The sequence below is a fragment of the Panthera leo genome, chromosome D3 (assembly GCF_018350215.1).
Source record: "Panthera leo isolate Ple1 chromosome D3, P.leo_Ple1_pat1.1, whole genome shotgun sequence".
NCBI lineage: Eukaryota > Metazoa > Chordata > Mammalia > Carnivora > Felidae > Panthera > Panthera leo.
Genome location: NC_056690.1, coordinates 6,850,519 through 6,905,553, shown reverse-complemented (window position 1 = coordinate 6,905,553; position 55,035 = coordinate 6,850,519). Strand labels below are relative to the sequence as shown.

Below are 55,035 nucleotides of genomic sequence, written 5' to 3'. Positions count from 1 at the left end.
TCCAAGGATGCTGCCTGGAGCGTAACGGAGATCTATTTGTTTTCAACTTAATGTTCAAGAGAAAAATCAAACTAAGTTTGAAGACAAATTATTGTTTTATAAAGGCCAGAGCAGGGAAGTCTTTAAAAACTGAATTGCTGGGCACCTGGGTGACTCAGTTGGTTAAGCATCTGACTTCGATTGGATTGAGGACCCATCCAGAGAATCCAGCACGATTTCGTGTTGGTATCCTAAATTTAGTTACATCTGCAAAGACCCTCTTTCCAAATAGGTCACACTCATCAATAAAGTGCCTGGGGTTAGGCTGGGAACATATCTTTTTGGGGGTCACTGAAAGGGCGGGCCTAGGCCGGCCGACTCCATCTTGTTCTGTGTCCTTCACCTAGACCGCGCCTCCTCCCCTTGAGTAACCTCCCGCTCACCCCTTCAAACTTCCTGGTCAAAACATGCCCAGCGACCTGCGTAACAGGGCTCCGACCCTTCCCCAGCCAATCGGCCGAGGCCACGACCCTTCCCCAGCCAATCGGCCGAGGCCACAGCCATTACCTCACCAACTGCCCCTAGACCCCTATAAAACCTTTGTGCTTTTGAAACTCGCTCTCTCTCCCTGGTATCTCACCGCTGCCTCAGTGCAGGTAGGGGATTGAGCTCGAGCTAGCTCGAATAAAGGCTCTTTTGCTTTTGCATCGGACTCGGCTCCCTGGTGGTCTTTGGGGATCACGAATTCTGGGCATAGCATCACCATTCAACCCGCTGCAATTGGATAGTGACTATTAAACGCAACCATATCCTCTGCCCATTAGGGACAACAATCCGGTCAAGTCTTCCCTTTGTGGAAGTTTGAACACAAGACCAGCAAGATGTTGGCACCTTCATGGGAGTCCTGCAGAAGCAAAGAGATCCAGAAGGAGACAGTTGGCAGAGCTGACATGAGGTAGAAAGAAGAGCAACCAGAAGTCAGAGCCACAACTACGTGAAGCAGCCTCGTGAGAACAGTGACATTCTAGAGCTTCTCTTTCCTGGCATACCATTGCCATCAAAGTAAGTGAAAATGTATGTATTTCCCCGTGCCCCCACATTTTAGTATCTTGGAGTGTGTCTAACAATAGATTAGCTATTGCTTCTAGTGAAGTAGCGGTGTTGAAGTGATTGACATTGCCGACAGCTGGGTGACCAGTTGAGACTGAGAGACACAGAATGGGTGTCAATGGTTGGAGAAGCCAGTGGTGTACTCATTTCACTCTTGAGAACCCAAAGGCTGGAGAGGCAGGGCAAGAATTGGACATGTTTAGCAACCTTCCCATAGAAGGAGTCAAAAGGAGGCTCCCTCACTGAGTTGGCATAAGAATTCAGTGCTTGTGGCTCTTAAGTCTTTCAAGAAAAGAGCACATGGGGCGCCTGGGTGGCTCAGTCGGTTGAGTGTCCGACTTCGGCTCAGGTCGTGATCTTGCGGTTTGTGGGTTTGAGCCCTGCGTCGGGCTCTATGCTGACAGCATAGAGCGTGGAGCCTGCTTCGAATTCTGTGTCTCCCTCTCTCTCTGCTCCTCCCCAGCTCATGCTCTGTCTCTCTCTCTCTCCTTCAAAAATAAATTAAAAAACATTTTAAAAAATTTAAAAAAAAGGGCACAGAGGATGACAGCAGGTGAAAAACACAGATCGCGATGTGAGTGTGTTGAAAAGTAATGAAAAGAGTCAGATTCGAAACACAAAGACATCGTAGGATACCTTAATCAACTCATTTCAACTTACCTACTTTTTATATATGCACAAGAATGATACAGGAAATAAAAAATTAACACCTGAGACTAAAAGTATCAAATGAAGCGATAAGAAAGAAGGATGGCGTAATTTAACTGCACATCATTTCCCTTTGATCCTGGTCCATAAAATAAGCATACGCCTTCTAACAGATGGCATTTTGGACTGAAGACAGTAAGTTCTAGTTCTCCGTGAGGCTTGACAGCTTCCAGAGCGTTCTCACTTTGCTCAGATTGCTTACATACATTTTGTTACCTTAGGTAACCTGAGTGTGCACTTGATTTCTTACAGCCTAGAAGATCCCAAGAAGCACAGAGTCAGACACAAGTTGGACAGGAAACAGTGATTATACTCAAAGCTTTATGAGCTGTGAAAAAACACACCCCAAATCTTGGATTAGAAGAGAAAGAGCGGGGGGTGGCCTATTTCAGGAAGCACCATGAACCCTCACTGTTTAAAAAGATTATTTAGGGATGTGAGGGTGACCTGGCTCTGACCTGTCACCCCATCCATCACTAGGGCTGATCTGACTGATCTGGCTGGCTAGGCCGGTGACCCCTTCCTCCCTTACCGCTCAGTGTGCGTCCCTCCCTAGGCTGTGTCCTCAGTTCAAGAGGACTACCTTCCCTGCGAGAGAAGGACCATTCTTGGGTCAAGAGTACGGGAGTAGCTGCTCTCCAGTGCTAGAGTGTCTCATCGTCCTTCTGCAGGAAGCTTAGGGTAGTCGTTTCCAAGACTCCAGACACATCCAAATGAGGCACTGCATGTATGTGGTAGTCTGCCTTTCTTTAAAGAAAAAAAAATTAAATAAAAATAATTTATAAAAATAAAATAAAATAAGGGGCACCTGGGTGGCTCAGTCGGTTGAGCATCGGACTTCGGCTCAAGTCATGACCTCATGGTTCGTGAGTTCGAGCCCCGCATCGGGCTCTATGCTGACAGCTCAGAGCCTGGAGCCTGCTTAGGATTCTGTGTCTCCCTCTCTCTCTGCCCCTTCCCCGCTGTGTGCACTCTCTCTCTCTCAAAAATAAACGTTAAAAATTGTAAAAATAATAAAAATTAAAAAACAAAATAAAACAAAAATAACTTATGTATTTGCTTTAAGGGTGACAATTTGTAACACGCTGAGATGCAGGGGCACCTGCGTAGCTCAGTCAGTTAAGCTTCTGACTCTTGATCTCAGGTCATGATCTCACAGTTCAGAAGTTCAAGCCCCACCTCGGGCTACATGCTGGCAGTGTGGAGCCTGCTTGGGATTCTCTCTCTCTCTCTCTCTCTCTCTCTCTCTCTCTCTCTCTCTCTCTCCTGTCTCTCTGCCTCTGCCCTGCTCTCTCTCTCTCAAAATAAATAAATAAACTTAAAAAAAAAGTCAAGATGCAGATTAGTCTTTATTCTGGTATGTCTCAACCCTTTTTTCCCATTATCCCTCCTTCCCAAGTTGCCTTTTAGGCATTTTCTTTCCTAATTGTCCCCCTCCATGAATTTTTCTTATGGTAATAAAATACACATAACATAAAACCCACCACGTTAGCCATTTTTAAGTGGTATTAAGCACATTCACCATGGTGTGCAGCATTGCACCCTCTCCAGTTCCAGAACGTTTTCGTCATCCCCACAGAAACTCTCTACCCACTGAACAGTCACTCCCCTCGTGCCCTCCCCAAGCCTCTAGCGACCCCTAATCGGCTTTCTGTCTATATGGCTTTGCCTGTTCCAAACATTTCCTATAAATGGAACCATATGAAATGTATCCTTTTGTGTCTGGGCTCTTTCATCCAGCATTGTGTTTTCCAGGTGCATCCACATTGCGGCAGGGGTCAGTGCCTCACTCCTTTTTATGGCTGAATTGCATCCCGTTGTGTGGACGGATCTCGTACATCTGTGTACCCATTCGTCGTTTGGTGGGTATTGGAGTTGTTTTCACCTTTTGGCTCTTGTGAATAGTAGTGGTGTGAATATTGTGTTCAAGTTTTTGTTTGAAAACCTGTTTTCAGTTCTTTTGGATGTGTTCATGGGAGTGGCACTGCTGGGTCGTGTGGCTCCTCTATGTCGAGCCCGTTGAGGAATTCCCAAACCGTTTTCCACAGCGGCTGCACCATCGTTCATCGCGCTAGCAACACAGGAGAGCTCCAGTCTCTCCACATCCTTGCCAGCACTCCCCCACCATGAGAGGCTAATACCACACGTACACCGTGTATTTGTTTATGTACCGTGGCCTCACGCAGGGCAGGCTCTGTGTCTAATGGAAATATTTGCAGGGGGTCACAGACTCAGAAGCCTGCAGGGATTTATGAAAACACTGCTGGCCCACGGAGAACACGTCTGCCAGTCCTTTGGGCCAGCGGGGTGCCACGTGGAAGACCCTGATTGATTTTATTAAAATGTGTATAGAATCAAAGTAGAGTAATTCTTGCAATAGATCCCCTTTTCCTTTAAAAGAAATTTTTTTTTTTTTTAATGTTTATGTATTTTTGAAACAGAGATCATGAACAGGGGTGGGCAGAGAGAGAGAGAGAGAGAGAGAGACACAGAATCTGAAACAGGCTCCAGGCTCCTCGCCGTCAGCACAGAGCCCGACTCAGGGATTGAACTCACAAACCATGAGATTGTGACCTGAGCTGAAGTCAGACGCTTAACCGACTGAGCCGCTCAGGCACCCTGATCCCCTTTTCCTTTTGAATTTTTTTTTTTAACGATTATTCATTTTTGAGAGACAGAGAGAGACAGAGTGTGAATGGGGGAGGGGCAGAGAGAGAGGGAGACACAGAATCTGAAACAGGCTCCAGGCTCTGAGCTGTCAGCACAGAGCCCAGTGTAGGGCTCGAACTCACAAACCATGAGATCATGGTCACTCAACCGACTGAGCCTCCCAGGCGCCCCCCCCCCCCCTTTTCCTTTTAATGGGGACTCACTTGGTGACAGGTTTTCTGCCACAAAAAATAATGTTCCAATAAACATCCTTGTCCTTAAGTATTAGTGGTTTTATTTCTTTGGGCCAGATTCCCAGGAGTGGAATTAATGGGTGAAAGGGTATGTTTAGTTTTAATTTTAACAGATGTTGCCAGAGAGCTTTTCCAAATGGCTGTAAGCTTCACATGTAGGACAGTGCCCTTTCCTCCACACTCCTGCCAGCGTTTGACAAGATCTCTCTTCTCGCTCTGCGTCATTCCGATGTCTGGTTGCCTCTTGAATTTTTATTTTTCTGACCACTGGTGAAATTGAGGGTGTTTTTATACGTTCCCTGGCCATTTGGTTTTGCTCTTCTGTAAAGTCTATTTATAATCTAAGTCTGTTTCTGTAATGGTTGCTTGTCATGTTCAAGTCAATTTGTAAAGCTCTTTATATAGCATCCATTTGGCCATTGTTCTCGGGGAGGGCTGCCAAGGGTCACATGTGAACTGGCCACGTGACCTCGGCAAGTTGTTCAACCTCGTTTTGCCTCAGTTTACTCATCAATAAAGTAGTGACCATCATTATCCTCATCATCCCTGCCTCATAGCGTTGTTCTAGACACAGATGAGTCCACGCACGGAGAGTCAACAGAATGGTGCCAGGCACAAAATAAGTCGATACCAGTTGGTGACAGTTATTTATATTACAAATATTTTTCCAGCTCCATTTCTTGAACTGGCTGTATTTATGGTATCCTTTGTCATACAAAACATTTTAATGTTTGCAGAGTCAAATACATCCATCTTTTCTTCCCTCGCTTCTGTGTTCCCAGGCTGGGTTAAGATCTCCCTCTTTCTCTCGTGACGAATTTCCCTGCTCTGATAATCAGAGGCACATAACTAACCACTTCCTTGATCTATTTCCTCCCCTTCTCCCTCACCCAGGAGGATGAGACCTTTAGAACACTTTCATTTCTTCATCTTTCCTTCCCCTCGTTCCCTGCTGAGACCCATGAAAATTTTATTCCCCACCCGGCTCTCTGAGGTCTGGCTGAGAGCATCTAGTATTTGTTAAAAGTCCCTTAGGGGATGTCTGTTTGGTTCCAAGAGTCCTTCCCTATTCTACAAGTTCCAGTCTGTGCTGTGCCATTTAGATGTAAAATGTCACAGGCCTGCCTTCTTAATGCTGTTTTCTCTCTCTTTCTTGTTTCTCCCCCCTCAGTTTTCTTTGCAAGTTTCCTCGGGGTTTGTCTAGGCTTTCCTCAGCTAGTTTCCCCAGACGGAGCACTGGCGATTATATTCTCTGAATTCTTGGGTATCCTTGACTGTCTTCTTTTGCCTCGGTAGATGCAGATATTTGGGCAGCTGGAGAGAGTCTTGGGTTGCGATGTCAGCTGTCCTGTCTATAATACTACTCCACTGTCGTTTACCACCTTCCGTGAACAACCAGATAGATTTCGGATATTCCATTTCTTTGTGGGTGTTTTCTGCTTTCCACTTGACACTTGTTAAGATTGTTACAGAATATGCTAACATAGAATCTTCTCTCGTGGGGCCTGCCTAGAATTTAGCCAGCCCTTGGAGCTACAATCTTCGGTGTTTATTACTTTCAGGGAACTCTGCTTCTATTATTTGTTACGTTATCTGGTGCATCCTCTCATTTTGGAACTCCTCCTATGTGAGTGTTTATTCTCCAGGAGCTCTCCTCCACCTCTCTATCTTTCTTTCCCCACAGATTTCCATTTCTGCATCATTTTGCTCTGGGCTTTGAGACATTTCTCGCTTTTGATCTCCCGGACTACTAACTTGGATCCGGGGAGAGACCCTGCTCACTTTGAAATCATAACACGAGTTTCTTAATTGCAAAAATCATGTATTTCAGGGGTGCCTGGGTGGCTCAGCTGGTTAAGGATCTGACTCTTAATTTCAGCTCAGATTATGATCTCAGGGTTTGTGAGTTCGAGCCCTGCATCGGGCTCTGCGATAAAAGCTCAGAGACTGGGATTCTCTAATTCTCTATTTGCCCCTCCCCTGCTCTCTCTCTCTCTCTCTCTCTTAAAATAAATAAATAACATTAAAAAAATAAAATCATCTGTAAGATCATGGATGTTAAAATATCTCATAAACTATATGGATGTAGTCCAAATAGTAGGTGATTTGAATTTTCAAAAACTAATGTATGATACAGATATATTTATACATATATTATACATGAGCAGCTTCATGAGAGATCGTTCCTTAAAGATAATGATTTCTTTTTTTTTTTTTAATGTTTGTTTATTTTTGAGAAGGAGAGAGAGCAAGCAGGGGAGGGGCAGAGAGAGGGGAACAGAGGATCTGAAGTGAGCCGTGCACTGACAGCAGCAAGTCTGATGTGGGGCTTGAACTCACAGAGCGTGAGATCTCGACCTGAGCCAAAGTCAGACACTCAACCCACTGAGCCACCCAGGTGCCCCAAAAATAATGATTTCTTGAACTTACAGACCACCAGATCACTTTCTAGTTTCGTTAAAAGAGTTTGTCTGCATGGAAACATCTAGACAGTGAAGCTTCTGGAAAAACTGGATACAAAGTAAGGGTACGCATGAGATGATATACCCACTAGTTGAAGCCCCTTGGGTTTTGGACCCTCCTCTAGGTAGCCTGGAGAGAGGAAAATGGCAACGAGGCTGTCTGCTCTGCAAGCAAATATTGGTACCATTCTAATGTGTCCGGAGAGAGATTAGCTCACTCACCTTCATTTCTGGGACACCAGTAAGACTCAGGATGCCCATCGGAAGCCAAAGGAACCTTCCTCCGGGAGAATCCACAGCCATGCAGGCTCTTCTCAGAACCCGCTGTTTTCTGCCTGCTGTACGTATCTCTTGCTATGTGACAAATTACCCCCAAAACAAAAACAATTATTTATTGCTTGGAAACTCTGACAGGTTCCATGAGCCAGGGATTCAGATGCGGAATAGCTTGTCTGGATGGAAGGACCCAAAGGCTGGGGCTGCAATCATCTGAAGGCTCCTTCTCACACGCGTCTGGCTGTTGGAATGGTGTACATAATGTGCAGGCCCCAGTGCACAGTGAAAAGTCATTAAGGACCGACTAGGGTGGGGATGGAGTGTTGTGCAGGAGTGTGGTGATGGTCGCAGGGTTCTGTGAATACGCTAAAAACCATTGGAATGTACACTTTAGTTTTTCTTTTATTCTATTTTACTTCTTTTAAGATTTAATTAAAAAACATTTTTTTAAGTTTATTTATTTATTTTGAGAGAGAGCATGAGTGAGCACGAGCAGGGGAAGGGGTAGAGAGAGAGGGAGAGAGAGAGTCCCAAGCAGCCTCTCAGCTGTCAGCTCAGAGTCCGAGGCAGGGCTCCATCCCAGAAACCGCGAGCTCTTGACCTGAGCTGAAATCAAGAGTCGGATGCTCGGGTGACTGAGCCACCCAGGAGCCCTAGACTGTACCCTTTAAATGGATGAATTTTCTATTATATAAATCACATCTCGATAAACTTTATTTATTTATTTATTTATTTGTTTGTTTATTTAGGCCTCCCACTGTTTTTTTAAGAGAGAGAGAGTGTGTGAGCAGGAGAGAGAGAGAGAGAGAGAGAGATTGAGAGAGAATCTCAGGGTGGCTCCACCCTCCATGGAGCCCAACGCGGGGCTCAATGCTACAACCCTGGGATCATGACCTGAGTCAGAATCAAGAGTCAGACGCTCAACTGACTGAGCCACCCAGGCACCCCTCAATAAGCTGTTTTAAAAACTATTAAGAATCTCAAGGTGCTTAGGCGCCTGGCTGGCTAAGTCAGTAGAATATGCCAACTCTTAATTTCGGCGTTGTGAGTTTAAGGCCCATGTAGGGAATAGAGATTACTTAAAAAAAAAAAAGAATTTCAAGGTGCTGATGACAGAGCATTAAAATAAACTCTGGGTCCTTCTTACCATGAGGCCCTGAGCTAAGTGTCCAGGTCGCATATTCATAAAGGTGGCCCTGCTGTGGATGCTGGCTGTCAGCTCAGGGTCTGGTTGGAAGCATCAGCCAGAGCAGTCCCACATGGCTTCTGCATGTGGCCTGCACTTCCTCCCAATATGGTGCACCAGACAGAGATAGAGAGAAAGAGAGCGTGAAAGAGAGAGAGAGAGAGGCAGAAGCTATATCCTTTGAATGCCTGGTTTTGGAAGTCACATAGCATCACTTCGACCACATTCTATTTATTAAAAGAAAGTCACTAAGTCTGACCCACACTCAAGCAGAGGAAGGTTAGGCCCCATCTTTTGAAAGGAGAGTGTCAAAGCATTTGTGGACATAGTTTAACCATCATAGTGATCTTTATACGTAAGCTGAGTGCCATTTTCTGGTCTCCTGACCAGCACATAGACAGGAGAGAAAGCCCCTCGTGGGTTTTGAACCCAAGGCCTCATTTACACCTGTTGAACCCAACCCAGAAGAACAGGCACCTAAACCAGGATGGGAAGGGAAGTCTTGATTAAGGTATTTTCCCCTCTAAATCCTCCTCACCTGATTTTTCTAACCCTGTTATGGCATTTCTTCATTTTTTTAAAGGCAACCCTACAGTCAACATGGGGCTCAAACAACCCCAAGATCGAGAGTCACATGCTCCACCGAATGAGCCAGCCAGGCTCCCTGGCATTTCTTCATTTTTAAAAATGTATCATAACTGGGGGCACCTGGGTGGTTCTGTCAGTTAAGTGTCTGACTTTGGCTCAGGGCATGATCTCGTGGTTTGTGAGTTCGAGCCCTGCGTCAGGTTCTGTGCTGACAGCTCAGAGCCTGGAGCCTGTTTCGAATTGTGTCCCCCCGCCCCCCAGCCCTCCCGGCTCATTCTCTCTCTCTCTCCGTCTCTCTCTCTCAAAAATAAATAATAAACATTAAAAAAATATGTCATCACCGGGGGTGCCTGGGTGGCTCAGTCGGTTGAGCGTCCGACCTCTGTTCAGGTCATGATCTCATGGTTCACGAGTTCAAACCCTGCATCAGGCTTGCTGCTGTCAGCGAGGAACCTGCATTAGATCCTCTGCCCCACCCCCCCGCTCCTCCTCCGTTCATGCTCTCCTTCCCAAAAATAAAGAAAACATTTTAAAAAATACATATATCATGAGGTGCCTGGGTGACTCAGCATCCAACTCTGGCTCAGGTCATGATCTCATGGTTCGTGGGTTTGAGTCCTGAATTGGGCTCTGTGCTGACAGCTCGGAGCCCGGAACCTGCTTTGGATTCTGTGTCTCCCTTTTTCTGTCTGCCCTTCCACCACTCATGATCTGTCCCTCTCTGTCTTTCAAAAAAATAAATGTTAAAAAAAATTTAAATAAATTAATAAAAAATTAAAAATATATATATCATAACCATAAAAACAGAAGGTAGACTGGTGTTTGCCAGAGGCTGCAGGAACTCTACAGGACTGCTAATGGGCCCAGGGCTTCTTTCTGGGTGACAAAGAAGTTCTGGAATCAGAGGGGATAACCGCACAACACTGTGAATATACTAAAACCCACCGACTTGTACACTTTACAAGGGCAGATTTATCATTTCCCGGCTTTTTTGGCTAAGATCAAGTGCAAGGATGTATTCGGTAGGCGTCCTGGGCTGGAATGAGGTTGAGAACTTGACGCTGGGGCCCTTGGGAATTGCATACTGGTTTGCATGGCATACTGGTTTCTTGAAAAATGGCTCAGGTGGCTGGGAACCCAGCTGATGTCTGGAAGCCAGCCCGGACCAAGGACACCTGGCCACACGCCGGGGACTTGCCTATGGCTGCCAGAATCAGCAAGACTGTCTCTCTCAGGCTCTCCTCTGCCGGTTGGTTGGTTCTCCTCGATCCCATCTTTATTCCTCTCTATCAGTGATAAAGGACGGACCACTGGGCTGTTGAGAAGTGCAGGAAAGCGGTGGCTGAACCCTCACTGGGAAAGACAAGGACGGGCATTGATGTAAATTGAAATTTGTGTGCCCTGCCTGTCCTGACCCTCTCAGCCCTTCTAGGCACGTGTTGAATGTAAAAAAGTATCTGGCACGAGATAGCCAACAGAGTAAGTAGGCTTAAAGAAAACAGGATGAATTTTATAGTATGTGAACTGTATCTCAGTAAGAAAATAAATCAGGAGCATCAAAAGCTGGAAAGATCCTAGGCCTCTTTCATTCTCTTCTTCCCAGGCACCTGAGCGGTGGGTGGTAAAGCTGGAATTTTGTCCCAGGAATGTCTGATTCCAAAGGCCATTCTCTTTCACTTCCCCATACCAGGATGGTTCCAGGTAGCCTGGCAGGGAAATGCCATCCATGCTGAGTTTTATTCCGTTGATAACTGAAGTTTCTGAAGTAGGACAAGAGATACATTGCAATTTTTGTTTTAGAAAAAATTACTATTAGGAGCTTTCTGTGAATATTCTTTATTAGAAATAATAATAGTAGATAAGAATATTCAGGAAGACTTTTTTCCTGGGTTGACTATAATAATTTTAGTAGTTTTTTTTTTTTCATGTTTATTTATTTATTTTGAGAGAGAGAGGGAGAAAGTCAGGGAGGGGCAGAGAGAGAGGAGGAGAGAGGATCCCAAGGCAGTCTCCACGCTGTCAACGCAAAGCCAGATGCAGGGCTCGATCTCACAACTGTGAGATCATGAGTTGAGCTAAAATCAAGAGTCAGATGCTTAGCTGATCGAGCCACCCAGGAGCCTCGTTTTGCTTTTTTTTTTTAAGTTTATTTATTTATTTTGAGAGAGAGCGCGCGTGTGCGAGCACAAGCAGGGGAGGGGCAGAGAGAGAGGGAGAGATTGAGAATCCCAAGCAGGTTCCATGCTGTCAGCACAGAGCCTGACTCAGGGCTGTCTTCTGAGAGCCCTGGGATCATGACCTGAGCCGAAATCAAGAGTAGGATGCTTAACCAACTCAGCTCAGGTCATGATCTCACAGTTTGTGAGTTCAGCATTTGTGTGGGGCTCTGCAGTGACAGCTCGGAGCCTGCCTGGGATTCTCTCTCTCTCTCTCTCTCTCTCTCTCTCTCTCTCTCTCTCTCTCCCCTCCTCCCCCCCCCCCCCCCCGGTTATGCGCTCTCTCTCTCTCTCTCAAAGTAAATAAATAAAACGTGTTTAAATAGATATATAGATATATAGATATATATGGGTTTCTTTAAGATTTTATTTTTTTAAGTGTTTTCAAATTTTTATTTAAATTTCAGTTAGTTTACATACAGGAGAGATTTTGTTTTTCAGCGATCTCTACATCCAATGTAGGATTCAAACTTACAATCCAGAGATCAAGAGTTGTGTGACTTACTGACTGAGCCAGCTAAGTGGCCCATATATTTTTTTCTTTTAATATAAGCTCTACTCCCACTGTGGAGTTTGAACTCATGACCCCATGCATGATCAAGAGTCACATATTTACCGACTGAGCAGCCAGGCACCCCCAAGATACATTTTTTTTAAAATCATGAGTGACACAGTTTGTGGGTTCGAATCCTGTATCAGGCTCTCTGCTGTCAGTACAGAGCCCACTTTGGGTCCTCTGTCCCCCCCCCCCCCACCCCTTCCCCTCTCGTTCTCTCTCAGAAGTAAATAAACCTAAAAAAATAAATAAGTAAAAATAAAATCATGATGGGGCGCCTGGGTGGCACAGTCGGTTAAGCGTCCGACTTCAGCCAGGTCACGATCTCGCGGTCCGTGAGTTCGAGCCCCGCGTCAGGCTCTGGGCTGATGGCTCGGAGCCTGGAGCCTGTTTCCGATTCTGTGTCTCCCTCTCTCTCTGCCCCTCCCCCGTTCATGCTCTGTCTCTCTCTGTCCCAAAAATAAATAAAAAACTTTGAAAAAAAAAATTTAAAAAAAAATAATAAAATAAAATCATGAGTGAAATGTCAGCCTCTACAGGAACTCTAGAGAGCTAAGTAATTTTTATCCCTCATTCCATTTTTTTAAAAATATGCACTTTAATACATTCTGAGATGGGTTTCCATCGTTGCACAAAAGGTAGATGAAGAGAGAGAAGAAGCAGTTGGGCAATGTTTGCCTATGAAAAGTCCACCTGTCCTTAGTGTTATTCTGCTTTTTCTGAAGTTGAATTTCTCTGCTGTGTAGCACAGCAGGCCTTGTGTCCAATTCTCTTCACATTTATAGGTGATAAGTGGTTTCAAATAAACAGATAGGGCGTTCCAGCTGAGCCCTGGAACCGGTGGCTGACGGAGGCACATAAGAAGAATGATCAGACCCTGTCAATTGGCTAGGACCACCATGACAAAGGTCCACAGACTGGGGGCTTAAACAGCAGGAATTTATTTCTCACAGTTCCGGAGGCCAGAAGTCTCAGGTCACCGAGTCCGTGGGGTCATTTCTTCTGGGGCCTCTCTTCTTGGTTTGACAACAGCCATCTTCTCCCTGTGTCTTCACATAGACTTCCCTCTGTGTGTGTCTGTGTCCTAACCTCCTCCTCTTCTTTTTTAAAAAAGTTTATTTATGTTTGAGAGAGAGAGAGAGAGGGAGAGAGAGAATCCCAAGCAGGCTCTGTGCTGTCAGCACAGAGCCTGACGCGGGGCTCGATCTCACAAACTGTGAGATCATTACTTGAGCTGAAATCAAGAGTCAGACCATTAACCAGCTGACCCTTCCGGGTGCCCTCTAACCTCCTCTTCTTATAAGGACACCAGCTCTGTTGGATTCGGGCCATCCTAATGACCTTATTTTAACTTAATTACCTCTTTGAAGAACCTCTCTCCAAATACAGTTCCAGTCTAAATTCCTGGGGGTTAGGACTTCAACAAAGGAATTCAGTCAAACAGACACTCTGGCTCCATGTCTGGCTCCAAGGAGTAAGGAAAACGTTTACATGAGAATTACCCAATTAATCGAGGGGTTACCAGCAACCACAGGAGACACTGGCCAATAGTTAAAATCCCACCCGAACTCTACCTTCACCGGCCCTGGGGAAGAGAGAACTTGCCTGATGGGGGACAGGACTGGGGACAGAGGAAGAGTGTGGGATGGGAGGGAGGATGAGCTGGAGACAGGGTCAGTTACTCTACAGATTCTGCTCACAAGTGGTTTTTGTTGGTTTTAATCAAGTGAAATTCACATAACATAAAATGAACCATTTTATTTGTTTGTTTGTTTGTTTTAACGTTTATTTATTTTTGAGACAGAGAGAGACAGAGCATGAATGGGGGAGGGTCAGAGAGAGAGGGAGACACAGAATCTGAAACAGGCTCCAGGCTCTGAGCAGTCAGCACAGAGCCCGACGCGGGGCTCGACGTGAGATAGTGACCTGAGCCGAAGTCGGACGCTTAACCGACTGAGCCACCCAGGCGCCCCTAAAATGAACCATTTTAAAGTGAACAATTTAGTGGCAATAATAACACTGTTATTATTTTTTCAACGCTTATTTATTTTTGAGAGAGAGAGTAAGTGGGGGAGGGACAGAAGAGAGGATCCGAAGCAGGTTCTTCGATGACCGTGAAGAACCCGATGAGGGTCTTGAACCCACGAACTGTGAGATCATGACCTGGGCCAAAATCAAAAGTCAGATGCTTAACTGACTGAGCCACCCAGGCGCCTCATACATTCACAATATTGTACAACCACCACTTCTATATTTATCACCCCAAAAGGAGACCCCATACCCATTAGCAGTCACTCCCTATTCTCCCCCCCCCCAGCCCCTGGCAGCTACTAATTGACCTTCTGTCTCTCTGGATTTACCTGTTCTGGACAATTCCATATCAGTGGGGTCATACAATGTGTGGCCTTTTGTGTCTAGCCTCTTTCACTCAGCATGAAGTTTTCCATGGTCATTTTGGGAGAGTTTTTAATCTTAGTTTTTTATAAACATGCTTATTTGTAGTTACCTTTTATCTGTTTCCTACTCAACACGTCTCTGGAGGCAAGGGAAACAAAAGCAAAAATGAACTACCGGGACCTCATCAAAATAAAAAGCTTCTGCACAGCGAAGGAAACAATCAGCAAAACTAAAAGGCAACCGACAGAATGGGAGAAGATACTTGCAAATGACATATCAGATAAAGGGTTAGTATCCAAAATCTACAAAGAACTTATCAAACTCAACACCCAAAAAACATAATCCAGTGAAGAATTGGGCAAAAGACATGAATAGACACTTCTCCAAAGAAGACATCCAGATGGCCAACTGACACATGAAAAAATGCTCAACATCACTCATCATCAGGGAAAGACAAATCAAAACCACAATGAGATACCACCTTACGCCTGTCAGAATGGCTCACATGAACAACTCAGGCAACAACAGATGTTGGCGAGGATGCAGAGAGAGAGGATCTCTTTTGCATTGTTGGCGGGAATGCAAGCTGGTGCAGCCACTCTGGAAAACAGTATGGAGGTTCCTTAAAAAAATAAAAATAGAACTCCCTACGACCCAGCAATTGCAGTACTAGGCATTTATCCAAGGGATACAGGTGTGCTGTTTTGAAGGGACACATGCACCCCCATGTTGATAGCACTATCGACAATAGCCAAAGTAGGGAAAGAGACCAAATCCATCGATAGATGAATGGATAAAGAAAATGTGGTATATCTATACAATGGAGTATTACTCAGCAATCAAAAGAATGAAATCTTGCCATTTGCAACTATGTGGATGGAACTGGAGGGTATTATGCTAAGTGAAATTAGTCAGTCAGAGAAAGACAAAAATCCTATGACTTCACTCATATGAGGACTTTAAGAGACAAAACAGATGAACATAAGGGAAGGGAAACAAAAATAATATAAAAACAGGGAGGGGGACAAAACAAAAGAGACTCATAAATATGGAAAACAAACTGAGGGTGGCTGGAGGGGTTGTGGGAGGCGGGATGGGCTAAATGGGTAAGGGGCATTAAGGAACCTATTGAAATCATTGCTTCACTATATGCTAATTTGGATGTAAAATTTTAAAAAATAAAAAATAAAGTTAAAATATATAAAGGGCATCTGTTGGCATTTGGGTGACGGGAAGGAAAAAGAAGGTGGAGGTTAAGCTGAATCAGACAAATGAGGCCTCATCAACAGAATGGGTGGTAATGTCAGCCCCAAAGTCCTTCCAGGTAACCCATGAACACGCATGTGTGTGTGGGGGGGGGGAGGGGGTGTACATACACCCTAAATGCTCATAAAGAATAAAAATTCATAAAACACTCAGATTCCTACTGCTGAGATTTAACAAATGTTAACAGTTGGTTATAGTTACTTCAGAACCTTTTTTTTAAACATTTTTTTTGAATTATAGACCCACAAATTTACAAAAATAGTACAATGAGGTCCCACCCTCCCATCACTCAGCTTCCCTCAACGATGGCACCTTCCATAACTGTACTAGATCAACATCAGAAAATTGATATTTGCCCGGTAGAATTAACTAGTCTACAGACATCATTCGGATTTCACCAATTTTTCCACATATTCTTTCTTTTTCTTCCTCCTTTCCTTTCCCTTCCTTCCTCTCTTTCCCTCCGCTTCTTCTTTTACGTCTTTGTTGTAATTCTACGACATTTCATTATATACATAGACTCTGTATCTCCACCATCACATTCAAGATACAAATGGTCCTCACTCGGGGCACCTGGGTGGCTTAGTCACTTAAGCATCCTACTCTTGATTTTGGCTCAGGTCGTGATCTCACCATTTGTGAGATCTAGCCCCGCATCAGGATTGCTTGGGATTCTCTCTCTCTCTCCTTCCCCCATGCTCTCTGTCTCTCAAAATAGGTAAACTTAAAAAAAAAAAAACCAAACAAACAATGTTTCTCACCCTAAACAAACATCCTCATGCTATACACCATGCCTGTCTCCCCTTTCCCTAACTCCTTGCAACCACTGATCTACATGATAATATTATCATTTCAAGAAGGTCACAGAAATTAATTGTACAGTATGCAACTTTTTAAGATTGGCCCTTTATTTCCCTCCTCAGTGTAATGTCCTTGAGAGCCGTCCAAATTGATGCACCAATAGTCTGTTCTTTTTATTGCTAAGTAACATTCCACGGCATGGATGTAAATTCCACACTTTGCTTAACCATTTACTCACTGAGGGACGTTTGCAGATCCTTTTTGTTTGTTTGTTTTTTAGTTTATTTATTTATTTTGAGAGAGAGCGAGCACAAGCAGGGGAGGGGCAGAGAGAAGGAGAGACAGAGAATCCTAAGCAGGCTCCCTGCTGTCAGCCCAGAGCCTGACCTGGGGCTCAATCTCATGACCTGCGAGATCATGACCTGAGCCGAAGTTGGATGCTTAACTGACTCAGTCACCCAGGCGCCCCTGCGGATCTTTCTTTTAAAATGAAGTAAAAGCAGGGCACCTGGATGGCACCGGTCTGTTAGGTGTCTGACTCTTGATCTCAGCTCAGGTCTTGGTCTCAGGGTCATGAGTTCAAGTCCCGCATTGGGCATAAAGTCTACTTTAAAAAAGAAAACGAAGTAAAGCGTTACAGATATAGTTGAGGCCTCCCTTCCATACCATCTGCCTCCCTCTGCAAAGCGATCTCTATCCTGTGGTTACTGTGCTTCCTTCTCAGCTGCAATTTTTGTTTTATTATGTAGTGAGGCTTCCGAAAGCCATGTTATATTGTTTAGCATGTTTTAAACATTTACGTAAATGTTATCATATGGAATATATCTTTTGACAACTTGCTTTTTGCTCTAGATACCATGCTCAAGATTTGGTCCTATTGACACAATTAGCTTTGGTTCCTTTTTCACTGCTATATAGTGTTCCATTGGGAGCCTGTGTCACTATGTATCTATTTTGTTACTAGCGGACACGGTTGTCTCCTGTTTTTTACTCTTACAAAGAAAGACGAAAGGGGTCCATCACCAGTTAGCTTCGGAGGTGCCTGGGGGCCTAAATTGTTGGGCAGCCTGGGAAGTGCGGAGAATGTTGAGCCCAAGTGGATCAAAGTATTCGCCTACCTTTTTCACTGAGGTCGCTCATCTCTCACTTTACATTTTTTCAGAACTTTAAAGGCAAAGACTCTGGAGTCAGACTGCTTGCCTTTGTTCCCCTGGTCCCTCCCTTTTTCATCAGTTGTTGGCCTCAGGAAAACTAATTACTCAAACTCTCTGGGCCTCATTTCTCTTATCTGTGAAACGGAAATAGCCCCTCCCCTATGAAGTTATTGAGAGGATAAGGTGAGATCGCCTATATAAAACACTTAGCTCAGTGTCTGACAGGTAGCAGAGAGCAAATCTTAGCTATGATACTTGGTAGACATTAAATGATGATGATGAAGAAAGTAGTGTCTCTGATTGTGAGTCTGTCTCTGTCTCATGTTGCATATTTATGAAAACCAAAAGCAGGGGTGCCTGGCTGGCTCAGTCAGCAGACCATGAGACTCTTGATCTCAGGGTTGTGAGTTCGAGCCTCATGTTAGATGTAGAGGTTATATATTTTTTTAGACTCTTCTCTTTTTAATGTTTTAATTTATTTTTGAGAGACAGAGAGTGCCTGCGAGTGGGGGAGGCGGAGAGAGAGGGAGAGAGAGTATCTGAAGCAGGCTCTGTGCTGACAGCAAAGAGCCTGATGTGGGGCTCGAACTCACAAACGGGGAGATCATGACCTGAGCTGAAATCAAGAGTCAGGTGCTTAACCGACTGAGCCACCCAGGTTCCCTGGGTGTGGAGATTACTTTTAACTTAAAAAAAAAAAAAAAAAAGAAGCATATCATTAATACCATTTTCCTACTGAACTATCATAATCAAGAGAAAGGATATTTTGTAAGCATGCTGGAGAGAAACCCAGTTTTTCAACCTGATGACATCAGTGGGTCGATTCATTTTCTCTCATTTTCAAAAGTCATGTACCCCGATTCCTGTTGATGGCCGTAAATCCCTCTGTGGGTGCGGCCCGAACACTGAGTTTATCAATATTTGCCAAGAGCCTAGAAGTGCTTGCTTTTCATTTGCCCGGGCCGTGGGATTGTGGACGATAGGTCAGCCCTGACGTTTGTGATGCCACACGCAAACCCCTTCTCTCTGAAGAGTCAAGGTGGCCAAATCTTAAATTTGAGCTCCAGGAGAATGACAACATTGCCGCAGAAGACACAGAACCTCGTGAACACAGCGTCATGGCCAGGTGTTCCCTGGCCAAAGAGTATTTCTAAGCCCCGAGTTTATGAAGCAATACATAAAATAATGAAGAATTTAATTCTCCAGGAAGGCCTTCTGAGGGGCTCTAGAACTCACATCTGGAGGTCCCCATCTGAATGGAGATGGGTGTGTGAATTGTGTTGCTTCTCCATTCTCTGGGGCCACCATCTTAAAACATGGCAGACATTTGGGCAGCAAGAGAATTGAGATCTACCTAAAGTCCAAATGTGCTATGTATGAGTGACATGGAAGGTGATCTGGAATGTTATATGAGGAACACCTGGCAGAGAGCATGTCTTTACCCAAACAGTAATTTTAAAATACCCTCTGTGGGAGCGCCTGGGTGGCTCAGTAAGGTTAAGCCACCAACTCCTGATTTCAGCTCAAGTCATGATCTCACGGTTTGTGAGTTCAAGCCCCACATCAGGCTCTGCACTGACAGAGCCTGCTTCGGATTCTCTCTCTCTGCCCCTCCTCTGCTCATGCTCACTCTTGCTCTCTCGCTCTCTCTCAAAATAAATAAATAAACTTTAAAAAATATATAAAATAAAATACCCTTTGCACAGCTGCTCTGTGACTTGTTTTCATGACTCTTTTATAGAGAATGGTTTGGGACCAGTCAAATTCTCTCATGTGAGAATCTGACTGGAGAGACAGGGGTATGGAGGGGTTGAGTCAAGTTCATGGCTAAGAGTTGGGGCGAAGGGCTGTGAGCTGGTCTCCTGGAGCTGCCCAACCCTGGTTTAACTCTCAGTTTCTGTGAGATATGCTAGTATCTTTCCTCTCTTTTTATTTTTCATTTTTTACTTAAGCTAATTTGAAGTGTGATTCAGTTACTTGCATTTATGAGGCCCCTGAGTTACACAATTATAATAAGGCATCATCCCACTACAATGAAGAAAAAAAAAAGGAATTTCCTTCTCAGGAGCTTAGCCGGTAATACAAACAGCCCAGCCTCAACCGTCAAAGAATTTCATCAAAAGTTCAGTTCTAGGGATGGCTTGGTGGCTCAGTAGGTTAAGCGTCTGACTATTTTTTTTTAATGTTTATTTCTTTTTTGAGAGAGAGAGAGAGAGAGCACATGTGTGAGCAGGGGAGGGGCAGAGAGAGAAGGGGACAGAGGATGCAAAGTGGGCTCTGCACTGACAGCAGAGATCCTGACACAGGGCTCGAACTCATGAACCTTGAGATCATGACCTGAGCCAAAACCAAGAGTTGGACACTTAACCAGCTGAGCCACCCAGGCACCCCACATTTTTGTTGTTTTAAACTCCCAGATTGGTACTTTGCTATGGTGGCCCCAGGACGCAAGTACAGTCACACACACCAACTGAGTCTCACCTCGGGGCCTTTGTGGTTACCGTCACTGTCACCGCTGGCTAGAATGTCCTTCCCCAGAGTTTTGCACATTTTGCAGATTTCTGCTCTGCCTTGTCATTTATGGCTCAGGTCAAGGTCACTTCTTCATAGAGACCTTCCTGGTCATCCCAGACCCCTCCCTTTTAAGCCCGTCACCCTGCTTTGCTGTCTTCATAATACTCCCAGCTGTCCCCAATTCCTTTTCCAGTCACTGTTTTACTTTTCTGTTGTCTCCCCACCCCGAAGGTGAGTCCTGTAAGAACAAGGTCTTGGGTACCTTGTCCCTTGTACTATTTCCACCAACCACCCAGCACAGCATTGGGCACATAGTTGGTGCTGATACCTGAAAGCTGATGGAGGGGTGCCTGGCTGGCTCAGGCAGTAAAGCAGGCAGCTCTTAATCTCAGGGTCGTGAGTTCAAGCCCCACACTGGGCGTGGAGCCTATTTAAAAAAAAAAAAAAACAACAACAAAAAGCTGATGGAACTCATGAACAAATGAAACAAATGTGAATTAATTCTAAACAGGTCAGAGTTTCACAGCCGGGCTCCCTGCTGACTCATGCGTTTGAGGCCGGGGAACTACTCCTTCCCTCTGAGCTCATGTCTGCCAACACTTCTTCTTTAAGGTGATTTCTGCTTTAACTTTCTACTTCTAGGAATGGACTGGAGAACCGGGCAAGCAAAGTGCTCTCAAAACACTTCACCATGAGAACGTCTATGTCTATTCATTTACTGCCATTCAACTATGGCTAGGAGTCTGAGTATCTACCTTTCTTATCTGTTTCTGAGTCAGGATGTCAAAGCAAGCCTCATCTTGCCAAAGAATCAAGGAGTGACAAGCTGGGAATGAAAGCGTAACAGAAACTTGGACGGATCACAGACTCAAACCAGTACGTCTCCTTTCCATCTAGAACCGGGAACTAAAATAATTCCATAGGAAATTCTTTCTTCCCCTTCCTATGCAAGCACCCCAGTCTGTCCCCATTCCTTTTTTTTTTTTTCCAACACATCATTTTGTTTAACCACCATGCTTTATTATTTATTTATTTTAAAGTTTATTTATTTATTTTGAGAGAGAGAGAGAGAGAGTACGTGAGAGCAGGGGAGGGGCAGAGACAGAGGGAGAGACAGAAAATCCCAAGCAGGCTCTGAGTCAGCACAGAGCTGATGCGGGGCTCTATCTCGAACTGTGAAATGGTGACCGGAGCAGAAACCAAGTCAGACGCTTAACCAGCTGAGCCACCCAGGAGTCCCCGATTCCTTTTTTTAATACACAAATAGTAACATCAATATTCACCAAACTCTAAATAAAACGTGCAGTGCTCTTGCAACCCTGTCTGCACCTCCCTTCCCAATTAAGTGGTTTTTTATTTATTCCCAGCCCTTTCTCGTCCTTGCCCTAATGCAGGTGTAATTTTCACTTAACTGTCTCTCGGTGCGGTTCAGCGTCCACATTCTTTTCTTACTTTACAGTATTCAGTATTTTTCTACTAGGACACAGTTGACAGCCCATAAAAGTCTCCGCTTAAGTAAGAAGTCCGTTTCTGTGAACCATCATCGGGACACATGCAACACCAGACAGTATGTCTCACATCCAAGTTTATTGACATGGTAGATTTCCCATAAGGATAGAAACACGAGCAAACGAACCAGGAGGCACCTTCTCCCTCGGATTGCTGGACAGCACCTCCCTTTTAATGACAAAAGCAAACAGAGGTGGGAAGCAGCTATCTCCTCCAAAGTCTCTAACTGCTCAGCCTTCAAATTAGTGTCAACAAGAAAGGAATGGATTAGCCGAAGGTCGTAGCACACACGCCTTTCCTTTTTCTTAGTAAGACTGTTTTGCTCCGTCCCTCCCTGGCTAATCCCTCTCTTCCCACTACTGGAAACTCAGATATTAACCAAAGCTGTGAGTCTCTTTGCCTAGTGCTTTTCTGCTGAAGCTTGGCTGAGAGATGAATCCATGGAATGTAAGTGACCTACTGGCTCGGTTAATGACGCCTGGCCTCCCTTCTGGGACAATAACTTCCCTCCAGTCACTTAGCTCTCCTTGTCTCAGCTGGAGTCCACCAACAGGCTGGATACCCGCTCCCTCCCCAGGAGCTGAGAACCATCCACATCTCAGGCAAGGGAGGGAAAGAGGTCAGTGAATCACAGGTGCTGATGGGCGTCTCTGTGGCTCCAACTCTACTCAGCAGAAGGTGAGGACAGTTTTGCCGTCTTCGGTCCTGTGAGTGTCAGAGATTGAGCAGCAGTTTCAGAGGCTTTAGTCTCTGTTCCCCCCAAGATTCCTCTGCTGACTTTCTGCAACCAGGCAGCCCACTCTGCCACACCACTTCTCTAAGTCTGATTCTCTGAATCTGGAAGTTCCAGGAAACCACAGGCCGGGACTAACGATGGTACTCTGTGCACCCAGCCAAACCGTTTCTCCAGAGACCTTGGTTCTTGGTAACAATCTCTCTTCTTGGCTCGATTATTTAGCGAGAAGCTGGGGCTGGATGAGATGGGTTCCACGGCTCACTGGGGTTGGCCATTAAAGTGTCTGGAACACTCCTGGTTGTACTCAGATCCCCGTGAGCTCCATGCTTGTGCTCTGGTTATTATCTGGCCCTTGTGGTGTCTTCTTCCGCAGGCAGCGGTTGATCAGGGTGGAGAAGAAGTTGGGAAAAGATGGGCTGGAGAAGTAGTACACCAAAGGGTCCAGCATGCTGTTCATGTAGGTGAAGCTGAGGGTGATGAAAAACGCCAGGTCAACCGAGCGATAGACATCACAGTTCTTCGTACCCGTGGTGTGCAGGAGCCAGAAAATGCGTATGCGCACAGCCACGCTGGGCAGGAAGCAGATGATGAAGACAATGGCCACCACCATGATGAAGTTGATGGCCCTCTTGATCTTGGCGTGTCTGTCCATTTGTCGCTGGCGCAGGCTGCAGATGATTCTGGCCGAGCAGAACAGGATGATGCCCAGGGGCAGGATGAACTCCAGGAGGAACATGGCATCGTGCCACCTGAAGGTATGGCAGATGCTAAAGCTGCTGCACAAATTCGCATCTCGATTCCTGATCAACATCTTTTTGTGCAGGAGGTGACCCGTCAGGCCGATGGTGACACCCCACAAGAGGCAGGAGATGATGGCCGCTGTCCGATTGGAGATCTTGTTCAGAGCATGGTGGGGATGGACCACCCGGAAATACCTGTCCACGGCCACCACGGTGAGGAAGATGATGCTGCCCTGGCGGTTCATGGCCAGCATAAAGAGCATCAGCCTGCAAGGGATGTCCCCAAACTTCCAGTCCCACTTCCTCACGTAGTTGTCCGTCAAGAATGGCAGGCAGATGATCAGGAGAAAGTCGGCCACGGCCAAGTTGAACAGGAAAATCCGGCTGGATTTCCAGGACTTGAGGTGGAAGCAGAAAATCCACAGGGCAAGGCCATTGCCCAGGAGCCCGAACACAAACTCCAGCCCCAGCACTGGTGGCAGCACATTGGCAATGAAGTCATCCCGGAACACACAGCAGTTCTTCTTGTCTATTTCCAGAAAATGATTCTGCTGCTGGTGCAGGTTCATGAGTGGAGCGAGTCAGTCCTAGGGAGCGCCTCACCTAGCGAATGCCCAAGGAAAGAGGTGTGTGTCTGAGTGGCGAATGTGAGGTTCAGCTCCCGCCTTTATGTCATGTCAGGGTGTTGAAATAGATGACTGAATGGTTACCAGGAAGCTACGAAATCGTTTAAAAAAAAAAAAAAAAGCCAGCAAGGCTCTTATGCAATCTGCTGTTTGCATAAACAAGTAATAAAAATCCCCTGGGCAGACAGGAACCCACAGCTTCCTAAATGTAAAGGATAAGTTTAGGCAAGCCAACTGCCATTTGTGAATTACTGAAATGTGGAAGGCATCCCTTTGGAAGGCTGTGTGCCTACATACTGAGTGCTTAACATTAGAGAATTAAATCACTGGCAGCTTGTTGGCTTACATAATGAACAAAACAACAATGGCAATAATAATTTCCTGTGCTAAGCGGCATGGTTTTCCAGAAACATTAAGAATGAGTATGGGGACGCCTGGGGGGCTCAGTCGGTTGGGCGTCCAACTTTGGCTCAGGTGATGATCTCTCAGTTTGTGAGTTCGAGCCCCGTTTAAGGCTCTGTGCTGATAGCTCAGAGCCTGGAGCCTGCTTCAGATTCTGTGTCTCCCTCTCTCTCTGACTTGTGCTCTGTCTCTCTCTCTCAAAAATAAACATTAAAAAAAAAAAAAAGAATGAGTATGAAGCTTTAGCATGTATATGATTTAAGAAACAGTATCATGCTGGAGTGCCTGGGTGGCTCAGTCGGTTAAGGGTCCAACTCTTGATTTTGGTTCAGGTGATGATCTCATGACTCGTGGGTTCAAGCCCCACATCAGGCTCTGTGCTCAGAGCCTGCTTGGGATGCTCTCTCTGCCCCTCCCCTGCTCCCCTCTCTGTGTGTGTCTCTCTGTCTCTCAAAATAAAGTAAAAAAGAAGAGAAAAGAAAAGAAAGAAGAAAAGACAAAAGAAAAGAAAGAAAAGAAAAAGGAAAAGAAAGAGAAGAAAAGAAAAGAAAGGAAAGGAAAGAAAAGAAAAGAAAAAGAAAAAAAAGAAAAGAAAACGGTAGCATGCATATAATTTCTTTGGAAATACCAAGAAGACAGTAATTATCTATTTAACAAAGACAGATGTGTTGCTTTTCATGTTTCCCTGCCACCTTCTCTGCAGAAACACAGATTGCTTTTCCACACCAGAACTTTGCAATTAATCTCTAGTTGGGAAGTGAGGGGGGGGAGGGGAAAGATACTTGGGAACAGCATACAATTTCATAAGATGTTTGAAAACTTGAACCTAGTTTGGATTGCCAGCGATATGTTACAATAAAGCTGGGGTTTTTGTTTGTGTTGGATTTTGATAGGCTTCTGTGCTCGAATAAGTGATTTATTTTTAAGTACATGATTTTTAAAAATCAGTAAGTTATTTTTTAGAGTTTTAGATTCACAGCAAAATCGAGCAGAAGTTACAGAGAGTTCCTGTGTCTCTCTGTCCCTACACACTCACAGCCTCCCCCTACTAAGTGCATGATATTTGAAAAGCCTCCATTTTTGGAAAATTAAATGTACAGCAATGGGACCTACGAGGACTTTGAACCCTGCCTCATAGCAGGCCACTATTTCACACATCATTTCTTTGCTTTTTAGTCTAATTGAGTGAAGCCCCACAGAACATTTCTACCCTTTTTAAAAAAATATTCTACCCTTTAATATTTTAGTTATGATTCTTGCTGTGCAAGAGGTTCCAAACTGCTGCTTCTACTTTGAGTTAAAAATAGGAAATACACGGGGCGCCTGGGTGGCTCAGTCAGTTGAGTGTCCGACTTCAGCTCAAGTCATGATCTCGAGGTTCATGGGTTTGAACCTCGTGTCGGGCTCTGTGCTGACAGCTCAGAGCCTGGAGCCTGCTTCAGATTCTGTGTCTCCTTCTCTCTCTGCCCCTCCCCTGCTCATGATCTTTCTTTCTTTCTCTCTCTCAAAAATAAGTAATCATTAAAAAATAGGAAATTCGCTTCTTTAGATGCATACCTAGTTTCAATAAAAGGGATCTGTGGACTCTTCACAGTAAATTGGAGTCAGGATGCTCTAATATTAGATTCCCATAGGAACCAGAGGACTTGATGATGATGATAATGATGAAGATGATGTTGGCTACACTAATAACGAACTATCCGAAAGAGAAGTTAAGAAAACAATCCTATTTACAATCATACTCAAAAAGAATAAAATACCCTGGGATAAATGTAACCAAGAAGGTGAAATACCTATACACCAAAAACTAAGACGTTGATGAAAGCCATCGACAGACTCAAATAAATGGAAAGATATATTGCATGTTCATGGATTGCAAGAATTAATATTGTTAAAATGTCTATACCACCCAAGGAGATCTACTGATTTAATGCCATCCCTATCAAAATGCCAATAGCATTTTTTGCAAAAATAGAACAGATAATTCCAAAATGTGTATCGAAGCACAAAAGGCCCCAAATAGCCAAAACGGTATTTTTAAAAAAGTTTTTATTTATTTATTTTGAGAGAGACAAAGACAGTGCAAGTTCGGGGAGGGGCAGAGACAAAGAGAATCCCAAGTGGACTCTGCACTGCCAGCACAGACAGAGCCTGATGCGAGACTCAAACCCACGAAACCATGAGATCGTGACCTAAGGTGAAACCAAGAGTCGGATGCTTAACTGACTGAGCCATCCAGGCTCCTCAGCAATCTTTTTTTTTTTTAAAGTTTATTTATTTATTTTGAGAGAGAGAGAGTGAGGAAGGGGCACAGAGGGAGAAAGAGAGAATCCCAAGCAGGTTCCACACTGTCAGCACCGAGCCCAGTTCAGGGCTTGACCCCACAAACTGTGAAATAATGACCTGAGCTGAGATCCAAAGTCAGATGCTTGACTGACTAAGCCACCCAGGAGGCCCAAAACAATCTTGAGAAAAAGAACAAAGCTAGAGTGTTTTCACTCCTGATTTCAAACTATATAACAAAGCTAGAGTAATCAAAACTGTATGGTATTGGCATAAAAACAGACACATAAATCAGTGGAATAGAATAGAGAGCCCAGAAATAAACCCATGAGAATATGGTCAGTTTATTTATGACAAAGGAGTCAAGAATATATAATGGGGAAAGGACAACCTCTTCAATAAAGGGTGTTGGGAAGACTGGACAGCCACATGAAAAGAATGAAATGCACAAAAATGAACTTAAAATGGATTAAAGACTTGAATGTATGACCTGAAACCATAAAACTCCTGGGCACCTGGGTGCCTCAGTCAGTTGAATGTTTGACCCTTGATTTTGGCTCAGATCATGATCTCACAGTTGTAGGATTGAGCCCCAAGTCCAGTTCTGCACTGAGCATGAAGCCTACCTGAGATTCTCTCTCTCTCTGTCTCTCTCTCTCTCTCTGCCCCTCCCCACTTACTCTCTAAATGAATAAATGAATGAATGAATGAATGAATGAATAGATGGTAGAGGCTCTGAATAGACATTTTCCTAAAGAAGAACGACGAATGACAAACGGGTACATGAAAAGATGTTCAACATTACTAATTAGCAGGGAAATGTAAATCCATACCACGATGAGATATCACCTCACACCTGTTAGAATGGCTATTATCAAGAGAAGAAGGCAAGAAATGCAGAGAAAAGGGACCCCTTGTGCACTGTTGGTGGGATGTAGGTTGGTGCAGCCACCATGGAAAACAGTATGGAAGTTTCGCAAAAATTAGAAACAGAAATACTATACAATCCAGCACTTTCACTTCTGGGTATTTATCCAAAGAAAACGAAAACACTAACTTGAAAAGATACCTGCATGCCCATATTCATTGTGACGTTATTCACAATAGCCAACATATGGAAAAAAAACCCTGAGTGTTCATAGACGGATGAATGGATAAAAGAAAAGCATGTGTGTAAAAATGGAATATTATTCACCCATAAAAGAGAAGGAAATCTTGCCGTTTGAGGCAACATAGATGGACTTGACAGTATTATGCTAAGGGAAATAAGACGGAAAAAGGCAAATACTGTATGATCTCTCTTGATGAGGAGTCATAAAAAAAAAGCTCATAGATACAGAGAACAGATTGGTCCTTGCCGGAGGCGGGGCAAAATGGGTGAAGGGAACCAAAAAGTACAACCTCCTGTTATAAAATAAGTAAGTCCTGGGATTATAATGTACATTATGGCAACTGTAGCTGATAATACTGTATTGCATAGTTGAGAGTTGCTTAGAGAGTAAATCTTATTTTTTTAATTAAAAAAATTTTTAATGTTTATTTATTCTTGAGAGAGAAAGAGACAGAATGAGAGCAGGGAGGGGCAGAGAGATAGAGATAGAGGGAGACAGAATCCAAAGCAGGCTCCAGGCTCCAAGCTGTCAGCACAGAGCCCGACATGGAGTTTGAACTCACAAACCATGATATCATGACCTGAGCTGAAGTTGGACGCTTAACTGATTGAGCCACCCAAGCACCCCAGTAAATTTTCAAAAAAAAATAATTTTTTTTTAAGTTTATTTACTTTGAGAGAGAGAGAGAGAAAGAGCAAGTAAGGGTGAGTGGGGGAGGGGCAGAGAGAGAGGAAGAGAAAATTCCAAGCCGGCTCCGTGCTGACACAGCACAGAGCCCGACGCAGGGCTCAAACTTGTGAAGTATGAGATCATGACCTGAGCCAAAGTCGAGAGTTGGGCGCTTAACCAACTGAGCCACTCAGCCACCCCTAGACAGTAAATCTTAAAAGTCCTCATCACAAGAAAAAAATTCCATAACTACGTATGATGACAGGTTACTAGATTCCTCGTGGTGATCATTTTGCAATATACACAAATATTGAATGATTATGTTGTATGCCTGAAGCCAATATAGGGTTTTATGTTATTTATTGCTCGATTAAAAAAGCAAGAACAAAAAAGGAAAGGTGATGATGTTGGTATCTATATTACAGAGAGCTTCCAATATACACCGGATCCCACGTGCAATGCTTCAAATACATGATGGTGTTTTACCGTGACTGCAGTCCACAGAGTAGGGACCATTGCTGATTCTGATTTCCAAATGAGGACAGTGAAACTCACAGAGGTTGGAAATGTTTAAGGCTACCCCAGCTAATAAGAGCAGAGCTTTGGGTTTGAATCTGGCACTGGCTTCAAAGCCTGTGTCCCCAACCATGAAACTACACTGCCTCTTATTATATTATTGCCTCGTTTGTAAGGCTGCATTGGATTGAGGTCATATTCCGTGGGTGTGTTAAGGCTCTAGTGAAATGGCTGGTATTTACTTCCTGTCCTTGCCGCCTATGAGTATCCTGCTTCCTTCTGGGATGAACGTAGATTTGTCGGTGATATTCATAAAGAACCTTGATTAACTTTCTTCACTAAAAGCCAGAAACACCAACTATTAACCATAGTTGTCTATTTCTGGGAGCTGAAATTTACTAGGTTCCTTCTCTTCCTAAGTTTTACAATTTTACAATATTTGTGGTTTTGGACGACTGGGTGGTTCAGTCAGTTGAGCTTCTGGTTCTTGGTTTTGGCTCAGGGCATGATCGCACTGTCGTGGGATCCGGCCCCATGGCAGGCTTCATGCTGACAGTGTGCAGCCTGCTTGGAATTCTCTCTCTCTCTCTCTCTCTCTCTCTGCCCCTCCTCCCTCTTTCTCTCTCAAAAATAAATAAACATTAAAAAAATAATAGTTATGTTTAAAAAAAACCAATAGTCATGGATAAAATTATGAGAGAGCAATAAATATTGTTAAGTTTGAAAGAAGAGAAAAGCTGGAGGCCTGGATGCTTGGTCTGGCTTTATCATCAACTACCATGAACCCTCTTACCCTCTGAGTTTCTTCGTATGTGAATTGAGGGATCAGACAATCTTCCAGCTCATTCTCTGATTGTAACACAAAGTTCACAACGACTCAGACTGAACATAAATTCCGGCCTCCCTGGATTCGGGTGGAATTTCCGGTCTTTCTGCTGTGCCGTGGGCATGTGTCGTCGTGTTTGTGTTCTTCTTTTATGTATTTATGTTTTTTCTTACTAGCACATGAGTTGTACAGAAACTTGCTGTAATGAATCACTTCACCAGCTAAGGCAGTGATTCCACTGAGTTTTGTGGAAACTCCACTTAAAATCTATGGCTTTCAGAATTGAATCTTTATTCCTAGTTGTCTTATCACAGCTTGGATGAGTGCCGTTGAACTGGACTGAACTTTTTTTTTTAAGTGAAAATGATAATAGCGAGGAGCATCTTGATCTTGGGCTTGTAAATTCAAGCCCCATGTTGGGTGTAGAGATCACTTAAAAATAAAATCTTTAAAAAAATTGCTATCATTTATCAACTGCCTCCTCTGTGCCGGGCATAGTGCTAAGAGGTTCGTGATCTCACTTAATCCTCATGAAAACCCTGTGAATGATGTGTTGTGATTGTCACCATCAGCTCCATATTACAGATTAGGAAACCAAGGCATAGATTAAGTACCCCACTGTTTGTCTTCAGATTTAGCTGGCATCTCTGTTTTAGTTGTCTACTGCTGTGTAGCAAACGACCACAAAATTCAGGGGCTTAAAGCAACCACTGTTGTATTATCTCTCCGGGTCCTGAGTTGACTGGACTCAGCTGGCTAGTTCTCGCGTGGGGGGCAGCTAGGCTCAAGCAGAGCCCTGGGACCCCTGGCCTTCCCTCCCTCTCCATCGAGTTTTGTATCTCCCTACATGGCATCTCCACATGGCCTCTTCACGTGTTCTTTCCACGGGGTAGGCTGGACTTCTTACGACGCTCGCTACTCAAGGCTTCCAAAGAGCAGACGTGCAGACCTTTCTATTGCCTGGCTCGGAAATCTCAGAACATCACCAACCCCACATTTTGGGGGTTAAAGCGTGTCACGGGGCCGGTCTATATTCCACTGGGAGGGGTCACATGAGGGTGGGACTACAGGAATCATAGCTCATCGGGGACATTGTGGGAGATTTCCCCTCTCAGATGGTAAATAGCGCTGAGCTGGGACACTTGGCTGGTGGGAAACGAGAGACGCCCGGACCACTAAGGAAGATGAAGGCGAAATTGAGAAGTAGCAAAGAGATAGAGAGGAAGCTGGCCACACTGGCTGACAGAGACATATAAGAAGAAAAAAGAAGAATATTGCAGGGTTTTCAAACATGGTGTTCAATTTCATGTAAAAAAACCCCCAAAAAACCTAAGGGCAAATCAGAATAATCAAATAATCTTGAAAAAGAAGACGAAAGTTGAACTCACACTTCCCAATTCAAATACTTTACAGTCATCAAGACAATGAGTGCTTCTGGCGTAAGAATAGACATATAGATCAGTGGGGCATGATTGAGGGTCCAGAGATAAGCTTTTGCAATTCTGGTCAGCTGATTTTCAACAAGGGTTCTACGATAAATCAGCGGGAAAAGAATAGTCTTTTCAAGCGGTTCTGCTGGGACAACTGAAGAGCCACATGCAAAAGAATGAAGTCAGATCCCTTCTTTGCCCTGGACGCAAAAATTAACTCAAAATGGATGACAGACCGAAATGTAAGACAAAAACTCTTAGAAGAAAACCTAAGAGTGAGTCTTCATGATCTTGTCTTAGGCAAAGCCTTCCTCAGTGCAACACCAAACATACCAGCACCAACAACAACATTGATGATTAGACTTCATGGCTTTAAAAGAGTTGGGGCACCTGGGTGGCTCAGTCGGTTAAGCGTCCGACTTCGGCTCAGGTCACGATCTTGCGGTCCGTGAGTTCGAGCCCCACGTCAGGCTCTGGGCTGATGGCTCGGAGCCTGGAGCCTGCTTCTGATTCTGTGTCTCCCTCTCTCTCTGCCCCTCCCCCGTTCATGCTCTGTCTCTCTCTGTCTCAAAAATAAATAAATAAATAAATAAATAAATAAATAAATAAATAAAAGAGTAAGCCTTGGGGCACATGGGTGGCTCAGTTGGGTGCCTGGGAGACTTGGGGCTTAGGTCAGGATCTCACGGTTCATGAGCCCCACATCTGGCTCTCTGAGCAGAGCCTGCTTCAGAGCCTCTGTCCACCGCCCCCCGCCCCCCGCCCCTGCCACACTCACACACTCTCTCTCTCTTAAAAACAAATAAATAAACTTAAAAAAAAGCAAAGAATGACTGGCATGCTCAACATTTGAAAAAAAAATAATAAATAAAAGAGTAAGCCTTGGGATACCTGGGTGGGTTAATCACTGCAGCTTGTGAGTCTTGATCTCTAGGTTGTAAGTTCAAGCTCCACACTGGGTATAGAGATTACTTAAAAATAATAACAGATAAAAATGAAAATAGTAAAAGATCGTTTGGGTGGCTCAGTCGGTTGAACATCTGACTTCAGCTCAGGTCATGATCCCAGGGCTCATGGGTTCGAGCACCCCCGTTGGGCTCTATGCTGACAGCTGGGAGCCTGGAGCCTGTTTCAGATTCTGGGTCTCTCCCTCTCTCTCTGCCCCTCCCTTACTAGTGCTCTGTCTGTCTCTCAAAAATAAATAAACATTAAAAAAAAATTTTTTTAATAATAAAAGATCTTTAAAAAAAAAAAAAAAAAGGCTTGAGGTACCCGGGTGGCTCAGTTGGTTAAGCGTCCGGCTTTGGCTCAGGTCATGATCTCATGGTTCATGGGTCCCAGCCCTGCGTCGGGCTCTGTGCTGACTGCTCAGAGCCTGGAGCCTGCTTCAGATTCTGTGTCTCCCTCCCCTCCCCTGCTTGCGCTCTGTCTCTCAAAAATAAATGAACATTAAAAATTTTTTAAATAAATTTTTAAAACGCTTACTCTCTCATCTTTTTCTTAAGATATTTTAATTTTTATTTTTAAGTAATCTCTGCACCCAACATGGGGCTGGAACTCACAACCCTTGAGAAGAAGAGTCACATGCTAGGCGCCCCTGTTTGTGTTCCTTAGGAAACAAAAGGTTCTTTTTTTTTTAACAAGCAAAGATAAAAATGTTTATTAAACAAACAAAGGCCTGTTGGCAAGAATGTGGAGGAAGGCTTTGTCGGTGGGAATGCAATCTGGTTCAACTTTGTGTTGGGCAATCTGGTGGTATCTATCAAGATTATAATGAAAACTCATATAAAAAGAGCTAATGCCAGATAATAGCAAGAGCTAACGGACAGAGGGTTTACTCTTCTGTCAGGCACTCTTCTGCATGCATTATACATCAAACTCAGTATTCAAAACAACCCTAAGGGGCAGGTACAACTCTTATCCTATCTAATGGGCAAGGAAAGTAAAGCATTGAGACGTTAAGTAACTTGTCCGAGGCCACACAGCTAGTGAGTGAAGGAGATAAGATCTGAACCCAGGTCGTCCAGCTCTAGGGTCTATGCTGTGAGCCACGATGTGCATTGTCTCACCCAGTATGCCTGTCCTTTAATCCAATACTTCCCGTGTCTCAGAATCTTCTTCCGAAAACTCTAGCACATGTGCCCAAAGATACATCATTCAGAATATTTACCATAGCATGGTGGCAATAGGGGAAAATTGGAAAGCACTTAAATGTCCATTAAAAGGCCATTGGTTAAATAATCCTTATGTGGTTTGTTTATACAATGAAATGGAGTTAAAAGCGAGATTGATCTCTGTTCTGATGTAGGAAGCTATTCATGACAAAAATAACTTGCAGATCTATTTGTGTATCATGCTTCAGCAAAACAAAACAAGATTTGTTATTTGTGGGCAAGTGTGTATTTACCCCAAATATTAGTCATCACCTCTAGGAAACGAGATTAAGGGGAACAACAGAAGGAAGACTTTTATTTCTCATTTGATATATTTGTTTTGAATTTTGAACAAAAACATATGTACCTTCAATAATTGCAGAGATTTTAATTCTTTTTTTTTTTTAAAGAAGAAAAGACTCTGAGAGGCTATTCAAGAATATTCCATCAGGAAAAGTTGTGAATGGGGGCTCCTGGGTGACTCCGTTGGTTAAGCGTCTGACTCTTGGTTTCCGCTCAGGTCATGATCTCTCGGTTCGTGTTAATGAATTCGAACTCCATGTGGGGCTTTTTGCTGTCATTGTGGAGTCTGCTTGGGATTCTCTCTCTCTCTCCCTCTCTCTCTCTGCCCTTCCCCGGCTCGTGCTCTCCCATTCTCTCTCTCTCTCTCTCTTAGATGAATAAATAAACTTTAAAAAAAAAAAAAAAGAAGAGTTATGAACAGACCTTCTTTCTCTCTCTCCACAGTGGATCTCATGGCTTGATCTCTCACCGAGGGGCTGCAGTCCCGCCCCCCAACCCCCAGGACCTTTCATTCCAGTCCTGTGGACCTTTCCGAAGCTCCCTAACAAGCTGCTTCCTCACCATGCCCCTCTCGCTGGGATACCTTTTCCCACTGAGTCACCTGCCTGCCTCCTTTGCATCCTTCAGGGCTAAGTTCAGAGTCATTTTCTCTGAGAAGCCCTCTCCAACCCCCACGGCCAGGATGAAGGCCCCTGGGCTCTGCCGCAGGGCCCTGTGCTTACCACTTTCACACGGTTACCCCCAAATGGTTGTTTGATTCTTTCCCCCGGATTCTACAATAGAACCCAAAGGGGCAGGGGCTGTGTTTTCCATTCGTGTTTCTACTGTGCCTCGTCCGGAGCCAGTGCCTAAAAAATGTTCCTTGAAAGGGAATGAATGAGTGAGTGAGTGAGTGAATGAATGAATCTTTACAAGGGACAAAATGTTAACTCCTTCCCACTCCTACCGTATCATCACTGGAAGGTGAGTACAGTTAGGTCCATGCGTGAGCCCATCTGTCTGTTCTACTCCATGCCAACCTGTGTATATGTTTATAAATGCATCTATAAAATTTAGGGCCCCAGCTTCATGGATGAGCTCAAAAGGGTTCTGTGTTTACTCAAACAAAGCTATACTCCTCTTCCTCACCATTTCTGAAGAACACCTGATAAGATTTCTTTTTCATCACATTCTGTGAATTTAAAAAGGGCAGTAAAATCAGAGTCTAGACTGTGTTTGGGTTTTTTCATTTTCCTTTCTTTTTGTTTGTTATTGCTGTTTTTTTAGTGAGAGCCTCTGCCTACCGTGAACTTCTGGATTTTTTAGGCTTTTTTTCCTGGGACGGTAAAGTCTTACGAGTCTTTTAACTAATATAGGCTCACACGCAGGATGTGGACTTTCTTTTGGAACCGTTTTTTATGGAGAGGAAGCAACAAAGGGGCAGTCCAGGAAAGAATTCTAAGTAGGGATAGAATTAAAAGCCGAAGTGTGGGCTTTCCCAGATTTCTTTCAGGAGGATGTATGGTTCTCTGAAGACGGGAAGAATCCTGTTTTCACTCCCCCCACCCACCCACCCTCTGCCAGGCAGCTGGGGAGGGCGGGGGCGGGAATTCAGGTAGTCACAATACAGCAACTTAGGAGTTCTGAACCCCGTGGGAAATTGCTTTTGTGCCTCAATATCTTGGTGCGTAAAATGTGTTAATGTCGTAAGTCACAATATTGAGTGCTCCCTGCCAGACACTGTTTAATGCTTCACAGGCACTTATTCATTCAAATACTTATTAAGCACCTACTATGTGCAGACACTCTCCTGAGCCCTGGGGATATGACAGCGAACAAAATCTAGTGAGTGGTGGAGCTAGGATTCCAATTTAAGGTTCATCTGACTTTCCAGAGCCCTTACTTTTCGGCACTGAGCTGTGTAGTGTCTCTGCAGAAGGAAATAATAAAGACAGCCGATAGGAGTGTTTCGAGGCCAGAGCACGAAAAGCTGGAAAGGTCATCTAGTGCAGAGAGCACCCTGAACATTTGAGAAAGTGTAAATAGAAGAGCCAAGAATGGCTTTCACCACTTTGTGGCTTGAGAACAGAGTTAAGGTTGGCTTTGAGTCTTTCCCCCTAATCCAGAGCAAGGACAGTCGGTCATTCATAGAACCATCTAGTTTTGAGGGCTCCAGGTACATATATGGGAAATTCACGTACATAAGGGACATCACCCTTTCCACCCTTCAGTGTTTGTTCAGAATCCCGCAATAGGAGGAATACACTGATATTTGCACAGAACAGGTCTAGAAACTATATTCAGTGAGAGGGTGAGGGTATTAACCCCTCTGTTTGCTCCCCACCCCCAACCCCACCAAGATACTTTGCTGTCACACAGGAATCGACTAATGACCCTCCAGGTAAAGGGGATAGTAGCACAGTGCCTCGCACAAAACATGAACTCAGTAAGTACTTGCAGAAGGAATGAATAAATGATTTCAACTCACAGTCACATAACAAGCAGTCAAAAGCGATCACATTGCACGCAGCCCATCCCAAAGGCCAACCGAGTTTTTTCACGCACTCAGCTCCCACTGGAAAGATCAGGGGAGGCAAACCTATCCCTCAGCATCTTCTTTGAAATGCAACGACTTGCGGAAACATGTGGAGCTTCAAGAAGGTCAGAGCAGACTGTTTTGCCGTCCTTCTTCTTGGGCTGCTGAGAAATCAGAAACATACCCAGGCACCCTGTGGACATGAAAATCGTCAGGATCCGGACGTCCCCATAAAGATGTCACTCAGCCCGAAATAAAGGTATTGACTCACTCAGGTTTCTAGTTTCTAAAACGATGACTTGAGAGAGGATAGGAAATACTGCCAAGTCATGAAGTTCACGACCTCCCCCAGACAGGGAACGTGACTCCTTCAAACATCGGTGCCTGTTCACCCAGCCGATTAAAACTACACAGGAGCCGAGCTCTTCTTAATTAACGTCCCTCCTTTTTAACACACACATGCCCTTCTCCACGCACATATTGTCCCGTCATTGCAATCGGGGAGTAGAAAGGCAAGTGACTCACTTGTCAACCACAACCTTCCAAAAAGGCACAGTAACCTGAATTTCGTTTCCAACAGAGTGAGGATCCAGTTAAGAAAGGGTGGCCTTTTCAATAGACTCTCACCCCTTAGCATGAACCATCCTAAGTCGCCAGTCTGTCTGTCCTCCTTGGCGTTGTCCGTCTGTCTGTTTCACTGCCATTCAACACATCTGGAGATCCCACTGCACGTCGGATTGGCTCTGGAAGCTGTTTGCCACACTGGCACAACTCTTGCGACAGAGGTTGGAAATTGGCATCTCTTCTGGCCTCTGGGTCTTGGAGCGTCCCGGGTTCTTAGGTCTCAAACTGCGCATTTTGAGCTTGGTGTAGAATTTGGGGAACGAGGGACTCGAAAAATAATACACCAGCGGGTCCAGCATGCTGTTCATGTAGGTGAAGCTGAGGGTCACGTGCAGGGCTACGTGGACGGAGGGGTCACAGGCACTCGAGGGCACCGTCCAGAGGAAATAGAGCCTGGCCGACACGCTGGGCAGATAGCACGTGACGAACACAACCGCCACCACCGTGATGAACCGGATGGCCTTCTTCATCCGAGTCTGCCTGGCCAGCTGCTGCCTCTGCTTCAGGCTCCAAATAATCTTGCAGGAGCAAAACAGGATGACACCGAGGGGCAGGAAGAACTCCAGCTGGAACATGATGTCGTGCCAGCCGTTGGCCGACTCCATGATGAAGCTCTCGCAAGATACGGTGTCTTCTTGCACACACAGATGGTTCTCCATCAAAAGGTAGAGGGTCCCCAGGATGACCACGGTCCAAAGGGCAGACACGATGCCGGCGGCAGCCCGGTTGGAGATGGCGTTCACCAGGTGGTGGGGGTGGACCACCTTGAAGTACCTGTCCACCGCCACCACCGTGAGGAAGACGATGCTCCCGGCCCTGTTCATGGCCAGCATGAAGAGGGCCACCCGGCAGGGAATGTCCTCAAAGGCCCACTGCCTCTGTCTCCAGTAGTAGTCCGTCCGGAAGGGCAGGCAGATCATGAGAAGGAAGTCGGCCACGGCCAGGTTGAAAAGGTAAATGGTGCTCGGCTTCCAGGTCTTCATGCAGAAGCAGAAACCGCACAGGGCGACGCCGTTGCCCAGGGCGCCAAGCACGAAGGCCACGATCAGCAGCGGGGGCATCACCTGAGAGATGGGGTCCCCCTCGATGAGGCAGCACGACCCGTTGTCCATGGTGGACGGAGGACGGGGGTTCTGCGTGCCGGGCGGCCCCGGGAGCCCCCACAAAGACAGGTGCCGATCGGAACGCTACCACTCACCGGGCTGCTGGTTTTCTCCCTTCTCCACCCCGGGATGCGGGCGGACGCGGACTGCAGGTGCGGGTGGATGCGGCCGCCGCCAGGAGGCCAGGAACGTCAGCCGGGAAAGGAGAGGCTCAGGGAGGTCCGTTCGTCTCCGGCTGTCCCAGGCCGGGAGGAGCGGGTGGCACCGCGAGGCTTTGAGGCGCAGGCGGTCACTTCTGGGAAGCGGTGGGCAGGTCCAGAAGGACTCATGCTGCGGCCCCGGCCCCGCGGTGATTTTTTCTCTGCGGCCTCACTCTGCTCTTCAGACTCCTGTGCTGGAGAGCGTGCAGGGCCGCCCAGAAGGCACGAGAAAAGCTTGTTTGTCCTCCCTCCCGGTGGAGAAATACAAACATTTCCTGGAGCCGTTCTGGGCCTCTGCCTTTGCTTTCCTCCCCTAACCTTTGCCTGACTGCCCCGTCCGCCCCCCATCCCATGGGGCGCTCCCAGGCGGTGCCAGAGGGGGAGGCCTTGCTCCACCACTCCTCAGAGCCATTTCCTGTGCCCACACCCAAAAATAAGGCACGCAGAAGTCAGAAGCGTCAGGGGGGGAGAAAAAGCTCTAAAACCGGCACCCGCCGGCTGTCATTAGAAAAGCTCCGTGAAGCGTGACATCTTTCCTTCCCTCCGTTCGTACCTCCTGCCCTTTGCATCCTTCCCTGGACCCAAGTGACCTGTTGCGCAATGAGCAGGACCACGCAATGGACGTGAAGCCACCTCTCATGTGCCTGTCCCCACGCAGCGGCCTCTCGGGGAGTCAGTTCCTCCCTCAGCTGTTTGCAAAAGAGGATTTGGCTCGGAGTGTCCCGCTGGCCCAAAACCATGATAGATATGCTTTTAATTTTAACTGTCGGCTGCGCCCGTTGGTGGGGGGAGTGAGGGCCGGGCAGTTGGTCCGAGAGCCTATCTCTAAAATAATCACGGGTAAAATTAGACTGCACCCAAGACTGGAGTCTTTGCTAAAATTTCCTACCCTTCGGTGTGCTAGATGATCCACCTGCCCCTGTGCCTTTCAGCTCCCAGCTTAGGAAAGGGGTGCAGGGGAGGGAAACGCATTGAAAGGAGGCATACACGCCTTCTTCCAGATGCTGATTAAAGCGAAGCTCTTCCCACTGAATCCTGGATCCAGGTCAGTCCCACGACATCCCCCCCAACCCCACCATGATCGCTGTCACCTCCCACCTGGGGGAAATATTGAGAGACTTTCCCGAGTGGTTTCCTTTCCTCTAATCTATTCCCTGTAATCCCTCCCCTGTACCACAGTGTGATTTTTCTAAAGCACAGATGTGATCACATCCTTTTTTTTTTTTTTTTAACTTAACCTTCATTTGCTCACTTCAAGCTGCCAAGGTGATCGCTGTATGACTCGTGAGCTATATCTGGTTCTAAAGCCAGTTGGATTTGGGCCACATGTTTGTTTCTTTGTTTTTTTAGATTTTTTTTTTTATTTGAAAGTGAGAGAGCAAGCAGGGGAGAGGGACAGAGGAGAGAGAGAGAGAGAGAGAGAGAGAGAGAGAATCTTAAGCAGACTTAATGCTCAGCTCCGATGGGCCATATGTTTTAAAGAGCTAGGACTGGGGCACCTGGGTGACTCAGTCGGTTAAGCCTCTGACTTTGGCTCAGGTCACGATCTCGCAGTTTGGGAGTTCGAGCCCTGTACTGGGCTCTGTGCTGATAGCTCAGAGCCTGGAGCCTTTTTAGGATTTTGTGTCTCCCTCTATCTCTGTCTCTCTGCCCTTCCCCTGCTCTCTCCCCCTCTCTCTCAAAAGTAAAATAAAAACATTTTTAAAAATTAAAAAAATTTTTTTTTAGAAAGCTAGGACTGTCCTATAAAAACCTGGATTTCCAGAGCGTCTCGGAAAACTGGAAGACCTGGCTGCTCTGGGCCAATAGTCCCACATCGTAACAATCAGCTGGAGCCAAGAGTAGCTGCTCCCCTGAGACAGAGTAAGACTTTCCCACTTTGCCCCAGTCCTTACCACTCCCTATTGCCTGGGCAGCTTCACTCATTCACATGCCTGGTATCTGTGGGATTTTAAGTTTGCACCTCTGCTCTGGGCTAACAGATTGGTATACAAGGTCCTTCACAGATGGTTCTCCAACTACCTTTCCAATGTCCTTCTGCTACTTTTTCTCCTCATACCTCACTTGTCTCATAACTTCTAATAAATAAGTGTCCATCAGACATGCCTATGTAGCTGCCCCACTCATCCAAGAGGTCCTTGGAGACAAAATCCATGCTCTTGGTGAATACCTTAATGTGGTCAGGCTGGAATTTTCAACAAATGGAAAATGGTCCTCATCTGTGTAAGCAGATACTGTCAAGGTTCTTGTAAACACGAGTGCTTCCCTTTTCTCAAATGACAAACACCTACCTTTCTTTTTCACATTGTTTGTCTTGCCAAATCACCTTCTCTTTCTCTTTGACTGCAGAATTCACTGGAAGGGAGAGGATTAGGAAGATATAGGTTTCCATTTCCCTGAAAGTCTGCTGTTGATAACAAGGGAGGCTGGGCCTATGTGGGGCTTGGGGTACATGGGAAGTCTCTGTACCTTCCCCTCAATTTTGCTGTGAATGTAAAACTGCTCTTAAAAAAAGAGTCTTAAAGGAAACACATAACAAATTAATTGCTTTGAGAAGAAACAAACAGGGCAAAGAAAAAAATTTAAAAAATAAAAAATAAATTTAAATAAACTTTAAAAGGAGCCTTAAAAAGTTTAAACCAAATTTTACTGCTGACCGTATTTTCGCTCCTAGCTACTAATCACAGTGCCTGGTGCAAAGCAGAGGCTTTATTGATGTCAGAATGCTTATTCAATGAACCTCTGAGGTGTTTTTACTAGATGCTTCCCCCAGATAAGAAAGGTATTATTCGCTGTGTGGAGCTGAATGTTTAGTAGGGGAAATGAGACAAGTCCATAAATGACAATTTAACAAAGCACATTGAATAAGCCTATTTTTCAAGTTGTAGTGGACACAGAACAGATGATATGTGAGATTATTGTGGATGATACGGAGTCAGATACATTTGTATTTTGACTTTGTAGCTACGACTTTAACATGTGTTTGAAAAAAAATACAACTGGTCCATCGGAGTTTTGAGAATGAGGGGAGTGAAGGAGAGCTGTTAAAATTTCTCGGGGACAGAAATGGAAGGAACAGACATTCCAGACCAAACGAAGAGTGTGGAAGAAGTAAGGCTGGAGAGGCGTTTGAGGGGCTTGGAACCTGGAGTCTACGTCACAGAACCATTAGGATAAAACAGGCCTCGCTGAGTGGGGCTGTCTTCCGAGGGCGTTTGGACTCAGTAGGGGCGGGGAGCCACTTTGGAGTGGGGGAATAGTTGAAAGAGAGAAAAGGGAAGCAACGGGCTTTTGTTGCCCACCCCCTTCTCTTGTCTGCTCTGGAGTCACAGAGCTTCCTGTTTTTTGCCCCCAGGTATCCTGCAGACTCCAACCCACAAGTCCTTTCTAGTGTGTTCTGTGGTAAGCCACAGAGCAGGTATTATTGAGGAACGAGGGCCTCCAGATAACTGAAGCCCCTTCCCTTAAGTACTAACGCTGAAAAAAAATAGTTTCTTATCCTCTTCCTCAGATTCCACCTCAGACAAGGGGAACAGTCTGCACCATCCATTTAGCCACAAGCCATCAGCTTGGTTCCCTCTTCTCCACTCACCACAATCCCCAATCTGTCAACCACATGCCCCACATGTCTCTCCACCCTATTGCTATCACTTCGACTAATCCAAGGTTCTGGAGGAACACAATCATCTCATCTCCTCCTGTCTTGTTCCTCCTTCAATCCATTTCCAAAACTCAAATCTGTTGACGCGACTCATCTGGATGAATGTTCCGGCAGCTTCCCTGTTGTCCTTAGCAGGGAGTTCAAGATGGCTGACAAGGCACCGTAGGAACTGACCTGGACACCTCCCATAGAAGCTTTACTCTGTCTAGTACCCAAAAGCTGTCTTTTTTTTTTCAAATGTTTATTTATTTTGAGGGGGCGGGGAGAGGGACAGAGAGAGAGAGAGAGAGAGAGAGAGAATCCCAAGCAGGTTCCACATCCAGCGCAGAGCCTGATCTCAGGACCCTGAGATTACTACCTGAGCTGAAAGCAAGAGTCAGATGCTTAACTGACTGAGCCCCCCAGGCACCCCCCAAAGGCTGTCTTCTAGGAACTGCTTGGGGACATACTTCCTTCCCTCTTAGTCTTGGATAACTCCTCCTTTGTCAGCCTCAGCCTAGACTAGCATCTTCCAACAGAAGATACCACAACGATGGACACGCTCCGTGAGGTTCACGTAACTATGAAGGAATTGAAATGGGGCTAGTAGGACCTGAATTTTCAATATTATTTAATTAATTTGCCGTTGAAAAGCCACATGTGGTTTGCGGCGATCACGCTTCCTACAACTGCCAGGCCTTCTGTGAATCTCGCTCTCCAGTCTGGATTAGGCTGTGTTCCTCGTTGCCGCTTCTGGCACGCATACACTTACCACACATTCTTGTGATGGTTTACTCGTGTGTCTCCCGCAGCCTCTGTCCCTAGGAAGACAAACACTGGATCTGGTTCAGCTTTGCAAGCCCAGAACATAACCCCATGCCTGACCCCACAGGGACACTCGGTAAGTCAGCCCTGAATAAACGAACTAACGAACACATGATCCCAGACTTCTGGAGTTTACTTCTTTTTTTTTTTTTAAGTTTATTTATTTATTTGAGAGAGAGAGACAGCAGGGGAGAGGCAGAGAGAGAGAGAGAGAGAGAGAGGAAGAGAGAGAATCCCAAGCAGGCTCCACGCTGTCAGCACAGAGTCCGACACGGGGCTCGAACTCACAAACCGTGACATCGTGACCTGAGCCAAAATCAAGAGTCGGATGCTTAACCGACCTAGCCACCACACCCCCCCGCCCCCAGGTGCCTCTCTGCGGTTTATTCCCCTCCTGGCTGTGAGGAGACACCACCGAACAGGAAACGCGGGTTAAGAAACTTGAGAATACACCTGCCAGACTGATTTGGAGCTCTTGGGCCCTGCATGCCCCCCTCCTCCAGTGTTTTCCAAGATGACATTTCACTTTATGGACATTCCTGTGGGGCTGCCTAGCAAGTGTCAGGAGGAAGAACTGTGTGGTACCGTATTCGAAAGACATACGACGCCCCGCCGTGCGTTCCTCCCTTCCTCCCACACTCCTGCCACCTTCACTCTGCCGGACGTGTGCCATTTTGTTTCCACATCAAGCAAGGTTCTGTGTCACCAGCCGGGTGTCCTACGATTCAACTCAAGTGCGGACCCCACTGGTTAGAGGCTCGCTGCCCCCCAGGGAGATGCCAATCACCAGTTGTAGGTTCCCAGGTTCCCCACAATTTTTGTCTGACTTGGTTACAACTTGAGGTTGCCATGACCCCTCTCTCCGGATTCTGTCATATACTAAAACAGCCACTGGAGCTCAGGACACATAAACGTATGTGTGTTTACCAGTTTATTATGTAATAAAGCATGTGGTAAAGGATATAGATGAGCAGCCAGATGAAGAGGTATATAGGGTGAGGTCTGGAAGGGTCCCAAGTGCAGGAAGTTCTGTCCTCATGGAGTTGGGCTGTGTCACCCTCCTGGTTCATGGAAGCTCACCAGCCCAGAAGCCCCCAAATCCCATTCAACTGGGGTTTTTACGGAGGCTTCGTCATATAGACAGGATAGATTATTAACTCCATTTCCAATCTCTCTCCCCTCTCTAGAGGAATCAGGGCGGGTAGGGTTGAAAATTCCAGGCTTTTAATCGTGGCTGGATCTTTCTGGTGACCAGCCCTCAACGAGGAGCTCAGGCGCTCCCCAAGAATCACCTCATTAGAGCAAAAGACACTCCAGGAAATGCCAAGCGACATAGGAGCTCAGTGTCAGATGCTCCTACCACTCAGGAAATTCCAAGAGATTGAGGAGCTTTGTGTCGGGAATGAGGGGCAGAGAAGCCGTATATATATTTCTTATTATTTCACAGGTAGAAATCCAGGGCCCCCGCTTCCCCCACAAGCCCAGAGTATGTGGCTGTATTAGCTTCCTGGGACGGCTGCAACAAATTATCCTAAGCTGGGAGGCTTCAAACAACAGAAATGTATTCCCCTACAGTTTTGGAGACTAGAAGGTGTCAGCAGAGGCTGTGCTCCTACCAAAGGCTCTAGGGGGTAGCTGGCTCCTTGCCTCTTCCAGATGATGGTGGCTGTCTGCCCTCCTTGGCCTGTGGCCCCATGGCTCCACTCTCTGGCTCCAGGGTCATGTGGTCTTCTCTGTGTGCCTTTTTTTTTTTTTTTTAATATAAAATATAGTGTCAAATTGGTTTCCATACAACACCCAGTGCTCATCCCAACAGGTGTCCTCCTCAATACCCATCACCCACTTTCCCCTCCCTCCCACCCCGCATCAGCCCTCAGTTTATTCTCAGTTTTTAAGTGTCTCTTATGGTTTGCCTCCTCCCTCTCTAACCTTTTTTTTCCCTTCCCCTCCCCCATGGGTTTCTGTTACGTTTCTCAGGATCCACGTAAGAGTGAAAACACATGGTATCTGTCTTTCTCTGTATGACTTATTTCACTTAGCATCACACTCTCCAGTTCCGTCCACGTTGCTACAAAGGGCCAGATTTCATTCTTTCTCATTGCCACGTAGTACTCCATTGTGTATATAAACCACAATTTTTTAATCCATTCATCAGTTGATGGACATTTAGGCTCTTTCCATAATTTGGCTATTGTTGAAAGTGCTGCTATAAACACTGGGGTACGAGTGCCCCTATGCATCAGCAGCATTCCTGTATCCCTTGGGTAAATTCCTAGCAGTGCTACTGCTGGGTCATAGGGTAGGTCTATTTTTAATTTTTTGAGGAACCTCCACACTGTTTTCCAGAGCGGCTGCACCAGTTTGCATTCCCACCAACAGTGCAAGAGGGTTCCCGTTTCTCCACATCCTCTCCAGCATCTATAGCCTCCTGATTTGTTCAGTTTAGCCACTCTGACTGGCGTGAGTTGATATCTCAGTGTGCTTTTGATTTGTATTTCCCTGATGAGGAGTGACGTTGAGCATCCTTTAGTGTGCCTTTTGGCCATCTGGGTGCCTCTTATAAGGACACTTGTCATTGGATTTAGGGCCCAGATAATCCAGAATGATCTCATCTCAGGGTCATTTGCTTCATTACATCTGCAAAACTCCTTTTCCAAATAAAGTCATGTTCACAGTTTTCAGGGGTGAGGCTGCAGACATATCTTTTGTGGGGGTGGAAGCCATTCAACCCACAGCTACAACCCACTGCCCAACCCACCACAACCCATTGACCTTTCCAGTGTAAATGTGTGCGTCCTTGAATTCCTGTCTCTACCCGACTATTTCAAAATGCCCTCTCTGGAAGGGAGAAGAAATTACTGACGGAATTTAAGGACCGAGTGATTTACCATATGTTTTGTTTGTTGTGCTCTGTAGCCCTGCAGCCCAGGGGAAAATTGGGGGCCCAACAGTTAGGCAGAGGGGCAGTGTAATGGGGTTGGTGAGGGGTTTACCCTGAGCTGACACAAGGTCTAACAGGAACTTCCTTGCCGTTTCAAAATGAGTCTTAAAAATTGTGGGCAACGAGTTTTTTTCCAACATACAAAGTGTAAGAGAAATTAAAGAGAAGGAGAGGGGCGCCTGCGTGGCTCAGTCGGTTAAGCATCCAACTTCATCTCAGGTCATGATCTCGCGATTTGTGGGTTCAAGCCCCGCATCAGGCTCTGTGCTGACAGCTCAGAGCCTGGAGCCTGCTTCGGATTCTGTGTCTCCCTCTCTCTCTGCCCTTCCTCTGCCTGTGCTCTGTGTTACTCTCTCTGTCTCTCAAAAATAAATAAACATTTAAAAATTTAAAAAGAGAGAGAAAGGGAGAAACTATAGATTCAAAGAGGTTTAAGAGATATATTAACCAAGTTTTTGGACGCTGGCTCAATTCCAAGGGTCAAAAAGTATGAGACATTTGGGGAAATCTGAACACTGATTGGCTAATTCAAGAATGATTGCTAATTGTTGTCAGTATGATAACGGTATTTCAGTTGTGCTTAAAGAAATATTTCCTTATCTTTTAGAAATAATATGTGTAGATGAACTGATACAATATTTAGGATGTGCAGGAGAGGTGCAGAAATATAAAAGGAGAGGTTATGAGTTTTTCTATTGTTGTAGCGGGATTGAGGAGGCATGGACATTCGTTATCTATTCCCCGTGCTTGTATATATTTTCCATAACAAAAGGTAAAAAAAGTTGAAAGCAACTTAAATCTTTATCAATATGGAATGGGATAAATTATAGTGACTTCACTCAATATAGCACTGTGTACTTATTTTTTTAAAAAAAAGGTGGCATTCATTTGTATAACAATCCCTTGGGCCAGGCCCTGTTCTAAGCATCTCTGCTATCCATACAGAATGAGACTGAATTATAAGTACTGACCCAGAAAGATGCCCAAGATAGATTGTTAAGTGCAAAACAAAAACAAAACACACACAAAAATGCACCTGAATCTGTGTAGCATACTCCCATTTTTGGATGTTAAAAACATAATAGACCAGCCCTTAGATGCTCCTGAAGGGCGTGGAAAATGGTTCAGCGGCTGTGAAAAACAATTTAGCGATTCCTCAAAAAATTAACCGTGGAGTTGGCATATGACCCAGCAATTCCACTCCTAGGTATATACTCCAAAGAACTGAAAGCAGGACTCAAAAAATACTTGTGCATGAATGCTCATGGCAGCACCAATCACAATAGCCAAAAGGTGGTGTGATAGTTTCTTTTATATGCCAACTTGGGTGTACCCGAATATTTGGTCAAATATTTTAGATGTTCCTGTGAAGGTGTCTTTTGGATGAGATTAACACTTATTTATTCCTTTATTTTAAATTTTTTTAAGTTTTATTTATTTTAAGAGAAAGAGAGAGAGAGAGAGAACACATTTGGAAGACCAGAGACAGAGGGAAAGAAAGAGAATCCCAAGTTGGCTCTGCATTGTCAGTGCAGAGCCCAATATGGGGCTTGAACTCATGAACTATGAGCTCATGACCCGAGTCAGAGACAACCGACTGGGCCACCCACATGCCTGGATGAGGTTAACATTTGAATTGGTGAACTTAAAAAATATTTTTTTTTAATCTTGATTTATTTATTTTGAGGGGGAGGTGGGGCAGAGAGAGGGGGAGAGAGAATCCTAAGCCATCTCCACACAGTCAGGGCAGAGCCCAGTGTGGGGCTTGATGTGGGGCTCACTCCCACGAACCGTGAGAACATGACGTGAGCTAAAATCAAGAGTCGGATGCTCAACCGACTAAGCCATCCAGATGCCCCTAAACTGGTGAACTTTTTCAAAAAGCAGACTGCTGTCTATAATGTGGGTGAGCCTCATCCAATCAGTTGAAGGGCTTACTAGAACAAAGACTGACCTTCCCAAGCAAAAAGGAATTCTGCCAGCAGATGGCCTTCCTTGCAGAGTTGACTGCAATGTCAGCTCTTCCCTGGGTCTCCAAACTGCCAGCCTATCCTGCAGATTTTGAACTTGCCAGTCTCCATAACTCGCATAAGCCAATTCCTTAAAATAAACCTCTCTCCGAATATATACACATCCTATTTGTTCGGTTTCTCTGAAGAACAATGACTAATACAGGTGGAAACAATCCAAATATTCATTAGCAGATGGGCAGATAAACAAATCGTGGTATATGCTTACAAAGGAATACATTCCACCATAAAAAGGAATAGAGTACTGATTCATGCTACAAAGTATGTGAACCTGGAAAACATTCTAAATGGAACAAGCCAGACACCAAAAGTAACATATGGGATGATTCCATTTATTTATTTATTTATTTTTAATTTTTTTTTTCAACATTTATTTATTTTTGGGACAGAGAGAGACAGAGCATGAACGGGGGAGAGGCAGAGAGAGAGGGAGACACAGAATCGGAAACAGGCTCCAGGCTCCGAGCCATCAGCCCAGAGCCTGACGCGGGGCTCGAACTCACGGACCGCGAGATCGTGACCTGGCTGAAGTCGGACGCCCAACCGACTGCGCCACCCAGGCGCCCCGATGATTCCATTTAAACAGAACATTCAGATTGGGTAAATCCTAGAGTCAAAAAGTAGATTAGTGTTTACCGGGGGCTGGGTATGGGGGAGAACGGGAAGTGACTGCTTCACGGGTGCAGAGATTTTTTTTTTTTTGGTGGGGGTGGGGGGGTGATGAAAATGCTTTGGGACTAGATAGAGGTGATGTTTGCACAACGTACTAAATGCTACTGAATTGTACACTTTAAATGGTTAATTTTATTTGAACTGGAACTCAAAAAAATGTGTCTACATTTTTAAAATCTGGAATAATAAGTACTCAAGTTAGACTGGCTGGGTTTAAAGTTGATTCTCTCACTATTTGGCTGTGACATCTTTAGGCAAGCTATTTCACTTTCTTTAAAGCTCAATTTCCTCCTTGTGTAAGATGGAAACAATGTTACCCACATCCTTTCTCTCTCTCTCTCTTTTTTTTGCTCTTATCTATTTTATTAAAAAAAATTTTTTTAATGTTTATTTTTGAGAGAGAAAGAGGGAGATACAGAATCAGAAGTGGGTTCCAGGCTCTGAGATGTCAGCACAGAGCCTGACACGGGGCTCGAACCCACGAACTGTGAGGTCATGTCCTGAGCCGAAGTCAGATGCTTAACCAGCTGAGCCCAACCAGGCGCCCGTCTTTTTCTTTCTTTCTTTCTTTCTTTCTTTCTTTCTTTCTTTCTTTCTTTCTTCTTTTTTTTTTTTTCAAGAGAGAGCATGCAAGCGGGGAGGGGGACAGAGGGAGGTAGAAAATCTTTTTTTAATGTTTATTTTTCTTTTTGAGAGGGAGGAAGTTTAGAGAGAGAGAGAGAGGGACAGAGGATCCTCTGTGCTGACAGCACAGAGCCGGGTGTGGAGCTTGAACCCAGGAGCCATGAGATCATGACATGAGCAAAAGTGTGACTTATAACCAACTGAGCCACTCAGGTGCCCTGAGAGAGAGAAAATCTTAAGCTGGCTCCATGCTTCGTGTGGAGCCGATGCCACCACCATCATGGGATTATGACCTGGGATGAAATCGAGAGTCAGACCCTCGGGGCGCCTGGGTGGCTCAGTCGGTTAAGCGTCTGAGTTCAGCTCAGGTCATGATCTCACAGTTTGTGAGTTCAAGCCCTGCGGAGGGCTCTGGGTTGACAGCTCGAAGCCTGGAACTTGCTTCGGATTCTGTGTCTCCCTTTCTCTCTGCCCCTCCCCTACTCGTGCTCTGTCTGTCTGTCTCTAAATAAATAAATAAATAAATGTCAGACACTCAACCAACTGAGCCACCTAGACCCCCTCCATTGTTCTAATATGAAGGCAAAATGAGTTAATCTATGTAAAGCGCTTAGAACAGTGAACAACACAGTGTGTATGCTATTTATAGTTTAGCTAATATTCCTAGTATTTTTGTTAACTTAAAAAAATTTTTTTAATTCATTTATTTTGAGAGAGACAGATACAGAGTGAGTAGGGGAGGGGCAAGAGAGAGAGGGCGAGAGAGAGAATCCCGAGCAGGCTCCACATTGCCAGTGCAAGCCCAATGCAGGGCTTGAACTCACGAAACCGTGAGATCATGACCTGAGCTGAAACTGAGAGTCAGATGCTTAATTGACTGAGTCACCCAGGCGCCCCTTGTTATTTTTATTATTATTATTATTATATGCACCAAACTGTTTTTTTTTTTAATTTTTTTTTTTTTTAACGTTTATTTATTTTTGAGACAGAGAGAGACAGAGCATGAACGGGGGAGGGTCAGAGAGAGGGAGACACAGAATCCGAAACAGGATCCAGGCTCCGAGCTGTCCGCACAGAGCCCGACGCGGGGCTCGAACTCACGGACCGTGAGATCATGACCTGAGCCGAAGTCGGCCGCTTAACCGACTGAGCCACCCAGGCGCCCCTGCACCAAACTGTTAATAGCACCCCGGAGAGGGGGAAACTTTCATTTTCCACTGTACACACTTCTGTATTATTCAAATATTCTGTAGTATTTTTATAATCAAAGAGAGATATGTGTACATGTATTGTAACACAACTCTCAGCAAGTCGGGGAGATTTGGGCCCCTTACACGAGGGAGGGGGCATCTTTGGTTAGACTAAGCAAAGACGGGTTTCACCACAAGTTGAAAGTGCGGCCCGTGGTGATAAAAGTGTATCATCTTTGTAAACTAGCCTTCCTCTACGTTGAATATTTATGGGTCTCTTGTGGCAGAACTGGTCGTGTTCCTTATCAGCACTGCTTTGCAAGAAGAACAAATGAGCTTATGAAACGTCTGCTTTTTGGAGAAGCAGGACAGGTTGGTCTTCTTAACCTCTGTCATGCCTGCTCCTTGCCTATTATCCCAGTCCCCTGTCCCTTCTCCCTTTGAGCAGGGCTTCTGGGATCAAGAACTTATATGATGGGGTTCTTGTATGCTGCTTTTGTCTTCCCAGTATCTGCTCTCTTTTGGCATTATTATCCTCGTTTCCTTTGGTGACCCATCCATCCCTGAGATTTGACCATTTCTGGTGAGGTTCTGGAGGATTTGGTTCCATCCTTTGACTCAAGGAATGGGCATGTGCCCTGGCCTGGCGAATCAGATCATTTCATCCCGGTGGGCACAGGACTTGAAAGGCTAATGTTTCACTGTCTTAGTCCTTTCGGGTTGTTGTAGCAAAATACCATAGACTGTGGTTTATAAACAACAGAAATTTATTTCTCACAGCTCTGGAGGCTGGGAAGTCCAAGATCGGTGTGCCAGGAGAGTCACTTTCGGGGGAGGGTCTGCTTCCTGGCTCACTGATGGCTGTCTTCCCTCTCTGTCCTCACAGGGCAGAAGGGAGAAGGGAAACTCTCTGGGGTCTCTTTGACAAAAGCACTAATCTCATCATAAAGGCTCCCAGCCCTCATGACCTAATCACCTCCCCAAAGGTCCTGCCTCCTATTACCATCACACTGGGGCTAGGATTTCAACATACGAATTTGAATTTTCGGAGGACACAAACATTCAGTCTCTGGCGGATACTAACTTGAGTTGTTTGCTAGAATTATTGGAAAAGATGATCTCTCTTCGGGGATTGATAAACGAGTAGAAACGAACCTAAGTATGGGAACATGAACAAAGCATAGGGAAGGAGCCAAGAGATGAAAAGAGACAGTTTCATTTTTAAAAACTTTTAAATTTGAGGGGCGCCTGGGTGGCTCAGTCGGTTAAGTGGCCAACTTCGGCTCAGGACATGATCTCACCGTCCGCAAGTTCGAGCCCCGCGTCCGGCTCTGTGCTGGCAGCTCAGAGCCTGAACCCCGTTTCAGATTCTGTGTCTCCCTCTCTCTCTGCCCCTCCCCTGTTCATGCTCTGTCTCTCTCTGTCTCAAAAATAAATAAACGTTAAAAAAAAAAAATTAAAAATAAATAAATATTAAAAAAAAAAAACTTTTAAATTTGAAATAATTTCAAAGTTACAGAAAAGCTGCAAGCCTAGTACAAAGTAACTCCCACACACATTTACCCAGAACTACCAAGGATAGGCACTTTACACATTTGCTTTTATTGTTCTCTGAGAGAGATTCGTGAATATGTTCTTTTATCTCTAGGATCCAGCCATGCCTGAAATTGGAATCCATTCCTGGATTCTGAACCAGTTTGTGCCTCAAAGATCCAAGAGAAAGGCATCATCTTGCTCTTGAGAGAATAGTTCTTTTTTTTTTTTTTTTTTTTCAATTTTTAAAAGTTTGTTTATTTTAAGAGAGGGAGAGAGTGAGCAGGGCCAGAGTAGAGACAGATAATTTCAAGCGGGCTCCGCATTGTCAATGCAGAGTGCTACATGGGGCTTGAACTCCTGAACTGTGAGATCATGACCTGAGCTGAACCCAAGGGCTGGACAGTTAACCGAATGAGCCACCTAGGAGCCCCGAGAGAACAATTCTTCTTTTTATTTTTTTCTCTCTTTTAAAAAAAAAAATTAATATTTATTTTTGAGAGAGAGATAGAGGGAGGGAGAAAGAAACAGCACGAGCAGGGGAGGGGCAGAGAGAGACACACAAAATCTGAAGCAGGCTCCAGGCTCTGAGCTGTCAGTCAGCACAGAGCCTGACAAGGGCTCAAACTCACAAGTCTCAAGATCATGACCTGAGCCAAAGTCAGATGCTTAACTGACTGAGCCACCCAGGCACCCCTCTTTTTTCTGAGAGAACAATTCTGGAAAGATATCCATCCTTTAGGGTGAGAAAGATGACAAAAACTCTCTTTTCATATGACTTCACTCATAGGAGGACTTTAAGACGCAGAACAGATGAACACAAGCAAAGAGAAGCAAAAATAATATAAAAACAGGGAGGGGAACAAAACAGAAGAGACTCTTAAATATGGAGAACAGAGGGTTACTGTAGGGGGTGTGGGAGGGGGGACGGGCTAAATGGGTAAGGGACACTAAGGAATCTACTCCTGAAATCATTGTTGTACTATATGCTAACTAATTTGGATGTAAATTAAAAAAATAAAATTAAAATTAAAAACAGGGGCACCTGGGTGGCTCAGTCAGTTGAGAGTCCGACTTTGGCTCAGGTCATGATCTCACGGTTCATGAGTTCAAGCCCCATGTCGGGCTTTGTGCTGACAGCTTGGAGCCTGGAGCCTGCTTCGGATTCTGTGTCTCCCTCTCTTTCTGCCCCTCCCCTGCTCATGCTCTGTCTCTGTCTCAAAAATAAATAAAAACATCAAAAAAAATTTTTAAAAATTAAAATTAAAAACAAAACAAACAAAAACAAACAAAAAAACCCAAAAACTCTCTTTTCAGGAAAAAAATGAATTTTTTTCAATTTAGATAGGGGCTAACAGGTGAAGAATTTATTAGTTTTGAAGGTAGCTCATATGGCTTGAGAATAAACTAAGCCCGATTCACTAAGCAGCTCTCATCCACGGTCATCTCTATCTACTGGGATGTTGGATTCAGATGTATGTATGGCATGTGTCTGCTAATTTATTGCTAACTGGTGTGAAAGTATTAGAGTTTGAAACTTTATTTATCTAAATGAATGAGTCAGATTGAAGGTTAAGTCTACAGTGTTTCTCTGTGGGCCAGCCCTTGCTCTAAGAACTCTAAAATACCTTCTTGAGTAGAAGAGAAAAAAATCAAGTGACAGCTCATTGAATCTGCCGTAGTTTATAGCATGTATCGTAAGTAATTGTGAAAGTTATAAATTATTTTATTTATTATTATTATAATGTTTATTTATTTATTTTGAGAGAAAGAGAGAGAGTGCACATGCATGTGAGCGAGAGCTGGGAAGGGCAGAGAGAGAGAGAGAGAGAGAGAGAGGGAGAGAATCTTCAGCAGGCTCCGTGCTGTCAGCGCACAGAAATCAAGAGTCAGAGACTCAGGGTCACCTGGGTGGCTCAGTCGGTGAAGCATCCAACTTCAGCTCAGGTCATGATCTCATGGTTCGTGGTTTGGAGCCCTGCATTGGGCCCTGTGCTGACGGCTCAGAGCCTGGAGCCTGCTTCGGATTCTGTGTCTCCCTCTCTCTCTGACCTTCCCCCAAGCATGAGCTCTATCTCTCTCTTTCTCTCTCTAAAAAATAAATAAACTTAGAAAAAAAAAAAAGTCAGATACTCAACCGACAGAGCCACCCAGGCGACCCAGTTATAAATTATTTTAATGCTTTACATCTTTGCAGTTATTTAGGGCTTTCATCAAAACATAGATTTTTTTTTTTTTTAACAAGATGATGCTCTGCAAGGGCATAAAATCTATTGTGTGTGTCAGAGCGGGAAAAAATGTTGGGAAACATTAGGCTAGAACAAGTCTTAATAAGCCCTGTAAGGGCTGCCCTAGCCCCAAACCTATGTGTTCATCAGAACTAATTTGAAAAGTGACACTCCAATTCGAACTGGCCCAAGCAGAAATGGGAATTTGTTAGCTTTTACAACTGGCAGGTCCAGGTTTAGAGCTGACCTCAAATGTGACCGGAACCAGGGGCCAAACATTTTCCATCTCTCAGCTCTGCTCTCCTTCATATTGACTTCAATTCTCAGGCCACAGGGTGGCAAGATGGCTGCCAGTAACTCTATTGTGCATCTTCTGAGACTCAGGTCCAGTGGGAAGGAGAGAGATTCTTTTCTAGAAGCTTCCTCAAAAAGGTGCTGGAATTCACTCCAATCAGTCCACCTTTGAATTATTTAATCGTCGTTTCTAACAGGATACCACGTGCTGATTGCCTTAGACCTGGGTCACATGCTCCGTCTCTGGGTGGGGGGTTGTGAAGGTCTAATTGGACCACATGGGTATAGTATGCAGGAGAGACAAACCCTTCCAAACTAAGGTGGGTCTATTACAGAGAGTGGATGCTAGAAAGACAATCAACAAATATCCACTCCACCCGAGGCAGAAAATGCCCAGAAGGAGCCAGGTGGTAGTAAATGTCTGGCTAAGGGCCAAGCTAGCCCCAAGAAGGGGAAAATAAAACCCATGACTTCTTGAGAAAATTGGTGATCTCCTAAAAAGGTGTCACATGTGGTAAGAAATCCCTCCTACTTCAAGAAGCCCAGGGCAAACTCTTTCCTTTTCTTTGCTAGAGGAGTTCTCAGAAAGTTGAGTGTCAGAATACCCCTCCGTCCATGGTTCCTCTGAATGACTGGTCTTGCAACAATATTATTTCCCCATCGACCTTCAGTCAGGGCTCAGCTTTGTTCTTTTTTCAGTCATGCTTTGCTTGACCACAGGTTTCCCTCTTGTGCTAAAGGAAGTATCTGGTCTTTCTTTCTCTTTCTTTCTTTCTTTCTTTCTTTCTTTCTTTCTTTCTTTCTTTCTTTCTTTCTTTCTTTCTTCATTCCTTCCCTTCTTTCCCTTCTTTATTTTCTGGGTTTCTGATAGTATAATTTAGGAATGCATTCTGCAATATAATAGAAAACCCTACTGCGTTGGTTTAAACAGATGGGGGGGTGGGGAGCAGGGAGTTTTCACAACAGAAAGCCTCAGAAGGGAGGCAGTCAAGGACTGATACCATGACTCAACAATGCTATCCGGAACATAGGCTTTTTATCTATTTCCAGTCCCAAATTCTTGATATAGTACCTTCGTTCTCAAGCTAGACCCTCATGGTTGCAAGATGGCTCATGTTTCATGTCCTCATGGTCTGAATGAAGAGAGAAAGGTCAAGGCTTTGTTTTCTTTTTTTAAACATGAGGCCTTGCTTTT

General features: G+C 45.0%; 2 protein-coding genes and 1 long non-coding RNA gene across 3 annotated transcripts; 1 reads left to right on the top strand and 2 right to left on the bottom strand.

Moving 5' to 3' along the window:
- Window positions 1–690: 690 nt before the first annotated feature.
- On the top strand, window positions 691–34,302 carry LOC122203937. The gene is made up of 3 exons (XR_006195411.1): window positions 691–1,041; window positions 3,553–3,659; window positions 33,866–34,302. It is a non-coding gene; the product is annotated as an uncharacterized LOC122203937 (long non-coding RNA).
- Window positions 22,666–23,670, bottom strand: HCAR2 (hydroxycarboxylic acid receptor 2). Its single transcript, XM_042911125.1, has one exon. It carries the CDS (start codon window positions 23,668–23,670, stop codon window positions 22,666–22,668), a length of 1,005 nt encoding a protein of 334 aa, XP_042767059.1.
- Window positions 34,303–35,003: 701 nt separating the features above from the next.
- HCAR1 (hydroxycarboxylic acid receptor 1) lies at window positions 35,004–38,488 on the bottom strand. Its single transcript, XM_042910349.1, has one exon. The coding sequence runs from the start codon at window positions 37,670–37,672 to the stop codon at window positions 36,641–36,643; it is 1,032 nt and encodes a 343-aa protein (XP_042766283.1). The 5' UTR covers window positions 37,673–38,488; the 3' UTR covers window positions 35,004–36,640.
- Window positions 38,489–55,035: the final 16,547 nt, after the last annotated feature.

Excerpts from the sequence above, each read along its gene's own strand:
- HCAR2 (XM_042911125.1), bottom strand. The coding sequence starts at position 23,670 with ATGAACCTGCACCAGCAGCAGAATCATTTTCTGGAAATAGACAAGAAG.
- HCAR1 (XM_042910349.1), bottom strand. The coding sequence starts at position 37,672 with ATGGACAACGGGTCGTGCTGCCTCATCGAGGGGGACCCCATCTCTCAG.